The sequence below is a fragment of the Lotus japonicus genome, chromosome 2 (assembly GCF_012489685.1).
Source record: "Lotus japonicus ecotype B-129 chromosome 2, LjGifu_v1.2".
NCBI classification, from domain to species: domain Eukaryota; kingdom Viridiplantae; phylum Streptophyta; class Magnoliopsida; order Fabales; family Fabaceae; genus Lotus; species Lotus japonicus.
In genome coordinates this window covers 58,591,029-58,648,828 of record NC_080042.1, presented here as the reverse complement: position 1 = coordinate 58,648,828, position 57,800 = coordinate 58,591,029, and the positions used below count along the sequence as shown (strand labels likewise).

Here is a 57,800-nt window from a genome sequence, read left to right as displayed (position 1 = left end):
AAATAATCAATAATTTTTTACTTAGCAATTAACATTTTAACTTTGTATTTGACCGATTTTTTTTTGTTACATGGGAAAATAAGATAAACTAAACTAGGGCATCCTGACACAGGATGGGAACAATATGAGATGGAGGGAGACGCCAAATTTTCAAGTTCCCTCCATCCCTCGCCGTGGTCTTCGCCAGTGCATCTGCCACCAAATTATGCTCTCGATGTGTATGCCATAGAGACACTTGTCAATGGCGTGCCAACACTTGCCCAATGGAGAGCAACTCCTCCTTGAGCTAGTAATCCTCCACACATAATTGGATGACGATACGTTCCCCATCGACTAAATTCAATCACATCCTGTTGTACCTTGCGAAGAACCACGCTTTCAGGTCAAGGACTCTCGCCAAACACATAGTTGTTGCGCCACTTCCAAACATTCCAAATCACTGCAGAAAAAAAAAAGACATGTTGAGACACACTGAAGTTTAATTTTATTCACATATTTTAAAATTTAATATAATCTTAAAATTTGATTTCTTTTTATCAAATAAGAAAATTTTATTTAGTGTAGGTATACTGAAAGATAGAATCTTTTAAAAGTTCAAATAATAAATTAATATAAATACATATTTTCTCTTATTAGTAAATTTCTTCTTTTTATAAATTAGCCCATTCACATTGTTCATTTGTAAGGTAGTTAAAGCTGTATATATATATATATATATATATATATATATATATATATATATATGTGAGAGTGAGAAGAGAATGAAGTTTTTATGTGAGAGTGAGAAGAGTTATTATGTGAGAGTGAGAGAATGTATCATATAAAGGATCTATATATAGAATGGAGTTCTCAAAACTTAATTATATTTGCTTATTGATATTGTGTTCACACAATGATTGTTCCTCATAGAGTGGTTTCCAAACACATGTTACCCCCTCTTATATAATTAATTATATATTAAATTTTATAGTTTTTGTTTTGTTTATAGAGTTAAACATACTGGATCAATAAAGGGTTAGTTTAGTGGTAAGCAAACTAGCATATGTAAGATTGAGAGCACAAATTTTAAACCAAAAAAATACATTTGTTGGGAGGATCATACAATCATATATCAAAGGAGTGTCGACATGTGTCAAGACCAAAAGATTTGAGCATATTGACATGTATAATGATTTAAAAATATATTTAAAAATTAATTTATTGCATATTTAAACACCTTAATATAAAATATAGTTTTCAATAAACTTGTAGGTAGTGTTTGGATGAGGTAATTTTTTGGGGAATGTAATTTTAGAAGGTATTTAAAATGTTTTTTATTCATCGGAAAACTATTTTTTATTTATTTAAAATGCTTTGCTATGAAATATCTTATTTGCACATATTTTTGTAAGAATTCTAAATTCAAGGGAATTTAACTAGGTATTTTAACTTACTAGATTCAAGGGAATTGAAATGACCAAAAAATAAAAGGAATTTTAAATTCCTCATCTCTCTCTAAAATAAGTTCAAAACTCAATATCAGCTTAAAACATCAAATAGGCCGAAAAACGTAAAATCGACACAAAAGTCGACTTTAACTTTAAAATCAGCCAAAACACCTAAAATCAACCTTAAACACTAAAATCGGCCGAAACACCTAAAATCGACACTAAAACCTAAAAATCGCCTTAAAACCCTAAAATCGACCTTAACCCCGAAAGTCGGTCGAAAAACCTAAAATCAGCCATAAACCCTAAAATCGGCCATAAACCTTAAAATCGGCCGAAACACCTAAAATCGGCCAAAAACCCTAAAATCGGCCATAAACCCCAAAGTCGGCTGAAAAACCTAAAACCCTAAAATCGGCCATAGACCCGAAAGTCGGCCAAAAAACCTAAAATCGGCCGAAAACCCTAAAATCGGCCATAAACCCTACTCGAACCCTTAAAGTCGGCTGAATACCTAAAGTCAGCCGAAAACCCTAAAATCTGTCAAAAACCTAAAATCGACCTGAAAATTGGCCAAAAACCTGAAGTCGGCTGAAAACCTAAAAATCGACCCCCGGAACCCAAAAATCGGCTGAAATCCTATAATCGGTTGAAAAGCTTAAAATCGACCTAAACCTGACCTAAACCCAAAAATCAGTAGAAAACCCTAAAATCAGTTGTAGACCCTAAAAATGACCCTTAGTAAATTTAGGGTCTATTTTAGGGGTTTTAGCTGATTTTAGGTTTTCGGCCGATTTTAGAGTTCGTGTAGGATTTAGAGTCGATTTTTGGGTTTCCGACCGATTTTTGGGTTTATGGCCGATTTTAAGTTTTTGATCGATATTAGGGTTTTTTACGACTTTTGGGTTTGAGGTCGATTTTTAGGGTTTTTCGCCGATGTTAGGTTTTTTTTGGCCGATTTTAGGGTTTGAGGTCGATTTTAGGGGTTTAGGCCGATTTTAGGTTTTTCGGCCGACTTTTGGGTCTAATGTCGATTTTAGGGTTTTCTGCCGATTTTTAGGGTTTATTGCTGATTTTAGGTTTTTTGGCCGATTTTATTGTTTATGGCCGACTTTCGGGTTTACAGCCGATTTTTATGGTTTATGGCTGATTTTAGGTTTTTCGGCCGACTTTCGGGTTTAAATTCAATTTTAGGGTTTTGGGCCGATTTTAGATTTTTCTGCCGATTTTTATGGTTTATGGCCGATTTTAGGTTTATTAATTAAGATTAAAAAATTATCATTATTATTATTATATTAAGATTAAAAAAAATTTAAGGAAATCAAATTATATTACCCAAACAAAGAATTTTACAATTGAGGGAATTTCGTTTCTTTATCCAAACAATGGAATTTGAAAATCAAGGGAATTTAATTGAATCAATTGAATTCCCTAGAATTTAAAATTCCTTGAATTTCTACAATCCCTCATCCAAACGCAACCTTAGGTCTTAGGAAGTCCAAACATACTTATTTTCATTTGTAAGTAACTTATAATCTTGTCAACCTATTTATCTAAGAGTGTAGTGTGGTAGCCACGCGACTAATTATTTGAGGGTCTGAGTATGTCTCTTTTAACAAATGATTCTTCATATGCACTATCTAGAGATCGAGCCCTGTACTAGATTCTTAATGAACTCAATTATGTACAGTTGTGTTAGACCTTATTGGTATATATATAATTTTTAAATTAATTACATAAATTAATGAGTTTTCTATATTTTTTAACTTTTAATGGCGTGTTGGGAATCCCGTTGAGGGGATGTGAAACAAATATAATGGAAAAATTAATCCACTATAGAGATGGATATGGGGACAAGTGAGGGAAACCAAGATGGAGAGCGGAAGCACTCCCCGCCCCCAACCGACCTGACCCCATTGGGGAATTAAAGAATTCTAAAAAACTTTACTCTACTTAATTCCCCTTCATTATAAACATTTGGACCGATTACAATGCTATTAGGGCTTATGGCCATTGGATCACCTCACAATTAAGCCCCATTTTTAAATACCAAGTGTTTTAATAATACTTGCATGTATATTCACTTCTGTTTTTTTTTCCTGTTAATTTTATCTATTAATTTTTTGTAAAATTGAAAAAAAAAGATACCCTTGTGTTGAGCGTGAATTCTAGGAGAGTAATATTCACCACATACATTACGTAGACACCGTCAAACTCAGTTTTAGGTTTATCTCCCGTAGCAAACGCAGCAACTCCGGCATCACCGTACCCATGGACCGTGCATGGAGACCAACGAACCTGTAAGATTAGATTCAATTCTCTGATTTCTGAATTTGCATTCAAAATTTGCTATGGAAGACGATAGGATTAGCAATTTACCGGAGGAAGTTCTCAGCCACATCCTCTCTTTTCTCCCAACAAAGAAAGCGGTTGCAACAAGCGTTCTCTCGAAGAAGTGGAAATCACTCTGGCGATCACTCCCCACTCTCGACTTCGACGATGCCAACTATGCCATAACCAAAGAAGATTATGCTCGCTTTGTTCAGTCCGTGTACGCAGTCATCCTCTCCCGAAATCTCCTCCAACCCATCCAAAAATTCCGCCTCAATTGTGTCTTTTCTCCTTATTGTCATATTGCCAATATCAAAATATGGCTTAATGCCGTGGTGCAATGCGGAGGACTTCACCACCTAGATATCTCCATCGGCTATCAACAACTAACACCCGCCATCTTCACTTGCAAAACTCTTGTAGTTCTCAAGCTGCAGCTGGTAGATTTGAAGCCTCTTAACAGCTCTGTTGATCTTCCCTTCCTTACAACCCTGCATATGGAAGATGTGTTTTTCTCAAAACTCGGATGTCTCGCCGAGCTTCTTTCTGGATGTCCTGTTCTCGAGGATTTCAAAGCAGAGAATTTAGAATTTGGTAGTCAGCTCACGGATAAGGAGTTTAAAACTCTACCCAAGTTGGTCAGAGCAGAGTTTTCAATGATGGACAAACTTTTTCTCATGAAGGTGGTTAGCAATGTCGAGTTCTTGCACTTAAATGGGGTAGGTAATGTGATTTATGCATTATTCTTAAGGAAAATGGGATACTTAATTATTTCTTGCTTGTTATTGTAACTCATGCAGTTTGGTTGGGAACTCTCACATGATGAACATCCAGGCACTGACCCTTACTTTCCCATGTTTCACAATTTAACCCGTCTCGAGCTTTTCTATAGACATTGTAATAACGATTGGGGTGAGGTTGTGGAATTTCTCAAGTATTGCCCCAAGCTTCAAGCTCTTCTCATTGAGCAGGTGTGTTTAGAGGCTTAAATGATTTTTTTTACACTCCTTACATGTATGTTTTCATTTATTTATTTTGTGTTTATTGTTGACAGCCACATTTGCATGGCCATGCGTTTGATGGATTTGAAGAAGTAGGAGACTGGCAATACCCGCCATCAGTTCCTGAATGCATTCTATTACAACTTAAAAGTTGTTATCTAAATGATTATAGAGGGACCGGAGGTGAGTTTCAATTTGCAAGATATATTCTCCATAATGGAATTTTTTTAAAGAGGATGACAATATGTAGTGAATCTACAGTAAGCCGACAAGGAAAGCATAAGAATTTTAAAAAACTATCCTCATGCACGAGGAGCTCTACAACTTGTGAACTTTCCTTTAAATGATTACAAACTACATTTGGTACCTGCAGGTAGTTTCTTCATTTCCTCCTTTTATTAGTAGCTAAGAACAAGCATATGGACCTTGTCTTAATTTGATAGTCGAACTTGTTATTTACTGATGATTAATTTGAGGGTCACGTACTACAGGGCTCTCTGTTTTGTCTTTTTTCAAAATTTATATTAGACGGGTCAAATTTTGGTGTGTTTCTGTTACACAAGATGGTGCTATACCTTCATATATCACATCATTATTTTGGTGTTAGTATGCAGAAATTTAAGTATTCCCTTTGCGTGTTGAAACAGCAATTCTTTTAGGTGATTGCTACGATACCACAGCACTTGTGTGGGTATGATACACGAAAAGGTTGTGAACCAATCACATCCTCCGTATTTAAAAAGAAAAAAATGAAAATATAAATTATTTTTGTTGTGGACCAATCACATCCTTCATGTATGATACATTTTGGGTATCATAGAAACCACCATTCTTTTATTCTTATTTACTGTATATTTATTACTAGTTTTTTGTAATAGTTGAGCAAGTTGATTCAAATGATCTAGCTAGCAATTACATCTCATAAAACAACACTGAAGGCCACGAAAAATGGGTTTCTAATATATGTTTTATGTTTTCTCTAGTTTACATATATGTTCATTTCCACATTGAAGCTGATCTGCCATGCATACAGAGTGGGTGCTTTTAATCACTCATCTTTTGTGGTGACCTCACCATTTATCTGTTCAGTTCAAGTGAACAATAGGTAACAATAGTTCCTCCTTGTTTTGTTGAGGCTTGATGAGTGTGCCAGTTACTGTGTTTTGTTTGGGAGGCTACAACATGAATGGCACATGCCCTATTAATGCTGTGGTTGAATAATGTATATGAAAAAAGATAGTAAAATACTGATGGGAAGAGTTCTAAGACACCTAATTCTGCTTTAAGAGATTAGGCTCTAGTCATGTTTTGCTTTTGGAGTTTTAATTACATGTTTTATCATGCCCTGTTTGTGAAACTGAAATTCATTTTCAAGTACAGCAACAATCATAATCCATTAAGTGAGGTTGGTTGTATGGATCCAGATGACGCCACGCTCAATTAAAAACTTTTGAAAAGCCAAATTTTGTTAGATATTTTTTATTGAGATCACTTTTATTAAGATCCTCTCACATCATTTTACCTGTGTTTTAACTTTTACGAGAGACAAATTGGGAGGCTGACAAACTTCCAGTGTTGTCTGCGTATTTAAAGCTTGGTCTTCTCATAGCTCAAAATATAAAAGCTTTTACAAATGCAAGTCTTTAGTAAATTTAAATTTCATATTTGCCTATTCATTCACTTATAACCAACAATTGTTTCAATCTTTCTAGAACGGAAAAAGTACTACATTATGAGGTATAAATTTCTTCAATAATGTTCGCTTTCCTGAATGAAAGAAGAATCCACTGCAATTATCTTGGCATGTGGATAACACAACACAGACACTTTCCTTCCCTCATGTGATTAATTAAAAGCTTTGTTATTGTCATCAAATGGTAATTTGTGTGTTATATTTCCTGCATATTAATCATAGACATATTTTTTTTTTGTTAAAAACATTGCTTGAAGGAATACATCTCCACTCTGAAACTTGTAAGCAATAAAATGAATAACAAAAGCCCATAAAACATAGAAACAATTCCTGACAAGCATTTGGCTTTGTACTGTTAACCCCAGGAAGTGGCAGATCCAGGATCCGGGGTTTAAATTTTTCAAATGAACACATCGGTAAAATTATAATTAAAAACAACTTTAATATGTTTATACAAGTCATAATTGTCCTCTACGTGATTTCATGTTATGAAATCGTTGAACAATAAGCTCAGAATCAATTTATTAATGGTAGGAAAGTTCTTAGGGTTTTAATGATTCACACCGAACTTGAAACAATGCCTTTTGTGACAACCAATTGAAAAAATCATCATCAATTGTGGGTTCTGTCTGCACTTTCTGAAGGTTAGGAATCATAAATAATGCATCTCTTTTTCTCACTTTGCATTTTGTACATGGTAATTGTCTCAATGCAAAATGCAGCATGAAGGGTGATAAAGAAAGAAAGAAAAAAAATGTCCACACTCCACACGCGTTGTTTTGTTGGTTCATTTTGCTACTTATTTTCCAGGTTAGCTACTGATTAAGGAGGCAACAACCCCTTTCCCCTAGCCACCCATTGGATTCTTGGCATCAACCACTACCAGCAAAAGATTGAGTCCTCTTGTTCATTCATTACAAATGTTTTCTTTTTTCTTTCCTATTTCAGGTCGAGAAAACATGAAATCTGTAAAGATAGAAACTATATCATATGCAATTTTTGCCTTCAAAATTAGAAGGAAAAAATAAGAGGACTTCCTACAATTCTGCTAAACAAAACTTTCTAGTTTCTAGATAGCATTTTTTTGGTATTAGAGTCTACAATTTGACAAGCAACATTTAATCCCCGTGCTTTCTAAACAGAACTGTAGAGTGTAGATACATGACATGAATTGAATGGTATTCAGAAAAATTAAAGAAATACAATACTGTGAAGATCAACGGCGCAAAGCGTGACGGGTGAGGAGGGAGGGGCGGCGGCAGCAGCAGGAGACGCCGTGAAGATCGAAGGCACGGAGCGTGACGGGCGAGCAGCGAGGTGCGGCGCGCGGTGTACTGGTGTTGGTGGCATGGTGGGTGCTTGGGTGGGAGGGACGTAGGGTACACGAGAAAGAGAGTGATTGAGTGAGGTTTTTCACTTTTGTCCCTCACTCACCTATATTTTTCATTTTTGCCCAGACCAATTTTTTTCCTGGCCCAATAACTAGCTCCTGGCCCAGAGTTTTTATTTTCAGAGCCTGGGCTTGGCCCATGTGTGAGAGAGAGTGAGAGGAGTAAATGAATGTGGGTCTATGGTGTAAATAGGTACAAAATCTGGTCTACTAGTATAATTTAAAATTTCAAAGGGGTTCAAAAAAAATTATATAAGGGGGTAAGTGAAATTTTTTTCAGGGGGTTCATCTGAACCCCCTTATCATGAGCTGGGTCCGCCACTGCCCCCGGGCTTTGAGAGCAATGATAAGACCTTAGTTTGAAAGTTAAACAATACTCTTTATGGACTGAAACAGGCCCCACGAGCTTGGTATGAGAGGTTAAGATCAACCTTCTTGCAATTTAGATTTGTTTCAAGCAAGTGCTCCCTTTTTGTTTACACCTCTTCCACAACCACAATGCATGCTCTTGTGTATGTGGATGACATTATTATCACAGGTCCTTCAGCTTCTTTAGTTAAACTCTTTGTCTCAAAGTTGAAAGATGTTGTTGCCTTGAAAGATCTAGGACAACTTGACTACTTCTTGGGAATTGAAGTCAAACATCTGGCAGAGCATTCTATTTTGCTCTCACAAAGGAAATACATTAAAGACCTGCTTGAAAAATCCAAAATGGTGGACTGTAGTCCAATTTCTTCCCCAATGGTTGCTGGATTGAAGCTTACCCGTGATGGGGACTCCCCTTTTAGGGACCCTACGCTTTATCGCTCCACAGGACGGGCGTTGCAGTGTATTACTATTACAAGACCAGAACTCAGCTTCTCTGTTAATAAGGTATGCCAATTCATGTCAAATCACAACGAATGTTATTGGTTGGTTGTCAAGCGTATTCTGAGGTATCTCCAAGGAAATCATCATTTTGGCCTTCATTTCAAACCTGCTCCACGTAGTGTTCCCTTGTCCTTGAAGGGTTTTTGTGATGCAGATTGGGCAACTGACCCAGATGATCACAGATCGACTTCTGGTGCTTGTATTTTTCTCGGACTTAACCTCATTACGTGGTGGTCACTCAAGCAAACAGTGGTTGCTCGCAGCAGCTGTGAAGCTGAAAATATGAGTCTTGCTCAGGCCATAGTAGATTTATTGTGGATTCAGTCCCTTCTCCAAGAACTCAAGGTCACTGCCACTACACCTACTTTGTTTTGTGATAACCTAAGTGCATTTATGCTCTCGCATAATCCAGTCCAACACCCCAAAACTAAGCATATGGAGTTAGATATCATTTTGTTCGTGAAAAGGCCATTTCTCAACAACTACATGTGCAGCATATTCCTGCAACAGACCAACTTGCTGATGTGCTCACCAAACCCCTCAGTTCAACTTTATTCAAAGATTTGAGAGCCAAACTGACTGTGACAGATCTGCACAGTTCAATTTGTGAGGGGAGTATTAGAGATAATTAGTATAAGTGTATTTGTAGCCTTTGTGACGGCTAGGGTTAGTTAAGATAAGCTTGTTGTGCAAGCCTTCCAACCTCCTAAGTTCTCTATCAAGGTCGTGGAGAGCCTTAGGCTAAATAAGCAATCGCCTAAGGCCCCCACCTCAAAAAATACTTACTCATGCCCCAAAAACATAGACCTAAAAAAATAGTTTCTAATTTTTAATGTGTGAATATTAGTATAATTACGTATAGATAATATTGATAATTATGAAAACGTGATGTAACAACTACATATAGATAATATTGACAACTCTGAAAACGTGATACAACCCCCTAAATTAAAATTGTTTGATTTTAAAACTCCTGATAACTGATTTTGCAACTAAAAAAATTAAAAAATTAATATAAAAATTGTGTTGTGAATAGATGACCACCATAGGCCAATGGGCCAAGCCCATACCCTTGGTCTCACTTGTAGCTCCCTAAGGTTATAAATAAAGGATGATGCATCAAGCATCAAAGACCTCCAATTCAACAATACTACTTGTCTCACTCTTGCATTCTCTCTTCTCCTTTCTCTTCCATCTCTTGCTTATACTTTATTTTTAACACGTTATCAGCACGAAGGCCTGAGATTGATTTTGAAGAAACATACTCGCCTGTGATGGATGCAACTACTTTTCGATACTTAATTAGTTTGGCAGTACGTGAAAAGCTTGATTTGCGCTTAATGGATGTTGTTACATCTTATTTGTATGGATCACTTGATATCGGCATCTATATGAAACTCCCTGAAGGATTTAAGTTGCCTGAAGCACACATTTCTAATACTCGGGGTGATTATTCGATGAAATTGAATAAATTAATCTATGGTCTAAAGCAATCTGGGCGTATGTGGTATAATCGCTTTAGTGAGTATTTGCTGAAAGAAGGATATAAAAATGTTTCAATTTTCCCTTGCATATTAATGAAAAGGTCTGGGCATGAGTTCCCCATAATAGTTGTTTATGTCGATGACTTGAACATTATTGGAACTCCAGAAGAGCTTCCAAAAGCTGTAGATTGCCTAAAGAAAGAATTTGAGATGAAAGACTTGGGAAGAACTAAATTTTGTCTAGGCCTACAAATTGAGTATCTAAACAATGGAGTATTTATGTACCAAAAGACTTATGTCACAAAGGTACTAAAAGATTCTACATGGACAAATCAAATCCATTGTGTACTCCAATGGTTGTAAGGTCATTAGATGTAAATAAAGATCCTTTCAGGCCTCGAGAAAATGATGAAGAATTACTTGGTCCCGAAGTACCATATCTTAGTGCGATCGGAGCATTACTATATCTTGCTAATCATACTCGACCTGATATATCATTTTCCGTTAACTTATTATCAAGATATAGTTCTTCACCTACACGAAGACATTGGAATGGAATAAAACAAGTCTTTCGTTATCTTAAAGGTGTAACATCCTGACTTGGCGACTGACCCCACTGTAACAACACTAGTCATTTCAGCGCGCTTTGTCCTCACTCGTGCACTTCCCGAGAAAACTTCCAGGAGGTCACCCATCCCAATATTACTCCAAGGCTAGCACACTTAACCATGGAGTTCTTATGAGTTGGGCTCCCAAAAAGAGGTTGCAACTTGTTGTCATGAGTAGTACCAATCAAATCTTTTATGCCCTCCTCAACTGTATAGTCCATCCCTATACAGTCTCTGAATACCTCTTGTTCGGGTGTGAGATCAGTTCATTCATGTGCCCCTCCGCCTAGAAGCCTGCCAGGAGTCGCTCCTTGTCTGTGCCTCACTGCACCGACGATCACTCCCCGCCCTCGTCGGCCCCGGGCGTCACAGGCCCATCAACTTCCGCTTGGTTCGTCCCCGAACCACACCGTACTGGGAGAGGTCGACTCTGATACCATTTGCAACCTCCTGACTTGGCGACTTACCCCACTGTAACAACACGAGTCTTTTCAGCGCGCTTTGTCGTTACTCACGCACTTCCCGAGAAAAGTTCCCAGGAGGTCACCCATCCCAATATTACTCCAAGGCTAGCACACTTAACCATGGAGTTCTTATAAGTTGGGCTCCCGAAAAGAATTTGCAACTTGTTGTCATGAGTAGTACCAATCAAATCTTTTATGCCCTCCTCAACTGTATAGTCCATCCCTATACAGTCTCAGAATACCTCTTGTTCGGGTGTGAGATCAGTTCATTCATGTGCCCCTCCGCCTAGAAGCCTGCCAGGAGTCGCTCCTTGTCCGTGCCTCACTGCACCGACGATCACTCCCCGCCCTCGTCGGCCCCGGGCGTCACAAAAGGCACAATGGATATGGGTTTATTTTTTCCTTATATGTCTAAACTTGACCTGATTGGTTAGGCAGATGCTGGATATTTGTCAGACTCACATAATGAGAGATCTCAAATATGTTATTTGTTTACTTGTGGTGGAACAGCTATTTCATGGAGATCTACGAAACAAACTATAACCGCCACCGCAGAAATATTAGCATCACATGAGGCAAGTCGAGAATGCGTTTGGCTGAGATCTGTGATTCAATGCATACTTGATACTTGTGCTTTGTCCTCTGGAAAAATGCAACCAACAACCATATATGAAGATAACACTGCATCCATTGCTCAAACAAAGGAAGGATACATCAAGGGAGATAGAACAAAGCACATATCACGGAAGCTCTTCTTCACTCATGATCTACAAAAGAGTGGTGACATAGACATCCAACAAATTCGTTTAAGTGATAATTTGGCAGACTTATTTACGAAGGTTCTTCCAACAACGACATTTGAAAAGCTTGTGCGAAACATTGGAGTTCGTCGGCTAAAAGATCTCATTTAAAATACATTGTACTCTTTTTCCTTAACCATGTTTTTTCCCATTTTGGGTTTTTCCTTGTAGGGTTTTTAATGAGGCAATGTATCAAGACGAACTATAGAATGTAGTACTCTTTTCCTTCACTAGATTTTTATCCCACAGGGTTTTTCCTATTAAGGTTTTAATGAGGCACATTCTTAAGGGATGGTCATCAAGGGGGAGTGTTGTGAATAGATGACCACAATGGGTCAATGGGCTAGGCCCATATCCTTTGTCTCACTTGTAGCTCCCTAAGGCTATAAATAAAAGATGATGCATCAAGCATCAAGGACCTCCAATTCCACAATACTACTTGTCTCACTCTTGCATTCTCTCTTCTCATTTCTCTTCCATCTTTTGCTTATACTTTATTTTTAACAAATTGATATTTTATATAATATATTAAGTCTCTTTAAAATTATCATAAAAAAACTCACTTCAGTATTTTCGCCTTAGGCCCCAAAGTTTATGTACACGACACTGGTCTCTATATAAAGAGAACCTCTCAGTTATATTATACATGTTAAATTAATATAAAACAGATTCAGTCAAATTCGTTCTTTTCTCAGCCAAACACATTCTCGACTTGCCTCATGTAATGCTAATATTTCTGCATGGTTGGCTGAGGTGGCAATTATAGTTTGTTTCGTTGATCTCCATGAAATAGTTGTTCTACCACAGGTAAACAAATAACCTGTTTGAGATCTCCCATTATGTGGGTCTGACAAATATCCAGCATCCGGATAACCAATTAGGTCAAGCTTGGACATATAAGGAAAAAATAAACCCATATCCATTGTGCCTTGAAGATAACGAAATACTTGTTTTATTCCATTTCAATGTCTCCCTGTAGGTGAAGAACTATATCTTGATGATAAGTTAACGGAAAATGATATATCAGGTCGAGTATGACTGGCAAGATATATTAATGCTCTGATTGCACTAAGGTATGGTACTTCGGGACCAAGTAGTTCTTCATCATTTTCTCGAGGTCTAAAAGGATCTTTATTTACATCTAATGACCTTACAATCATTGAAGTATACAATGGATGTGATTTGTCCATGTAGAATCTTTTTAGTACCTTTGCGACATAGGTCTCTTGGTACATAAATACTCCATCATTTAGATACTCAATTTGTAGCCCAAGACAAAATTTAGTTCTTCCAAGTCTTTCATCTCAAATTCTTTCTTTAGGAAATCTACAACATTTGGAAGCTCTTCTGGAGTTCCAATAATGTTCAAGTCATCGATATAAACAGCTATTATGGCAAACTCATGCCCAAACCTTTTCATGAATATAAAAGGGCAAATAAGTTCTTCCTTTGCTATTCTGTTATCTATAATACAATAAAATTGTCCCAAGCAATCCATGTATCTCTACACACATTTTCCCACTCAAATGACATTTTTGTTATTTCTTTTCAATATATTGTCCTTTTACTTTGAACGAATATTTCTCCATTTTCCTGCGCTTTACCATGAGAAATCATGTCTCATGCTAAACTTTGTAATATAATTTTTTTAAGACACGGGTAGTTACAAATCGTCTACCAATATAATTCTCATATTAGTAACTAGGATTGAACACCAATTACATTAAATATAAGCTAGCATATTAAAAAATTAAATTTACCGTACACTTTATAATGTACTACTGATCACTTCTGTTTTTTTGTGGTTAATCTCTATCTATTACTCCTTCCGTTCTACAAATATTATTGTTTAAGGTTGTGACATAAAAAGTAAGATAACAATTATTGATAATATAATGTTACTAAAATATCTTTATTTAATTTTACTAGTATCTTGTGCAGGCAGAGCGTGCAACTATTAAATTATACTTGAATAGATAAGAGTTGTGATTGATTAATAAGAAAGGTGATAGGTGAGATAATTTTTTTTGATAGGCCAATGTTAGTTGTTAATTGTTAGTAAATTAGTTCCTTCTCCAGGATTCGAACTTTAGTCCTTCACCCCGCAAAACTCTTTATTCCCTTAGCTCACCAACCTTTCCCCGAGAGAAAGAGTATTGGTGGAAAAAATTAACAAAAAATACATTGGTTTTCTAAAACAACAAACATTTTGAAATATTGAAAGAATGTCCTAAACAACATACATTTTCTAATAAAATAAACATTTTAAAATATTGAAAGAATGTCCTAAACAACCATCTTTCTAGAACAGAAGAGTAGTTTTTCTAAAAGTGAAATAAAGGAGTTATACTTGTCTTTGTCTTACTCTTATGTCTACAGGAGACACTGCCAATATGTTTAGGGTTTAGCTCCTGTAGCAATGGCATCAACTCGGGAATTGGGTTTGGAGCCACACCCCTTAGGCTTTGCACCCCACCTAAAGTGGGGAAATTACGTCAAAGTCCCTGCCACTTATTGAATATGGGATTCAAAATTCCGTATTCAATATGGGATTTAAAATTCCGTATTTGTTTCAGTATATAAAGACAGAGGACAGAGATGGTGGTGGTGGTGGGAAGAAGAAAAGTGAGGGAAAAGAGGTGTATTGGGCTGTGTAATGGAGTCATGGGGGCTGATAGGGGTTGGTCTTGGAGGAGTAATGGTGGAGAGATTGGTCGAGTGAGGGGAGTAATGGTCGAAATGGTGCACAGATACACTACGGGATATAAACTCCCGTATTCAATATGGAACTTTAAGATATGGAACTTTAAGTTCCGCAGGGTAGTTAAGCATTTTTAAAAAAAAGGGTAGGGTGCCAAGCCTTATAGGTGGGGTGGCAAACCCAAATCCCCATCAACTCCGGTCCAAAACCCTCAAAATTCAGCAGCCATGGATTGTAAGGGGACAACATGAGTTTCATTGAGCTTCTTCTGAATGGAAAGCAGAACAACGAACCTGTAAGATTAGATTCAATTATGTCTCTGATTTCTCAATTTGCATTCATTCATCAAAGATAACATGGAAGATAGGCTTAGCATCTTGCCAGATTCAATTCTCTGTCGCATTCTCTCTTTTCTCCCAACCAAGCAAGCTGTTGCAACAAGCATTCTCTCGAAGAAGTGGAAACCACTGTGGCGTTCAGTCACCACTCTCCACTTCGATGATGCCAAATATTATACCACAAGCAAAGAGGTATATGCTCGATTTGTTCAATCAGTGTATGCAGTTATCCTCTCCCGTGATCAACACCAACCCATCAATACATTCCGCCTTAGTTGTATCTGTTCTCCTTGTTTGGATATGGCCCATGTCAAGGTATGGCTTAATGCTGCGGCGCAACGCGGGGTTCAACATCTAGATATCTCCTTCAGCTTTGAACGATTATCATCCTCCACCACCATCTTCACTTGCAAAACTCTCGTGGTTCTCAAGTTGAAGAATTTAGAGTTGAAATCTCTTAACTTCTCTGTTGATCTTCCCTTCCTTAAGACCCTGCATCTAGAACAATTGGTTTTTCCAAATCATGGATGTCTGGCTGAGCTTCTTTCCGGATGTCCCGCACTTGTGAATCTCAAAGTAGGGCGTTTATATTTTCCTTGTTTTTTGATTGGCAAGGACGAATTTAAATCTTTACCCAAATTGGTCAGAGCAGAAATTTCATTTTTGCATAAACGTTTACTGAAAGTGGTGAAGAATGTTGAGTTTTTGCGCTTAGATGCGGTAATGTGATTTATCTATCTTTCTTTTTAGTTCTTAAGGACAATGGGCTACTACTTATTTCTTGCTTGTTATTGTAACTCATACAGATTGGTTGGGGATTCTTACATGATCAAGGCAAAGACCCCCAATTTAGCCCAATGCTTCACAATTTAACCCGTCTTGAGCTTTTCTATAGACATTATAATGACAATTGGCTACACTTAGTAGAATTTCTCAAGTATTGCCCCAAGCTTCAAGTTCTTCTTATTAACCAGGTTTGTTTTGAGGCTTAGAATGATTTCTATTTTTTGACAATTCTTCAAATGTTTTCATTTATTTATTACGTGTTTATTGTTGACAGTCACATTATCAGAGCGGTGCGTTCAAAGCAATTAAAGAACTAGGAGATTGGCAATACATGCCATCAGCTCCTGAATGCATTCTATTACACCTTAAAAGTTGCTATCTAAATGATTATAGAGGCACCGAAGGTGAGCTTCAATTTGCAAGATATATTCTCCAGAATGGAAGGTTTTTAAAGAGGATGACAATATGTAGTGATTCTTCAGTAAATCAACAGGGGAAGCGTAAGAATTTTAAAAAATTATCCTCATGCACGAGGAGCTCTACAACTTGTAAACTTTCCTTTAACTGATAACAAACTACACTACATTTGGTAGCTGCAAGTAGTTTCTTCATTTCTTCCTTTTAACTATTTGCCACCTACAAGGATCCTTGTCTTAATTTGAAAGTCGAACTCGTCCTTTACTGATGATTTATTGCAAATTTATGATGTTCTGCTCATGTTTGAGGCAATTCTATGTCAATTTTTGATCTTATGCGAACTTCCATGGTAGTTAACTTTGAATTCTCTCTCAAACAAGCAGTCACACACAAAAGTCAAACTTTTAGTTGTTTGTTGAAAAATAGCTCTTTTCTGTTTGGTGGTGTTACTTTTTTTTCATTGTGCATGCTTGTTGTAGCAGAATCTGGTCAGAATTAAGTTTTTAACTTAGATTATTTTATCTTTTTAATAAGAAAGGTTTATGACTTGTACCAGTATCCAGGGTTGTCAATAGCGTGCTATAGCAGAATGTTATCATGAGGGCAATCTTTTGGGGGATCTTATAGGGTTCTGTTTGTAAGCTTATTGAAAATGTCTGGTAGTAGTAAAAACCCTTACAGGGCGCCTTTCACATCTCTTCTCTATTAGAGACGCCAGGCTAATTCATCATCGAGAGACCGTCGACCAGCCACCACACAAGCCTGTAGTGACCCTCCCTTTTCACAACCATCTTTGTTTTCTAGTTCTCTAAGTCTTGTAGTAGCTATGGATGCTGTCTTCTCTTTTTACCCCCCTCCTCCCTCTCTTTTTCTTTGTTTTGCTTGTTCTTTTGTGATTTATTGTCTCTTTGGTCAGACACAAAATTGGAAGTCTTTGCTGGGAAGTCCACTTTAGCAGTCTTCATACCTCAAAATGGATGGATTAGTATGTGGTTGTCGGCCGAGGATACCCTTGCGACACACCATATTTTGAATAATTGGAATATTGAAACTGTTTAGATTGTTTGCTGGTGTTATAGATGAGAAGCCGATGAAGTTGATATGAAGGAAATATTTTACAATAAGATGTTAGCAGTGAAAAGCATCCCCTTTACATAATACACACACGCAAACACACTGTAAAGCTTGGTCTTCTCATAGCTCAAAAATAAAGCTTTTACAAATACAAAGTCAGATTGTTTAGTAAATTTAAATTTCTTAGCTGGACAAAGACAAAAAATGCATATCATGATCAACATTGTCCGGTACGATGACAATTGACACCAATGTGTCGTGATAACCAGGCAAAATAGTTCATACACACCCCTGGGTATAAATTTATTCAATAATATTCCCTTTTCTGAAAGAAACAAGAAGGCTCAACAATTATCTTGGCATGTGCATAACACAACGCAGACACTTTCCTTCCCTCATGAGAGTGAAAGCTTTGTTAATTTCATCAAATTGCAAATTGTGTGTTATATAGTCATCAATCTGGATTTCCTGCATATTAAACATAAACATATTTTTGTTGTTGTTAGTAACATTTCTTGAAGGAATGCCTCTCCACTCTTAAACTTGTAAGTAATAAAATGAATAATAAAAGCACATGAAACATAGAATCAGTTCTTGACAAGTATTTGGGGTTGCAGTATTATTTCTCCCCCTCTACCACTAACAAAAACAATAAGTAGGTTGGTCATAAGTTATTGTCATTAGTCTATCCAGATATTACATACGTACTTATGCTATAAAATACGATCTAATAAACTCTCCCAAACGCAGTCAAAATCACATTTCTATTATACAACTAAGTTGTCCCATGTGTCAGATCTTTACACACATTTTTCCCACTCAAATCACATTCTTGTTATTTTTTCAACATAATGCCTATTTTATTTGAACGGATTTTTCGTCATTTCCCCTTGCTTTACCATGAGAAATAACATCCTATGCTAAGCTTTATAACGTAACATTTTTTGTTGTAACAATGGTGACATGATTTGTGTTACATTTCATTGTAAATAAGCAAAATACAAGTCAAGCATATGAGAGCAGAGAAGCACACGCTAGCTGAATTAACATGCAAATACTCAGGCACATCACATACTGGGAGAGGGAGAATTTTCTATGGATAATGCTAAAATAATAGTTTACATAACTAAAAACTCATTTTTGTACAACTAGTTACCTTTGAATCTGTGTGGTTCTGTTCAAAACATTTTCAACACAAGTCTACATGAATTCTAGTGGCTCTAAACATTTGCTGTCTTCTCTCCTTTAGTTTTGTTCATGAAATGTAACTTTATTCAATATCTAATTTATGTACAGAGTCATTCTAATCAGTAATCACTAGCCAATCATCATTATTATTTTTGCAACAAAAATATCATCCTAATATAGTTGTAGAGAGATCCCTAGCCTATCATCATTATTATTTTTGCAACAAAAATATCACCCTAATATAGTTGTAGAGAGAGAATCAGTTAAACCAAACGTAAGAGCCTAAAATACCCAGCATACCATGAATTCGTTACACATGTATGTATATTGTATTCTGGTCAAGAAGTAGGCATTGCCATGTTTCATCTCAATGTAAGAAAAATGCAAAGCAATCTTGCTCATATAAAAGAAAATAGTATGGTTGTGTTACTCTTACCTTGTTCACATACTTGTCAACTAATGAAGGTAGATCAGATTTAGGTTTCCATCCTCCAAACATAGACCCTTTCAATGTTCTTCCCATTAGGAGTAGTCCATAATGAGCTGACATCACAGGCTTCACCTTCGGCACACCAAGTGTTACCGTCAATCCCCATCCCTATGAGAAACAAAGAAAGACAGAATGAAATTAAAGTCTAATGAATAAAACCTTTTAAATACCAAAATATTAGGTATAGGTAGCGGGAGTATTACATCACAACAAGATTGCAACGCGGTGGTTATCATATCAGTGTCACCTACACATTCAAAAGAGAAATCTGCCCCTCCATCTGTAATACGATTAATAACCTGAAAATTTCAACATATAAATGATTGTTATTTGTTATAACTTACTCTTTTTCTCCTAGGGCATGTGTTCATAGTTTCTGTTCTAAACAAAATCTTATTTAACTAGAATAAGGTTAAGAATAAACAAATTATTTGGATCATGCACATGTAATTCTTGACCTGGCATCATACTTTTGACAGTCATATATTACAATTATGTATCATCTTTTAACAACATACTTGTGCAATAGGTTCTTCGTAGGAATTCGGGTCCACAACTTCTGTAATCCCAAAAGCTTTAGCTGTAGTAACAACCAACAAGACAACAATAGTAAATCAGAAGATTATGAGAGGTTTAAATATAAGCTCTGAGAAAATTGGGGAACTGATTATGGTACCATTTTCACACTTCTGCGGATTGTTGTCGACACCAATTATTCGAGAGGCACCCTTTAGTTTGGCACCTTGTGCAACCTGATGATAATTATGATTTGGATAAGATTATCACTCATCTGTTGAGAAACTAAGATAGATATAGTCGCCATTCCTTGTACTTACAGAAAGACCAACAGTTCCAAGACCAAATATCACAACTGTTGATCCTTTTGAGACATCAGCAACATTCCATGCTGCGCCCAGACCTAATGTTATAGTGTAATGAGTCACATTATCAACAACCAACAAAGAACTTAGTGGCAATAAGAAATATAATGCTGTCCATTGAGAAACAAAACTTTGGCCTTGACAGCGTCTAGTACCAGAAATCTATAGTAGATTATAGAGGTATAAGAATGAGAAGAAAAAATAAGCCCATGTTTGATTTATGACCTACTAATCATTCAGTGCCACTTATAACCAACAATTACTTCAATGGCATATATTCTTCACACATACCAGTTTCAATGGCTCAACTGTGGAAGCATCCAACTTTCATCAAACCTGATTTGAAACTCTTAGAATTTGGGTTAGGCTTAACTCTACCCCAAAAAGCTAGCTTAGGAGTGAGAATTTCTCTACCCTTTATAAAAATGATTTTAGCTATATCTTTAGTCAATGTGAGACTATTCAACACACCGCCTCACGGCCAAGGCAGGACATCTGGAGCGTGGAACTTGCAGGAATGAATATCTGCAGGTGACCCGTATATGGGTGGGTCTCCAATAAACGGATCTATGATAGACTCTGATACCATATTAAAATTCGGGTTACGAGAACTAAGAGAAACATTTACACTGCTCACTATTCACTTAATCCCTTATGTTCTTTGGTTAATAATCCACAATTCCTGTATTGAGTTTTGGACCATTATACAATGACTATAATGAACATCATTTTGAGTTACAATCAAAATTAGTTGAGTTTTTCTGGAAGTTTGGAGCCAGTAACAAATGATCTGGTAACATTTCTATACCTGATATCCCCTAACTGAATAAAAATCAAGTTTTCAATGAACTATTGGGGTCAAAGTCATTCATTAATAATAAATACATCTTAATTATTAAAGAAAACAACGTTGCAGAGTACACCTAGCAAGCAGCTCTGAGCCAGGTGATGGAACACTCATATGCCCTAAACTCAATTAAACTATAAACTTCTAACAATCCATGTCAGATAAGAAACAGGAATTTTCAAAAAGCAAAACAAAGTAAAAGGAAATCATTGTCTTTTTTAACTAATTTAAGACAAAACTGGACTAATTCACTTGGAAAACTTCACTTCAGAGGATAACTTGAGAAGATTTTACAGTTAATTCATTTCACATTGTTGTCACTGAAAGTACACTGTTTTTGTTTATTTGCAGAGGTCATACTGAACCCTTAACATACAAGCTTCTCCCCACACATATGCAAAAAGAAGCCAGGAATACTCTAACCGTCCACAGGGAATATCAAGAAAAAAATGAGGCAGCCTAATACTTTGAAGTTTTAACTCAGTTTGTTAATTTAAGTGACATGGTTATTAAGTTTTTAATGTTGATTACTAGAGTTCGCTTGACCCTATCATTTCCATTGATTAGAACTGATAATAAACACTTGAGAATGTTACCTGCAGCAACCCCACAGCTCAGAAGGCATATCTTTTCAAGAGGTGCATTTGGGCTGACTTTCACTGCACACCCAGAATGAACTACTGTGTATTCGCTGAAACTTGAAACACCACAATAATGGTAAACAGGCTTCCCTTTTATTGAGAAGCGTGTCTTCTGATCACTATGCATTAGACCATTTCTTTCCAATCCCAAAACTTGACAAACGTTGCTTTTTCCTGATGTGCAAGGCTTGCACTCCATGCATTCTCCAATGAATACTGTCAGCACATGGTCTCCCTCTTTGAATTCAGTCACTCCTAGCCCCACACTCTCAACAATCCTGCAAAGTTACTACTAAATGTTCAAATGCTTATTGTGGAAATTACTCCTTTTGCAATGATTTAGTTAAAGTGATGTTCATGATGAAACAATGTATCACATTCCCATGGATAGCTCAATACTTTTTAGCATCAGGAATATTCTCCTTGGTGCTGCTTTCACCCTCATATTTAATCAATGTCACTGACTGAACTTCTCATCTCAGTACTTGACCTAATTCTCATACTAGTCAATTGGGTAACTCTTAAGAAAACAAAAAATCTTTTTAAGCTATCCAAAGAAAACAACCTAAGGATCACTATTGATTCATTGTTGCATTAATCCAAAAACAGAACATCAAGTGTAGATTACCCTGATGCTTCATGGCCAAATATGCGAGGAAATATGGGCTGCACAAAAGCACCTTGTGTTAGATGTTTAAACCCATGTGATTGTAATTGTAAATTTATAACAAAAATTTGATAAATTATGAAAAAAAGAAACATTCATCAATAGACTAATCATCCTTGAATAACAAGAACTCAAGGAGGCATGAAATGATCTCATGTTTTTCATGTTGAAGTTTTTATGTCTATCTGTTAGGTACCAGAAAATAGCACTATATCTGAGAATGCAACTGTAATAGATGGCACTGAATCCTCTGGAGAATTTCCAGAAGCAGTGTGTTTAGGGAATTACAAATAACAGAAAGAAAATGAAAGATAGGAATGAGCAATTTCGAGAGTGCTCCTTCTCTCCTGGTCCTAGCCAATTCCAGCCTAAACAATACTCTCTCCCTAACAAACTTATATTCTCTCAGCTGGTAGCAATGCCCCCCCCCCCCTTCCCACTTGATTGGTGCGACCTCACCAGGTGGTTATTTAGGAATACTACATTCTAGAAGAGTGATCATTAGGTGGTCCAGCTTGCATCAGCTTAGGCCTCCTCTTGTAGACATTGCCAAACCTGGGCCTGGTTCTTGAGTTTGCAGCACTATCTCTCTCTTCATAGGTATTAAATAGGTGCTAAATAGGTAGGACCATGTAAATGTATATGATGAGATAGATAGGCATAAAAACTTCGACATGAGAAAATTTTCACACGAGAGAATCCTAATCCGTTGATGGCCTCTGAATAGGTTGGCAACAGTAAAAAAAAATCATGATGCTGTTCAGTTGTATCTCTCAAAGGGCCAATTCAACCATGAGGACTGAGCTTATAGGCACAAGTACAACCAATTGGAAATTCAGGACACATTAAAATAGTAATTAAAAAAAAAAAGAAAACTAAGCCCTTATTAAAATTGAAGTCTTCAATTAGTTTTGCTTATAGGTGTTGTGGTTTCCAGGAACATGTTACCCAAAAGTTTCAGCATATTATCCCCTTAATTTTCCACTTTTCCAAAAGTTTGATGAAACACTTACATGAGATTCCCAAGCGGAAATGTCGCTGCGACAGAGAGAGGTGCAGACAACCTTGACCCTGATCTCCATTGGTTGTGGAGGACTCACTTGCACTTCCTCTATCACCAATGGCTCTCCAGCTCCCCATGCTACTGCAGCTGTTCCACATCCAAGACACAGTTAAAAAGCCCCATCATTCCATATCAATCATTAACAATAGATAGAGTAGTGATATCAAAAATGGAAGGAAAAAAACAAAAACCAAAACCAAAACCAACCTTTGCAAGTGATGACTTGAGGGGTTGATGTTGATGATGACATGTTGCTGAGTGCTGACTGAAGAAGAAGAAGTTAGAAACCTTTCCAATCCAAGAGAAATTCAATTGTTGTTGTTGGTGGTGGTGGTAGGTGGCCAAGTTTGGTAAAGGAGGATCGTGCATATAAAAATTGCGCGCTGCAACTCCACTGTCAGTGACTTTTTTTTCTTAATTTACTTCTGTTTCTTTTTTACTGAAGTTTGGTAATGGTCGGTTGTATCTTTGATTATTGGGTCGATGGGGAGAGGATGCATTTTACATCACCTTACTATTTTATGTTTCTGTCTAATCATGAGAGAAACGTGCAGATGAGGGTCCAAACACCATTTATTTACCTCAATTCCTTTGCCTGTTCTTGACTTCTTGCTATTTTTCTCCTTGCTATTTTTCTCCTAATTGTACAAGATGTTGTAAAATAATATGGTATTAGGAAAAAAAAGCGAAAAAGAGTCCCTTTAGTGAAGTTTTTATTATTAAACCTTAGCTGTAAGAAGAGCATCCTGCCCATTTATTTAGTTCTTTCTAAATGATAACACCATGCAATGATCTACCGCGTGCATGATTTTTTGGTATAAGATATGTGTCCTCTTTTAGAGACAATCATGTTCGAATCAGGAACACCCTTGCATTTTATTTTGAAGTTAGAATTAATTATGGTGTGAAGGTTGCAGCTTCTTAGTTTTAGAACTCTGATGAAAAAGAAACTGATCCAAACATACTATAAGTAATAGTATTCAAACTTCAAAATGTTAAATTTTTTATGGACAAACATGGACTATGTTACCAGCCTAGTACAACACAGCTAAACATTATTCTTAACACTCATTTCTTCACAAGAACATAAAGAACAACACGATTGCTGCGATATTCTGGATGCCAGAGTGTTTGATCCACACGGCCAATTGTGAAATCATTCATTGCAGCTTCTAAGAAGTACTCAAGAATGGCATCTGAAATCAGAAAACACTAATTCAGAACTATGATAAGGACTGAAATACGAAAAGAAAGAAAAAGGAGCAATGCGTTTACCATTTCGCAGTTCCCCAGCCAAAAATATTGTTGTATTAGGCCCTGAGAGCTGCCCAAGTGTCTCTACAAGATCCACAACAGCATTCTCACTGTACACAACATCAGATCCTACAACTGAAAACAAGAAATGGCACTCTTTCTCATTAGCCCACAAACACCACAATGGACATTTTTCCCACACAAAATTAGCAAGAGCCATACAATGCAAGAGGTGTATACCCATAGCATAAGGTAAAACTATACATGGGCAACCGTGAGGTTTAGAACACAAGTTCGAATCTTGTAAAAGTCATTTGTTGATAGTAACAGCTGTAGTTTCCCAAATGGATGAGAACATCCGGGTTAAAGACAAAAAGAACAACCAAAGATAAAACTATACTTCTACAAAGCCAAATCAAATGTTTTTATGGGAGCAATGAAGCATGGTGGGATCATAAGTTGTGATGACATTATCAAATGATACTAATCATGTAAAAACGGTTGCATTTGCAAATACACGTAGACAAAAAAATATTTGATTAAAACTGAAAAGTAGTATTTTACCACCCCCTAAAAAAGGATGGCAGTAATGTATGGCATGGGACAATTCAAATATTGACTATGTAAAACAAAATTAACCACAAATCTGCTATTAAAATGATGATGATAATCACATCAACACATTTGACTGCAACATGTCACAATATAAGTTTTCTGGTTCCTATAATTGAATCTTGTTTATTTCTTGTTATGTGGTAGAAAGGGTTGAGGGAGGGTTACTACCGAAATCAGGTGTAGGATCAATGAGCTCTCGGTCAGGATCTTCTCCCCAAGTGAGTTCAGTTGCTGTCGCCGAACCCCGTAGAGAAACGTGTTTCATATTGGTTTCAATGTTCTTTCTAAGTAGCCTCAGCCTATCCAGCAGATCAGTAAGAATGACTTCACCACCCAAAAGAGCTGCAATGCAACTAAGAAATAAAAAATAAGAATACTGCATTACAGACTGAGTATGAACAAGCTAAAGAACAAATATTTACCAGTTGCTAGACAAGTTAGTGATAAAAAAACAATCTAAAAGGTCAATTTTCTACATTCCTAGTTCATTGAGGGTGTGTTTTGGTAAACAACTTAATTAAACGCTTATGGCAATGAGCTCTTATCACACAAGCACTTATTCATAAGCTAATTCGAGAAATTTATTGAAGTGAGCTGAAAATATGTTAAGGAAGCCGACTCTTGTTCTTTGGACACCAACCTATGACCGAACAGAAAAGGGTGGGTTGGTTCGTCATTCTTTTTGACATACACCGGGAGAAAAGGTTGCGATAGCAAGCCCTCCTCATAGATAAGCATAATATCTTATTCATAAGCTAATCTGAACAACTTATGAAAATAAACTCAAATAAGCTCTTTCAAACTAAAAATTAATTGAAAAATTATTGACAAGACATATCAATTTAGCAGAAACTGATGAACAATGAGAGTGACGTTGTGATTGTAATTACTTACCCAACCAATCCACAACCAGATCCCAATTCAACAATCTTCTTTTCCTGAAGAACAAGCGTCCCTAAGTCAACAGAATGCTCTAAAAACTTCCCCAATACAACTCCACTGTCCCACATCACTGCTCCAGTTACTCCAGGCGCACCCTTGAATCAAAAGTTCAAAAAGCCATAACTATAAACTGAACTTGACAATAGGCAAATGCTTGCTATGATGCCAATTTCACCATAAAAGTTTAAAAAGTAATAATCAATAGTTTGAACAGACACAGGCAGGGTTTTAAATAGCAGTCCGCAACCGCAATTGCAGCCACAAAAGCTACTTTGACTCCATGCATTGGCATCATGATCGCAATTGCTGCCACATTGCCATTGATCAGCAATTATGCAACGCAGCTGCAACCGCAATTTAAAAAAAAAACTGGACACAGGCTGAAGCAGCTGTTTAAGCACTAATGTGGATTATCCCCTTGAACAAAATCATCACATTACACCTAAATCATATTACAAAACCACAAATCTCGAACCCTCAATTATCATGTGCCCGGAGGAAACACACCAACACATTGCATCAAGGGCTATTGCAAGCTTCTAACTTTAAGCAGAAAAAATCAATAGCATAGCATTTTATGAAAAGGGTCATCATGTTTGAGCTAAAAACTAAAATGGGTCATCAAGCTAGAATTCAAACCACCATCAAAACAAAAAAATTGATCAAAAAACTTAAATAACAGCAATATCTCAGGATTTAAAAAAGCTTTACATGGAATGAGAGGGGAAGAGAAATTGAAGGAGAAGAGAGAGATACCAGTGAGGAAGGAGATTGGAGAATTGAGAGAGAGTGGCCACATGAGTCAAGGCGAAGTTGCAAAGAAGATTGAGAGACAAAAGCGTTTGGTTTGGAGAGAGTAGGCTGCTGAATACCCCAGAGTAGCATGGTCTCTTCCGCAGCTGATTCCTCCCCAGGAACCACCAACCTCACCTCGCCACCGTAGGAACCCAACTTCACCATCGGTGGCGGTGCATCCTCCTCTTCCTCTTCCTCTTCCTCTTCCTCTTGTCGGTTCTCCATTGATGCCTCACTCGCCGACCCTGGTTTCACTACCCTGTCTATCTTTTTTTTTTTCAATGAAGGTATTCCCACAACTGATTTTTTTTTTTAAATATTGTAAAAAAAAACAAAATATTGTATTTTTAAAAGTATTTACCAATTTTTGTTAGTTTTGACCACGATGTTTATTTAGGTGACTTAGAACATTTACATTCATCATACTCACTAAAATATCTACACTTCATTTTTTACAATTCCTCATAATGCCACATCATCTACACCACTTTACTAACTTTTTACTTCAACTCAATAACTCTTAAAAGTTTCTATAGTGGATTTCACCATCAAGAGCACATTTGTATATTTAATTTTTTATCTCCATTGTAAGTGCTCGTAATAAATACAAGTTCACTTTTCAAGTCTTGTGTAGAGTATCTATTCCCACATACTCATCTTTGTCATGTTGGAATTGAATATGTACTCCAATGGTAATAGATACTCATATGAGTATGTATTTAACATTAGATACTACTATTGGAGATGCTCTTACCATTTGCAAAAACTTCTCACTTGGAGCAACTTCTTTGAGATAGATGCATCTGAGCCAAAAGTTTTCGTTCGTCAATAATTTTATCATCATTATGTTAATTGGTGGAGGTTATGAGAAAGACTAATTAAGTGAGGAGCCCTCCTATCTTGGCAGCTCATATGAGAAGTTCTTCTGCCAACATCAATCTCGTCAACCACAACATTCATTATTATGTTGCATCCAAGCGTCGACTTCCTAATAATGAACTCTTTGAGTTTCTAATTCAAATGCCTGAAAGGCTGAAACAATGCGTGCTATTTTTCACGGTCCACGAAACTAAAAGTAAGGTTCCTGATATGAGGAGTACTATTGTCTTGTCAGTCTCCTTATCTGAGTCGTCTCCTTTGCACATAAGACTCCTCATGTTAGGAGTTCTCCTGTCTTGTTAGTCTCCTCATTTGAGTAGCCTCTTGTAAATCATGGGCTCCTCAATTGAGGAGTGTTACATTAGTACGCCCAATATTAGGAAATTACACATTATAATTACCTGATTTTCCACTCAGAAAAATACACACTTCTCTCATCTTCCTTCTCCTATGATTTTTTTAATTTTTGTATATTCACACTTCTCTCATCTTCCTTCTCCTATGATTTTTTAAACTTTTTGTATAATTGTTGTAACTCTTTAGCTCCAACACAATTAATGATATTGTTGTTTTTGTCCATTACAAAGGTATAAAATTTGAAGGCAATGAAGGTCTGACGTTCAAAGGCAAGAAGAGATTCATGCAACTTAAACAGAAAATGAGTATCGATAACTTGAAGCAACAAATTCAAAGCAAAATATTCAAAAAATTCATTATTAGCAACTTGAAGCTTGGATGCAACATAATAATGATGTGTTTGGCGAATTTGATGTTGACAGAAGAACTCCTCACATGAGGAGACATTCTTGTAATAATGGCATCTTGAGAGAGCTTCTTACTTGAGGAGTCTTTCTCAGAACTCCAAGAACCAATCAACATAGACATCCTACATAGTCAAAACTACCATAAATTGGTAAATAGTTTTTAAAATATAATATTTTGATAAATATTTTATCTTTTACAATACTTAAAAAATTCCTCACAACTCCTCTCTCCATTTCATATTTAAACTTCCTAAATCTTCATTTTTCTATTCAAAGTTATTTAGATGTATGGCAATAGGAAAACACTTTCCAAAATGTGTTCAAATACATTTACAGGAAACAAAAATCTTAATAATTTAATCTACCAAAAAGCCCCATGCTCCACTTGACTTTCATTCATCATGAAATGCATCATCCAAATTTTTCATATTTCCATAATGTAAAAATTTCTGTAAACTAGTTTATGACCCGTGCCTTGCACGGGAAAATTTAATTTTGAATGAAAGTTTAAAATTTGTTGATCAAATATTGATTAATTTTATTGGGTAATTAAAGTGACGTGGTTTGGTTTTATTGTATTTCTGCACATTTATTTTTGTTTCTTTTTTATTGAAGTAGAAAGTTTTTTGAGAAAATAAATAGACTATGGTTGGCGTAGTTGCTGCTGCAAAGCACGGTGTTTTAGGGGCAAATTTTTTAGATCGATATGTGAAAATAGAATAAAATGCAAATTAAACTGACAAAACTTTCGAATAATGGTAAATGTTCGACTCTGGTGTAAATGTAATGTAGCCGAAAAAACGTGTGATTACACTTTAAAACTGCCAAAACTTCGTATTGTTAAATGACATCATTTGGTCATCATTCTCGAGCTCCCAACGGCGAGTTCTAAATCCTACAATGTTCACACTAAAGATAAATGATTTTAATTTTATGTATTATTTGTGGATAAATTCAATAATGTAATTATAAACAACCATGATTTAGCAATTAGAATATGAAATTTGACATTTGATTTGAAATTTGAAATTATGTCTGGGCTGTGCAAATTTTGAGGACGTTAAATGTTGATTTAAACTCCATGTCGAAGTTGTCTTTTCGTTCTACCTTGAATATAATTTTCTTATGCACCAAATCACCAATTTCATTGGGGAGGTTCCATGCTGACGCTCTATATTAATTTTAAATAAAAAGAAAAAAATTAGTATCTTATCAATTCATAATTTAATTTAAGAGTAGTGTTATATATGTACATGTTCACCTTTTCCATTTTTTCTAGTATTTCTTTGATTTTTTTTATTGGGCAAAGAACAAACATCACGATAAAAAATGTCAAAGTTGCTGATCCAATATTATCTGCAACATTAACTAACAACTTGTACCTAATGTAAACATAAAAAATTAAATTAATTGAATATGAATCAAATTAATTAAACTATGGTAATTGGATTTTACCGTGTGGTAGGATTTATGTGCAAGTTACAATTCGAGCAGTAACAAAGTGCTCCGTTAGAGGATGTTGTCACATGACATTTGCAGTCATGGTAAAACCAATCATCGGTGCTCAAGAGTTTTACAATCGCGGCATACACAATGAATATTGTACGCTGAAATAATAAATAGGAGTAATTGGTTTAAATCGTTAAAAATAAATGGACATAATTAAAGTAATGAATCTAATTTGGAAGAATGGATTTATAACAATAAATCAACGTCATTAATGCATTAAATTTGTAATCATTAATCATAAAAAATAAATGAACGTAACGTTTGCTGAGTTACCTAAGTATCAATTTTATAATTAATTTAAATTTCGACTGAGTATTTAATGCGTAGTAAATTTCTCAAAATTGAATTCAATTAAATGCCTTTTTAAAGTAGTTCATATGTGATGATTGTTTTCAATTATTAATTCTTTAATTCTTTAAAATTTTAAAAAATTGTTGGACGTAATTAAGGAATCAAAACTATTTTTGAAGAATGAATTTTAAAAAATAAATTAACGTAATTAATGTATTTAATTTTCAATCATGAATATTTAAAAATAAATGAATGAAAAATTAAATAAATGATTGAAAAATTAAATGTATGTTAATGATTAAATTAATGCTGACACTAATTTTTCTAATATAAATTTCACAATTAAAATTAATCCAAACTAATTATAGTTTATAAGATTCAATGCTATAACTATTTGAAAATTTAACTGAATATTAGTTTGTAATAAATTTCTCATAATTCATTTTAATTTAATACATTTTTAAAATCATTTAATACGTGTTTAGTAATTTTAATTACAGATTATTTAATTTTCTTATTTGTGGTTCAAAAACTATATCCTCATATGTTATTTATCATAAACATACACTTTGAAGTGTAAAAAGGAAACATGCTCCGTTTTTTTTAATTATAAATGATATAATTAAAATTAATTAAGGAATATAAGTGAGAAAAAAATATCGATATGCACGCAACCAAATTTTTAATGTTTGTGCATGAAAACAATTTTAGGAACTCATCTTCTTCAGTAAGTTTTAAGCTTTCAAGCAGCACGTTCATTACTTGAGTAGGAACTGCGTTACACTCAAATAGTCTGCAAAGAAATTATTATTAGTTGAAATTTCCATTAAAATTTGTTGAAACGATTATTCAATATTTTGTACGGACAAACTTGTCTCTGTAGCACACAACTTCAGGAATGTCAGGATTGAACATTACTGTAGTGTATTCTAACCAGTAGTTAATTGATATTCTCCTGCCAAATTTTTTAGTGGTCGGATGTTATTTACATATCGAAAATGTTTGTGTTTTATAGAGAAGTTTATTTTAGAATTTAGATCAAAATTATAAAATGTACCTTGATGCCTTGTTACAGCTCTCACTAATATGATAACAACAACATGCTTGATATCTCCTGCAATTAGAACTGCATGCAAATTTTTGACAAATTTGCCGTGTAAAAAACATTTAAATTTTTTCCTGCAAAAATAATCAATAAATGTCGCTTAAATTTTTTGTCGGCGGTTAAAAATATTTTTGTTTTCCGGTTTATTATGATAAAAGCTAACTTACCCTTGAGATTCGATTTCAATGTCTATGATATTGGTTGTCACTCCGTCCTGCTCATCTCCTTGATAGTTTCCGACGTGTAAGTTCTCCCATGACATATGTTTTCTTTTGTAGAGTTTAGGGTTTAGGGTTTAGGTATTTAATTGAATTCAATTTTGAGAAATTTACTACGCATTAAATACTCAGTCGAAATTTAAATTAATTATAAAATTGATACTTAGGTAACTCAGCAAACGTTACGTTCATTTATTTTTTATGATTAATGATTACAAATTTAATGCATTAATGACGTTGATTTATAGTTTTTAAAATATAATATTTTGATAAATATTTTATTTTTTACAATACTTAAAAAATTCCTCACAACTCCTCTCTCCATTTCATATTTAAACTTCCTAAATCTTCATTTTTCTATTCAAAGTTATTTAGATGTATGGCAATAGGAAAACACTTTCCAAAATGTGTTCAAATACATTTACAGGAAACAAAAATCTTAATAATTTAATCTACCAAAAAGCCCCATGCTCCACTTGACTTTCATTCATCATGAAATGCATCATCCAAATTTTTCATATTTCCATAATGTAAAAATTTCTGTAAATTAACATATCATTCTCAACATAAGAAGTCACTTTCGCTTAACCAAAAATTTTCATACATATATGAATATAGTTACTAATTATACAGGACACATGTCATATATTAACAATATTCTTAACTTAAATAATGACACATCTCAAAAATATTAATTTTCTACTTTTATAATAATACACGCTTACACAATATGTAATATTGTATATAACAACATAAATCACTAAGTGTGAGACATTATAAAGACATCTCATCAAAATCCCACATAATAATATACTACAAAACAATGAACAAAAATTAGAAAGTAATTAAAAAAAACTAAAACATATAAAAGGATAGTAAGAAGAAGACGACCGGTGAAAGTGTAGACGAGGGTGCGCTACATACAACTTACTGACCCATCAGTAGCCTATAAAAGGAAGAAATTATTGACAGTCTTAACCGGCAGTAAATGGATGATGCCATGAATGCTTTCGTTAACAAAAATTCGTCGAATTTAGGGGTATAATCGGACTGAATTAGTTTGGATCTAAGGTGCTTAAATGTCTGAAACCAATCAAATATATTCGGTTTGAGTTGGTTTAGATATCATGATATTTGCTTATGGACTCGAACCAAACAAATCCGATCTCAATTGGATTGGTTCAGCGGTCGGATTCGGAATAAAATAAGGTATGATTATATTTTTACAGTTGCATTATGTACCAGATAAAAGATGAGGTTTGAAGTTCTTCCCCATGGAAAGCATTTTGCTAAATTCAAATACTAGGAAAAAATAAATCGAGGAAATGAAAGAGTTGTAGGAACAATTCTTCTGATTTTGAAGATCAGAGGTTAAAGGAAGGCTTTAGAAAGAAGTTTTACCATCTTTATACTTTTTAAGTATAAATACAATGTTTGTAACATTCGAAAAAAATAATTCATTTTGAAATTTGCGCGAAGTTTATTCTAGAAACGTGAAAATTATAAAAAATATAAAAAATCCATATAATTTAACATCTCCAAAAGAATAAAACATTACATTATCCATATAATCTAACATAAATAAACTAAAACCAACATCTCAAACATAAACCTAAATGATGACTACAAGGTAAGAGTAAATTTGTAAATTGACATATCTAGGACTTTCTTGTTGCGGAGGCTCAAATAAAAGAAAAAAAACTGTCACTAAATATTATAATATTTAAATAATAATTATTTTTATATTTAAAAATACAACTCTTTGTTCTTTCATGGTACTAAATTTATCTATTATTGTATTAACATTGATTATTTCAACAATTTATCTCTCAATATATTCAACTAATAAATTCTTCAGAAGGTCATCTTCAATCTTGTTGCGAAACCGAGTCTTAACAACTTTCATTGCAAAATAAGATCGCTATGTAGATGCTGCTGAAGCAGAAAGTGTCAAAACAAGACTATTAATCTATCAACAAGTGGAAATGTTGTTGCTTTTACAGTTTCAACTGATTTCTTGTAACAGAACATTTTTCCTAAATTAAGATCTCGGAAAACATCTAAGTGATAATGTCTTAACTGAAACGGTAAATTCTTTTTTTCCATCTCCGAAAAATCATCTACATAGAATTTCTTAACAAGCTTACAAATTTTCTCATTAACTTTCTTTAGGATTTAAAGCTGAACTAAGTATAAGAAGTTTCAATGCCTTTACAATAAATATTCTATTTAATTCAGATAGTTGCAAATAAATTGCAGAGTAAAATACATTTATTTTATAATGATGTTCTATATCTATGATTTGAACAAGTTTTTATCTCATTTTATTTATCTTATCTCTTTTTCATATTCTAAATTAGAGATGAATCTCAAGAATATTTTTTATGTAATTGATTAACTTTTTATCTTATTATGATAAGATTAATCAATCTTTAAGTACTTCATATTTTCAATTAATTATTTGGAAACACAATGAAGCTTTATGATAATTGAGTGACCAGGCTTAAATTCTATAATAACAACAAAACTTTGGGCGTCGAACGAGGACCACACAAAAATCTACAATAAAGTATCAATAATCAATGTCAATTTCAAAATTCTTGGGGTGGGGAGGGCGTTGCCCAGCCAGCCCCTCCCTAGATACGCCCATGGTAAATGTGTTAGGGTGTAAAACATAAATGAGTAAATTTAAATTATGTAATGAGCTGGAGCCCTTTGGGCCGAATGGTTAAAAAAATTGCAATACCATTACATTAGTTCGGATTCATCGTATATTCAATCCCTAAATCCAATATCTGAATTGATGGTGACCAGATTCAATAACAAAAACCTGAACCGATGGTGAAGTACTAAAATCCTATTTGTTTGTAGTTTTTAAAACCGAAAATTAAAATCTTGTTTTTCATAACCTATTTTCAATAATTATTTTAAAAATGGTTCCTATTTTTCAATTGTTTTAAAAAAATTCAAAAAAAGTTTTAACGTTATAAAACATTTCATTTAAATGCTTTGTTTTTTGAAAAACAATTTTTTTTCTTCTATACTCTTATTTTAAATTACAGAATAAATAAAAATCCTAAAATCCCTATATTTATATGTAAAGGTGGAAATGAGTGGAAAGAGTATAAGCGGGAAAAATATAAGATGAAAGAATGTAAATAAACAATGATATTATTTTTAAGTTGTTTGGATTGCGCGGAGACCTCCCTAGGGGTGGTGGTTTGTTGGCTTGGTGTTTCTTATCGGATTCGGTGACATTTTCCTTTGGTGTTGGTGTGGTGGTTTGTCTTTGGGCCTTCGTGAACTTCTGCCTTTAGCTTTTTGGTCTTTTAGTTTTTTAGGTTGGTTGCTGGGTTCCTATCTTTTTGGTTGATTGTAGGATTCTAGTTTACTGTGGAGTTTTATGGGCTTTTGTCTTTGGGAACTGCCTCTCATTGTTGGTGATTAGCTTTTTGTTGTTGCTAATCACTATAGCATGCTTGGACTCCTTTTTAGCTTTGATTGTTATCCAAGCTGTGATTAATACATTCTTCTGCTTTCTAAAATAATAAGAATAGAAAAGTGACAAGAATGGAAGTGACAGTGATTTTTGTTTTTTGTGAAGTGAGAGTGATCTAATATTATTAATTTGAATATTTAATTTCTTAAAAAATATTAGATATTATTTTAGAATATAATTATTTTGCTTAAATTTTATCAATTAGACATTTTATTTGTGGAAACATATATCTTATTTATTTTGTTGTTTATTTTTATTATAATGTTAAACTTTTGGAAAAAATATTCATGACTTGGAGTAGCAATGGTTGAATTTTTTAGAAAAAATATGTGTCAATTGATATATTTAGATGTTTTATTTTTAAAATGTTACAAATACGAGTTTAATGGTGTTCCATCATGAACATTGAGATGAGATATAGTACCTACGATGCAAGAAACGTGATGCAAGATTTTTAGAGAGAAGTGAGAGTGTAACCGCTTAGAGAGAGAAAGTAACTGAATTTCAAGCTTGTTATTGCACAAATGAGCCAAGAGTCCTTTACAATTGGTATCCCTCCCCTATTTATAGTTGGGGGAGTTGAGCCTAGCGCCTCTAAATCATCCTAATGGGCCAGTTGGGCCTTCGAGACAATGGCCCAAGTCCCTAATGTAATTCCCGCCTTAAGCCAGCGCCCCTGGACGAGGGACCCGGGGGTCTCGCCCAGTCCACAAGTCCACAAGACACCGAGCTCGAAGAATAAGAGCTAAGTGTGTCTTTAAACAAAAGAGATAAGGCGATGGGCGTAAGAAGCTAGCTAATGCCAAACATAAGGCGCGGGAATAAAGAACAATTGCCAACATGGCTTGGTAATTTTATAGCTTTAAAAATTAAAATTCTGAGTGCCTCGTCACGCTCCCCCGGCGACTTGAGTCCATAAGCGAGCTTGCGGCGATGAGGCTGGATTTGCTCGCCCCACCGTAGTCGCGCACGTGCCTTGAACCGTAACTTTTTGATATGTGCCGAGCCTGCGCCACGTGTTGCGCCCTGAGGTGATACAAGAGTCAGCGAATCCAAAGAACCTCAACCACTATCTCTGGGACGTCCCTTCGAATCACCGTAGAGTCTGACGATTTGAATTCAAACCAGTAAGCTTTAACTGTTGTAACCCTTCGTTTAATGCATTATTTTCTTTTTCCCGAAACTCATGCCGCATTCCCTTAAGTAATCATTTTACCCTGCTACGTCAGGGCACGATTCCCCAACCGCTACTCTCCCTGGTCTTTAAATTCTCTCCCCTTCCATTTTTTGCCTTTTCCCATCAACTGTTCCCATATTCATTCTTGGTTCTCACACGCTCCGGCTCCTCTTGCTCCTCCTCTCTCAGTCTTTTTCTGGTTAGGTTCTTATCCTCTATTTCTCCTTTTGTTTTTATGATGCCTTCTGGCTGGGCTCGTTCCTCCGTAGAGGAGATCAAAGCCCATCGCTTGGCAACCTTTGCCACTCTTCCTTCCCCCATCTCCGAGGCTCCTGATCAGGGAGTTCTTGACCAACCATCAGAGCTCTCTACTAGTGAATTCCTTTCAGACCTTGCCCATAGGGTTGGGGGGCTTTGCAGTTCTCCATTATTAGAGGGCCTCCTTCGTACCACCGGCTGTCAAAAGCATGATCGCCCCTGGCAACACCGTGTGTTTAATGACCCCAAATATTCCCACTTCTTCTTTGTATATGAATACTTGTTTCTTGATCTTTATGTAAAACTTCTCTTTTCTCTCTTTCTCACCCAAGTGCTATGTGACATTAACGTTTCTCCTTGTCAACTTCACCCTTGCTCCTAGGCTTATCTGAAGTGTTTCGAAATTCTCTGCTGCAGCGTTGATGTGGTTCCTTCCCCTGCCCTCTTTTCTTTTTTCTTCAGAGCGGATCCCCAATCTCTAGAGACCCATGGCTGGGTCATCCTGGTACCCCGGCCGGGCCGCGAACGATTTGCCCCTTACCCAGTTGGCTCCGAATCCTGCCTGGCTCGCCGGTACTTCAGGGTCATCGTCCACCCTGCCTACCCCTCATCATTTACACAGAAGGATGGGAAAGACATTTTCCCTCTTTACTTGACACAATGTCCCAAAACCATATTCAATTCTCTCAAGACACGTTCTTCTTCTAGAGAGAGTTTCGCCATTGGTGTCTTATCCCAACTTCCTCTTTTTAGTTGCACTGACCTACTCGCTGTTTCTCCCGGATCCAAACTGTTTCCTCAATTAGGTTTTCCCTTTACCGCCTTCTTCACACCTTTATCTTAATTTCTTCGTTTCTGATGACTTTTCCTTTGCTTCTCAAGGAACATGAAGTTTTCTACTTCCGAACTGCTGGAAGCATTCCTTCCCGAAAACGTCAAGGCACCCTCTCCAGCCCAACTTGGAGAGAAAAGACAGAGCTCGCCGAGAAGCGAGGGCTCTCCCAAGAAAAAGAAGCTGGGCGAGACAGGTTCTTCGACTGCTACGGGCGAGGGATCCATCGCGTCCGCCCCGGCTGCTCCGGAAAGCGCACGTAACTCCCTGGTGCCCGATCATCATGGTGAGGCGGATAATTCCCCTACTGTGAATACTTCCCGCCCCTTAGACTCAACGGCGGGTCAGCAGCCTCCGCCCCCTGGTCGCCCGCTGTCTCCTCCGCCTGTCCAGACTGCTCACGATTCACCTTCCCCTAACTCTCCTAGGGTTGGCGGCGAGGAAGAGAGGCTTCCCTCAGACCACCCAAAGGACCTCTCTAGCAGCTCTTCCGCCGATCCCTTCTCCTTCTTACTCTCTCATCCCTATCTTGAGAAATTGAGGGAAGTACCCAGCCAAAACCCGCAAGAGGTTGCTCAAGAAGCTGTGTCAAGTCTTCTTCGCGCCGGCTGTCTGTTCGCCCAGGTGGCTTGGCAGGCTCGGCCCCTTACTAGTATTGCGGGGCTCCGTCAAGAGGTGGAAAAGCTGCATTCCATCAACCTTCAAGCCAACGAGACCTGTTCCAAGTTGTCGGCCCAGCTAGCCACTGAGGTAGACAGGACAAAGAAGATGCAGAAAAAGCTGGCGGAAGCAACGATTGCAAAGGCTACGACGGACGAGAAAGAGAAGCAGGTTGAGAACCAGGTCGAGGGACTCCGCAAGGACCTTAGTGGCAAGGAGACCGCCATTGCTTCCCAGGAAGAAAACCTTGCTGCCAAAGATAAGGAGATTGCCGATCTGCGCGAGAGGCTGGCTGCCAAAGGTGAGCTACTTGCTGAGGCCCGGTCAGATTTGGAATCGAAATGCAAACTTTTGGCGATGGATGCCCAAGCCATCGCCCTGGAAGAACAGATAAGGAGAGAAGCTGCTTTCGCGACAGCCAACGAACGTATCCGCGACTTCCTAATTTGCAAAGCTCAGGTCAAGCACCTCCATCCGAATGTCGACCTTGAACCCCTGGGAGTTTTTAAGAAGGTCACACCCACCGGACTGGTGGGTCGGGAAGATCCGCCGGAAGTTGCTCTCGTTGACCTTGGAGACGCTGTGGAATAAGAGAGTAAAATACAAGGTTAACTTGTTTGAAGTTATTGTAACGCCTTGTACTTTTAATTTGATTTAAACTTTTTGTCTGTACTTTACTTTCAAGTTTAATCAATTCAGCTTTATTTCTTTACGTTTTATGTTTGTTTTAGTTCTTTTTCGGAGTTTTTCTTTTCTCTCACCGCCCCCCATAGTTTCCCTTTTTCTGAATTACGTCCGACGACATTGATGGTGTGCTTTGTTTAACTGGGACTTCTGCTTAATTTTTGAATTGAGGCTTTCGTCACACCAATATTTCCCGTAAGAGCATGTGTGGCCTCGCCGGTTTTGCCTCGGCGAAGACTTATTATTGCTAGGGACCCAATGGCCATATAGGTTTACCCAGACTTATGCCCAGTTATGTTCGCGCGCCCATATTTTGGGGGGATTTTGGGATAAGAAGCTTATCTGCACACATCGCCGACGAGTGACGGCGAGCTGCGTCGACTTTTCCGGAGCGATCCCCAGACATCAAGGTCGTGTTGAGATCGCCACCTTCAGGGAATTTTTCCCACCTAGCTCTCGCCACAATTCAGTGCGATTGAAATTGCTGGATACAATTTTTGTATTTTCAATCAGACGTGATAGTCAACAAACTCCCGAGATGGAGAACAAGAACGTGTCTTTGTTTTTACCATTCAGGCGCATTGGCCAACAGACTCTCGAAAGAGAGAACAAGAATGTATCTTTATCTTTACACCTCCAATCTTTACGAGGCGCGCTTGGCTGATCGTCCTCGTGTCGAAACCAACTCCTTGTCAGTCCCTTAGCTATAATAGTATTTTAGGCTCGCCGCGTTCCAGGAACGGGGCACTCTCCTTCCGTCCAAGCTTTTTAGGTGATAAGCTCCCTTCCCTAAGGCCTTCAAAATTCTGTAGGGGCCTTCACAGATTGGACTCAGCTTATTCCCAGTGTTCTGGGTTCGCTTCTTTAGCACCAGGTCCCCCTCCTGCATTGCCCTCGGTCGCACCTTTGAGTCATACTTTGCCGCAGCTCGCTGTTTCATTACTGCCTCTCTGATGCGAGCCTCATCGTGTGTTTCTGACAACAAATCTAACTCTACCGCCATGTTGGCAGAGTTCTCGCCCTCAAAACGCGGCGTTGTCCGCCACGAGCTGTTGTCTATTTCTACGGGCAACATGGTGTCCGCCTCGTAGGCCATCCTGAATGGAGTTTCCTCAGTGGTTGAGTGCTGCGTTGTATTGTAGGACCAGATTACAACTGGGAGTTCATCCAACCAGGCTCCCTTTGCCTCCGAGAGCCGGCGCTTCAATCCCCGTAAAATTACCTTGTTCGCCGACTCCCTTGATCCGGCTCTTAAAGGCTTCTTCGCATTCTGAATTCCACTCAAACGCCGCATTCTTCTTTAGGCACTTGAAGAATGGGGCTGACTTGTCGCCTGAATGAGGGAGAAACCTGGACAGGGCTGCAATCCGTCCTATCAGGTGTTGTACTTCTTTTACACTGCCGGGGCTTTTCATTTCTTGGATTGCTTTACACTTATCTAGATTGATCTCAATCCCTCTAGTCGTAATCATGAAGCCTAAAAACTTCCCGCCTTGTATACCAAAAGAACACTTCTCCGGATTGAGCCTCATATTATGCTTTCGGAGCCTAGCAAAAGCTTTCGTCAAATCCTCATGATGGCTTGATCCTAAAACTGATTTCACGATCATATCATCGACATATACTTCCATGTTCCTCCCCACTTGGCCTTCAAATACCCTGTCCATCAACCGCTGATACGTCGCCCCCGCATTCTTCAGCCCAAAGGGCATAGTTTGATAACAGTAGTTTACCCTAGCGGTCATGAAGGCCGTTTTGTCTTCATCCGACGGGTGCATCTTGATTTGGTGATATCCTGAATAGGCATCAATCAGACTCATCAGCTCATTTCCCGACGCTCCATCCACTAGCTTGTCTATGCTCGGTAATGGGTAAGAATTTTTCGGACACGCCTTATTCAGGTCTGTGTAGTCGACACACATCCGCCATTTTCCGTTCGCCTTCTTTACCATTACTACATTCGTCATCCAAGTAGGATACTTAATTTCTCGGATGAAATCTGCCGCCAGTAATTTGTTCACCTCTTGGTGGATTGCCTTCTCCTTTTCATCGCCCATTTGCCGGCGTGTCTGAGTCACTGGTTCAATTCCAGGATTTAGTGCCAGGCAAATGAAGTTTGGGTCTATTCCTGGCATGTCCTTGTGACTCCAAGCAAAGAGATCCAAGTTCTCGCCCAATAGCTTTGATAATCTTTGTTCCTGAGCCTCAATCAGTCGAGTCCCTATCTTGAGTGTCTTCTCGCCAAATTTCAGCTCCTTGGTCTCCTCGATCGGCGTGGGCCTGTTGACTCGCCCCTCGCCCCTTGTGTCTAGGTTCTCTTCCGGCGCATCGACCTCGTTACATCAGTGTCCCACCGAGGCGTTCCTTTTCCCGTACCGGTCTACCGCGTTGCAGTAGCACTCCCTCGCCTTTTTTTGGTCCACAGCCACTCTCCCAATTTGTCCATTCGGCAAAGGATATTTAACCGCCAAGTGTGCCGTCGAAATCACAGCGCACAGCCGGTTCAAGGTGTTCCTGCCAATTATCATGTTGTACGATCCCCACAGACGGCGCCAAATGTTCCATCATGAACATTGAAATGAGGTATAGTACCTAAGATGCAAGGAACGTGATGCGAGATTTCTAGAGAGAAGTGAGAGTGTAACCGCTTAGAGAGAGAAAGTAACTGAATTTCAAGCTTGTTATTGCACAAATGAGCCAAGAGTCCTTTACAATTGGTATCCCTCCCCTATTTATAGTTGGGGGAGTTGGGCCAAGCGCCTCTAAATCATCCTAATGGGCCAGTTGGGCCTTCGGGACAAGGGCCCAAGTCCCTAATGTAATTCCCGCCTTAAGCCAGTGCCCCTGGGCGAGGGACCCGGGGGTCTCGCCCAGTCCAAATGGATATGCATTATTAGTGTAAAACTATTTTACACTGACATCCAATCAATGTTTGCCACGTAGGAGAGAGAGTTACATTCATTTTTAATTTTAATTAAAATAAAAACATATTTACTTATTTGGCGGAATTCAAATGAATTTTTTTTTAAGGATATACAATGAAAAATTATAAATGGACATAATATAAGACTCTTCACCATTTTCCTATCCCTACTAGACTTTTCCGTGCAACAATGGTGAGGGGATTTGGGTTTGCCACCTTAGTAGGGATGTAAATGGTTACAGGTGGACATAGATAGTATATACCCACCACCTGTTCCACATGTAAAACTTTATATCCATACCCACTCTATACCCACATGGATATCCATTAAGTGGGTTTTACCCGGATTATAAAATATCCGTGGATATCCATGGGCACCTGACACCCAGGAACATAATTGAATTCACATATATTTGTTCAAAAAAAATTATATTAAATATAAAATTTAACATTGGACTTTACAGTCAATCAATGTGTTAAAATACTTTTTTTCTACCCTTTTTTTTGTCTAAGGGCTTCTTTTTACCATTACCAATTAACTATGTATATACATATAAAAAATATTTTAGTATTTTATATATCGGGTGAGTATCTATGGGTATGGATACATCAATATCCGTACCCACCCCATTAATAAATGGATAGTGGAAATATCCATTAAATAAATCTGTGGATACCCATGCGCGTGAGTAATTTTACCCATAGCGGGTTTTTATTCGTGGGTATCCACGTGTGTGGATAATTTTGACATCCCTACACCTTAGGTATGAGGTTTGACACCCCACTTATTCAATACGGAATTTAAAGTTCCATATTTAAAATTCCGTATTTAATATGTAAAGATAGAGTCTTTTCAAGTTCATTTTAATACAAGATTTAAAGTTTTGTATTCAAAGGTAGGTGTCAAGCCTAATACCTAAGGTGACAAACTCAAATCCCAATGGCGAGGGGTAAGTGGGTAAGGCAACCATCATTACTTTTCCCTTCATGCAGTTTTCCTTCCAAACCAAACACATATGGACCCACTTTTCCTTCTGAAAGTCATCCACATACTAAAGTCTAAACCTTTGCTCCACGCCTACGGAGTTGATGAGGGCACGTAAGTTTGAATTTATTAGGGTTTCCTAGTCAACTATCCCGGCATTCAAAGTCAAACCAGCCTGGTCCAACCTGTACAAACAAAATCATACTCATTATTTAATGTAATATATCTACAACAGACATATTTATATGGCTTATAAAAAAAAAACGAGACTTGATTTTTTTAATTCGTCTCTAAGGAGGTGGTGGTAGGTTATCCTAATAATATGTGGATCTTTGATGTTTGATGGTGCCTTGTAATAGTTACTACATTCATTTTTCTTTTTTCCCTTTTTTACCTACTTGTATTGGGTTAAAGTATCCATTGTACTTTACTTCAATATATTTATATGACTTATCGAAAAGAAAAAAAGTCTACAACAAACATGTCTTGATAGGAATAAAAGGTTCACGATCTTTACAGAGTTCAATCCTTGTAATCCTCAATTTTTCTAGAAAATAAAATAAAATTTAGAAAAACTATGATAATTGATCATGTACATTGTAGCCTGTTAGAATTGAACTATCTATGTGTTCTTATTTTTAAGGATAATCAGTTTATGGCATGATATTAGAACCCCTATAACTAAGTCGTTCAGGGTTTGATCTTTGTCGGCTTGTCACATCCAATTCTTTCTAAAAGGAAGCTAAATATCAGAACAAGGTAGATAGATATGTACATTGTCTATACTTCAAACCTAACTAAGACAATGTGTTATTATAATATAAAATTATTCATTACATAATAGCTTAAATTTGTGGAATAATTGTTCTAATCACTTGAGAATCATATGTACCAAAGAAACATAAATAATACTCCACTCACTCAAATTTCACTCACGATAAGAGTGTAATACGAAGAGAAAAGAAATAAAAAATTTAGAATATGTGATATGATAAAAAAATTTATAAAGATATAGAAAAGAAAGAGTGATGTGAAATAATTAATACTCCCTTCGTTCCTATTTATCTGTCCACTTTAAGAAAAATAATTTGTTCCTATTTAACTGTCCATTTAGCATTTCAAGAGAGCATTAAATGATATTTATACAACTAATACCCTTATAAGAACAATAAATGAAGAAAGATAAAATGAAATCTAAAGGGTAAAAATAAAAAACAAATACCACTTTTATGAAAACCAACAAAATTAATTGCACTCCTTAATATGTGTGTTTATTTTCTTCTCAGACAGTTAAATAGGAATGAAGGGAGTATAGTTAAGGTGGTTTTTACTATAGTACTTGAAGGACGTATGAGGTGGAAGATATATATATCTACATCAGCAGGGAAGATAGAAGATCTCAACACAATAAATGCACAAGCTAGCACCACATATAGTTTCTACCTAAACAAAACTGATCAATTCAGCTAGCATGGCACCATTGACCACTGGCTCTGGAAAAGGCATTGCTATGTACAACGAACCTTCCAACACCAAACTCATCCACTATCCACTTTCTTCACGAAAATTGCCTCAAATTGTTGGATTCACTCACCATCCCAATATCCTGTATACTAATTGGCCAATTGTCACTATGGTAGTGTTTGCTTGAGTTTTGTCCTATGCCTTATACATAATTACATATTAAAAATACATGTAGGAGCAGAATGAGATAAGGCCAAAAAGTGGTATATCCTAATTCATATATCAACATCTAACCTAGTTTCCCTATTTGAATTCTTAAGAAGGGGAGCAGCATCATAGTAGTGGCTAACTTTCTGTTCTCCATAAGCAAATGGTTCTCCAAAGCTGAGCAATATTTGTAGGACCTCCTTCATGGAAGGCCTGGTAGCAGGAAGTGTTGCAGTGCACATGACCCCAAGCTTGAACACACTGCACATCTCATCAATATAACTAGCTTCCATGACATCTTTGTCTAGCAGATCTTCTACATTACTTCCTATCAGAATGTGACGCCACGCCCACTCTGCAAGAGATGAGTGTTGGTCTCCATAATTTGCTTCTTTACCAGTTGTCAGCTCCAATAGGACTACCCCAAAGCTATACACATCAACCTTCTCACTGATTCTTGTTGTTTGAACATATTCTGCAAGTCATGTATGAAAAACACTTAGAAAATAAACTAAGAAAAAACAATGGGTCATTGACAGATAATATAAGCCTTGAAAAATAGACAGACAGAATTTAAGGGAGTAAAAACAATATAATTGTTGGTTAAGAAACAAAAAGATTGGCATGTCATTTACCTGGAGCAATATAGCCAAATGTGCCAATCACAGTTGACATGATGTTAAGTTCCCCTGGCTTGATCAACATCCTAGCAAGTCCAAAATCAGCAACTTTTGCATTGAATTGCTTATCCAAAAGGATGTTGCTTGTTTTCACATCTCGATGAACAATGGGGGGTGAACAATCATGGTGCATGTAGCTCAAACCTTGAGCAGCCCCAATGGCTATTTTCAACCTCTTAGGCCAATCAAGTACCGTATACTGCTGGACTACACCTGACACAGATGATGACTTAGGTTTCAAGTGCAGCCACTTATCTAAGCTATGATTTTCCAGATACTCATAGACAAGAAGCATAGAAGCCTCATTAGAGATACAGCACAACAACCTCACAATGTTGTTATGGCGAATATTGCTCAGTACTTTAACTTCGGAACGAAATGAGCTTTCGAGCTTCTGGTCTATGTCTAAGCTTCTGGTATTACAAATCTTTTTCACAGCAACATAGCCTAAACTATCAACATCAACGCGGTACACTGTACCGTATCCGCCACTGCCAATAATGTTTTGGTCTGTCATGGATGAGACAATGCTTGATTCAGTGAAGCTCAGCCTCTGAAAGGAAATGAGCTTCCAAGAGTTATCCAATCTTTGCTTTCTTTTTCTGTGAACTCTGAGAATCAATAGTGATGCAAGCAAAGCCAGTAAGAACACTACTACTACCACCAGGCCTATAACCAAGCCAATAGACCATGATGATGAGCCCTTGCTTGTGCTTTGAGGGCCAGAGTTGCACAAAGAAAGGTTCAATGCTGGGGTATCAGCACAGAGACCAGAATTGCCTAAAAAGCTGGTTGCATACACAGAATTTTGAAACTCACTTGGAATCCTCCCAGTCAATTGATTAGAAGACAAGTTGAGATTGGTGAGTCTGGTGAATTGAGAAGGGATTTTGCCAGATAATTGATTTTCTGAGAGATCAAGTTGACTCAGGACAGGTAATTGACCAATTGCATCTGGGATTTGTCCAGAGATTTGGTTGTGGCTGAAATTTAGAGTTACTAGTGACTTCCATGATATTATATCTGAAGGAAGTGGCCCAGAAAGCTGGTTCTGATCAAGCAACAGAGTTGTTAGCTTTGGAAGAGAAGTTATCCCTTGAGGAACACTTCCATTAAAGTGGTTCTTTCTTGCATCAAACACAACCACATTACTCCATGATGACACTCCATTTGGAATTCCACCAGAAAACTGATTGTAACCTATCTCAAACCTTGACACATTCCAAGACAACCTCTCAGGAAGCACACCAGTGAAATTATTATGGCTCACCATGAAATTTGACAAATTGAAAGATGTCCAAAGACCACTAGGAATATTACCAGAAAACTGATTACTGTAAATTTTCAGATCCAGCAGGCCACTGCAATTTCCTAGTGACTCAGGCAATTCCCCAAACATATTATTGTCATAAGCTGTCAAGTTGAGTAACTCACCATAATAGCACAAATTCTCTGGTAACTTTCCAGTAAATTTATTGGATGAAACAAAAAAGGTCTTGAGCTTTGAGTAACGGCCTAAATCAGGAGGAAGAGTACCTGATAAATTGTTGAGAAATACGCGAAAATCGGCAAGAGCTGGAAGCCTTCCTAAGCTTTCTGGTACCACCCCTGATAAGCTATTCTGAGACAAACTCAACCATGTTAACTTCTGAAGCTTTCCAACATCTTCTGGTATTTTCCCTGTGAGAGTGTTGATTGAGAGCCCAAGTGCTGTCAAGTTCAGTGCTTCAATCACACCAGGTATCTCCCCAGAAAGTCTGTTGTTATAAAGTTGCAATATGCTCAGATTCTTCAGCATGAGCAAATTGCTAGGAATTTTTCCAGTTAAACCATTGTCTGACATATCCAACTTCTCCAAAGCCACCATGTCTCCAATGGTTTCTGGGATTTCCCCAATCAAATTGGAACCATAAACATACAAAACCTTCAATTTTTTCAACTTGGTGAAGCTATTAGGCAATTTCCAAGAAGGGAACATGGTGTTTGAGGACAAGTCCAAGACCTCAAGATTGGACAAATCACCTATCGCAGCAGGGACAGTGCCATTGAATAAAGAATATTGAAGGTGGAGTTCCCTCAGTTCCTTTAACTTTCCAATACTGGAAGGAATATCACCTTTGAAATTGGTGGAGCCAAGGTTAAGATATTGCAAATTACCACTCAAACTGTCTATGTCATGAGGGATTTTGCCATCAAAATTGTTGAGAGAGAGGTCAAGGTACTCTAGCTTGGAACAGTTGTAGAGAGATGTTGGGAAATCACCAGGGATGAAATTGGAGCTGAAGTTAACATGTGTGATATTTTTGAGGTCACAGATGAAGGGTGGTATTGTTTGAGTGATGTTGGCCTTGGTGATGGTGAGTCCAGTGACAGAGCCATTGTTGCAGGTGATTTCTGACCAAGAACAGTGAGAGGAGGAGCTTGATTGAGTCCAGTGTGTGAGGATAGGTGGGTTTTGAAAGTATTGCTTTATGTTCATTAGGATTTCATGTTCTTGATCATATAACTGAGTCTGAGACTGAGAATTTGCATGGCATAGAAAGAAGAACAGAGTTAGAAGGAAGTGAAATGAAAATTTTACACATGATTGGGTTGGTATTGTCATCTAGGTGTCTCAATTTTTTCTGGTTTTCAAAGTGTATATGTTAAGGAGTTCATTGCAAACTTCAAGGAAGATGAGGATATGTGGTTGGGCAGAGTAATGATGAATGTATGTGCACACAGAAAAGGGTGAAAATTGTTGGCTTGCTTTGAGACTTGGACTGGGATGTTTCAGAATATATATATATATATATATATATATATATATATGAGATTAAATTCTGTCATATTAAAGTTTTAACATGTTCTTCAAACTTCTAGATAATCATTAAATTTGTGTCACTATATTGATTGTCTATAAGGACAGATATTTTAATTTAACAACATAAAAATTTTAAAAGTTGATATAGCAATTCATTAATCAGTTAATGGGCTTAAGTTTCATCTGTATACCAAAGGGAGGGTTAAAAATAAGTCAAGTAGTACATCATTGTTTGGTGGGGAGTTAGATAGACTTTTTGAGGTATTAAACACACGCCTACCCCAAATGAAAGTTTTGGTCAACTGAGTTATAGTTCCGTAGACCAGCTTCCAAACCAAAATGTAAAACAATAAAAAAATTGGGTTTCTCTTTTGATCATTATGTATAAATTATGTTTGATGTTATCTTCTTTAAAAAAATGTTTTTGATGTTATCTATTCACTCTTTTTAATTATTTTTACTTTTTTGACCAAACAAAATTTATTTATACATTTGAAGTAAACCCCGAAATATTGAAATAAAAACTAAAAATTGAGGATTTCTTACATTCTTTTTAAAGAAAACTCTTCTTATATTAAGTCCTAAGTGTCTTCTTTTCTAAAATAATATTAAGTCCTAAGTGCAGGACATGTCTATGCATTTACTGCTTAATATAAGAACTCTTTCAAGAAGAGCTTATATAAGAAGAATTTAATAAATCATTTTTTCAATCTAATTAATTATTTTATCTTGAGAAAAATTAATGAACTAAAATTTACACATAATGCAGATTAGAGAAACTAAAAATACAATCTGGAGTCAATGAATCCGTTTTCATAAACCTATGGAGTATCTTCGTGTACATGTCTCATGTGACTACTATTTTTTTTTACAGAGGAATGATATCTCATGTGACTACTATTATTCAAAATTTGAATTAAAAGAAAAACTAGTATTCAAAATAGCTAGTAACATGATTTTCTAGATAAGTAAAGTAAACAGTTCAGAATGAGCCCCACTGGCTCTGCTAGGGCTTGGCCTGTTTCGAGGCCGGAGGTGGTCGGGAGTCATGGTGCTGATCGACAACAATGGAGGACGGATAAGAAAGTGTTCACAATTTTCGTGGATGGTGTATCTGATAATGTATCATACCATGATTTGAGAAGAATGTTTGAACGTTACGGTGTGTTGCATGGGGTCTTTTTGCAGAGAAGGAGGAAGCAGGGGAGAAAAAGCAGGTTTGCTTTCATCAGATTTAAGTACGAACAAGATGCGTGTGAAGCCATACGAAGTCTGAATGGGTCATGGTTTTTTGAATCCTTTCTGATGGTGAATAGGGCGCGGTACGATTATACGAATAGAAGGAATGTCACGAATAGGCATTCTAAGGTTTGGAAGCAGAAGTTTGTAGGCGAAAAGCAAGCTTTTGGGCAGGAGACTGTTGTGTCTGAAGGGCGTAAGCAAGTGGGGCAGCAGCCAGCCAAGCAAGTGTGGCGAGAGAAATGCAGGACGCAGGAGGTACATGACATGATTTTTCACACAATGGTGGAGGATCAGAGGAGGCTGGAGACTTGGGCAGAAGCATCCCTGGATGAGATTTATACAATTGAAGTGTTGCAAGATTTCCTTATTGGTAATGGACTTAGCTCTATTCGTTTTAAACCCTTAGGTGCAAAGGAGGTTCTACTAGAATTTGAGACCAGAGAGGAGATGTTGGATATTATTAAGGATGGTTTTTTGCAGCAGAAATTCCAGTCAATTACGCCATGTACGAGGGCGACTCGTTCCCGTAGTCATTCGACGTGGCTGAAGGTGAGGAATGTGCCAGTATATGCTTGGGGTTATGAGTTTTTTGAGACGCTTGTTGCTCCTTTGAGGCGGCTAGTGTGTCTGGACGGGCCAACCTCATCGGGGGCTCGATTTGATGTGGCTCGTATCCAGGGGCGGACCCACGTGTAGGCTAGGTGTGGCTTTAGCCACACCAGATTTTTTAATTTTTTTTTGTTAATATCGTTTATAGCGGCGGTTCTGGAACTGCTGATAAAAGTATTGTGTTAATGTATGGCGGCGGTTGAAAGCGCCGCCATAGCTTAATAAGTAAAAAATCAAAATTCACGGTTAACATCAAATTAGAACGCGGTTTTTCTTTCTTTCTTTCTTCCATTGTTGCTTTTTGGCATACATCAACTTAAAATCATTTCCCCCAAAAATTAAAAACCCACCAATCTTCACATTCCTAAATTTCTCATCGTATGGAGAACCCTAATCACCGCATCAATCAACCACAATTCTATTTCTATTTTTTTTAATTTTCAATTTTCAAAGATTTGTTTTTGGTTTACGAACTTGTTGCACGCGTTGAGTTGGATTGATTTTTTGGGTGAGAATTTTTGCTTGTGAACTCAGCAGATCTGAGTTCTTTGATGGAACCATGTGGGGTTTGGAGCTACCTCCGTTTGTTTTTGCTGATGAGTTTTCCTGTTTTGATTGTTGATTCGTGTCTCTAAATTTTGGAATGTTAAATTAGCAACATTGTAATGTTTTCTCCAAAAAAAAGCAAAATTTGTTCTTTTTACTGCACAAATTGGTCTTAACTTTTATTGGTTGAATAAAATTTTGTGTTTTTCATGTGAGATTATAGCTACTTCTTGCTTAATAACTAATATAATTTTTACTTTATATTTTAGTTTATAATTTATTTTATATTTAGCCTCACCAATATATAATGTCTGGATCCGCCCCTGCTCGTATCCTAGTTGATTCGTCAATTCCGATAACCACTTCGCGTGAAATCACAGTCTTGCTTGATGGGGAGATTGTAAAGGTGATGGTTGAACCAGACCATTCAGCAGGTGTGTACCTGGCTTCAGGGATGTCTTCAAGGAATCATAAGACAATGTCAGAGGTGTCAACTTCGTCGTCGGAGCATGAGGGGGACGAGCCCGTTGACGAGGGTCAGCGCGATGACGGCGTGGTTGTTACACCAAGAGTAACGGAAAAACAAACGTCTGAGAGTATTGATGACATGCTTGAGGAAACGGTTCAACACTTAAGAGAGGCCGGCTATTCATTGGAGGAGATAAAGGACTTGGCAGTTTTAAAAGATTGGAATTTTGAAAATTTTGCGGGGTACAGGTTGGAGGAAGGTATTGAGGAAGTTGAGTGTGTTGCTGCCGTCAACGAGTGCAAGGAATTGGCGGTGGTCAACGTCGCTAATGGTCTCTCAGAGTATATGTTATGCAATCAAATTGAGGCAGTAAATGTTCATGATGATCTGATTAATTTGAAAGGAACTCAAAAAAAGGAAACGGAGGAAACAAATTTTGAGGAAATTAAGGAACAGTTTTCGGTGGAAGGGGGTCAGGTAGGGAAGGTTTGGTTTGATAACTCTGATAAAGCTTTTTTAGTGGGTCAACAATGGAAGGTCAACTGTGGGGTCAGAGCCCAATCGGTGCTGAATGTGGGGTCAGTTTCATGTAATGATAATCCTCTTAGATGGGGTATGAATTTGAGGTGGCCCAATAATACTTGGGTTATGCCATCTTTATTAACGGGAGCAGGCTCATCTAGGAGACTAATTTATGATCAGAATTATGGAAAAACCTTGCAGACAGGAGGTGTAGCAACTCCAACTCAAAGTCAAGTTATACGATTTGGTGGTTTGTTAAGGAAGATTTTTACGGGGCCCAGAGTTTCATTGCACCAAATAAAGAAGATTGCCAGGTCAACAAAAGGAGTAGCAGCATCTCCTCTCAATACGCTATCAGGTTGGGATAAGAAATCTGATGGGTCAATTGAAAACAATCTAGTTGTTGGGGTGCAGGCTTGCATAGGACATACAAACGTCTTTGCTGTCGAAGAAATAGACACAGAGGGTTTCGGTTTGTCTGATACTGAAATTCTAGATAAAGTAAAACAGAGACGTGGGAGGAAGAAAGGTGGTTTGGGAGCGTTACGGGGGAGGAAGACAGAGGCCAAGCCCAAACCAAAACGGGGAAGACCACGCGGAAGCAAGGCTAAACCAAAGCAACAGGTGATTGATCTACCCATCTCAGACGATGATTTTGAATGGGAGGATGCGTCTGCTAGGGCTCGACATACATGGAAGGTAGCGAAGCAGTTGGGTGTGGTTTATAAGGGACGAGAAGATGAAATTGTACAGCGACTAGAGAAGCAGCTGAGGGAGAATCACCCTAACTTGCACTACGTGTTGTCTGGCAGCAAAGGGGATAACAGGTTGCTGATCAAGGTTGATGTGATGGAGTGTGTGTTGATGCAACGACAGGGATCAAGGTGGGCGAAGTAAGGAAGAAGGATTTTAGGGGCCTTTTATGTACCATTTTAAATGGTCGTTGGTTGTGGTATTAGCAGATTCTGATCTATGCTATATTTATGCTTGTTTATTTTTTAACTTGCTTAATCATAAGGAATGGGTTCCGCTGTCTTCGAATTTGGTGGTGTTTTGGATTGTTAGGGGTGGAATGTAAATTGGTGAGGAGGGTGGTCTACTGGTTTATTTGTTGATGCATTTTGGACATAAAAAGTGTGGAGACTATTATATTATGGAAAGGAATTTTGCTGGACCAATTGCTGTCATAATTTGAAGGTAAAGGTGTTAGTTTGGCATCGTGGATGTGGATGTGGATGGGGGATGGGCATATTGCTTGCATTCCAGATTAGCATCGTGGGTGTTATCTGTCGATAATGCAGATTGGTTTGCATACCGGTTTGTGGGGTTTTTGGTTATTTCTTTGTTGAGGTTATGTTTTAAAAAGTCCTTTTAGAGATTTGAGTACTCTTTTTCCTTCATTAGGTTTTTATCCCTAATGGTTTTTTCCTAATAAGGTTTTGATGAGGCTCTTTCTCTAAAATTGGATTTTTAGGGGTTTTGTTTTGCTTGTTCTTTTTTTTATGTTCCCCTCTTTCATGAGAAGGCTGTTCTCATGTATTTTCTCTTCAATAAAATGATTTTTACTGTAAAAAAAAAAAAAACATGATTTTCTAGATGATAAAGAAAGTTAAATTTATTACTACTTGTTGTCTTTGTGCTTCTAGAGGGCGTGACACAATTTTCGGCTTCTAGAGAGAAGGGTGATGAAAGCTTCAACTAACCGTAACCGAGAAAGAGGATTAAGGTAAACTTCCATCATGATGATGCATGTCGCGCTCAATAAAAAAGTGAATATAAAATCTTCTGATAATGTTTGACCCGACTTTTTTTGTCTTAAAAATTACTTTGAAATAAAAGCGAAAAATAAGAGCCTTTAGAAAAAAGTAAAAGTTGTTGTCAAATTTTTATTTTTTATAACTTAAAAGCTACTTTTAATTTAAAAGTTATTTGTTAGTTAGTAAATTCACAACACTTGATGATTGAAGAGACATAATATTGGAGAGTCAGGTAGCACGGGTGCTGGAGGTCGGTGTTACCTATTGGCAGTGGTCGCAGTGGCAGTGGTTGTTACCAGTGGTGGGGGTGGTGGTGATGGTGGAGGCGATGGAAGTGGGGTTATGAATAAAGAATTGACGGCAAAGGCAGCAGTGGTGGTTTCAGAGGCGACAGTGGTCGTGGCGGTGAACGTTTGTGGTGGAGGTGATGGTAGAGGTGGTGGTGGAAGGTGGAGGGTGTAACACCCCATTTTTCGTTATTAGATTATTTACTATTTTATTTTAATTATTATTATGTTATATGTCAATTTGATGAATTATGTGATTTAATTAGATGATAAGGTGATTAAGTGATTTTGTTAGATAATTAAGTGATTATGTGATATAGATAAATTAGGGTTTTAGGTTTTATAGTGAGTAGTTGGGAGTGGGGCCCATTGTAAGACTATTTAAGGCTAGGAGTGAAATAAATAGAAAAAAGAAAGAAAGAGAAATCAGAATTAGAAGAGCAGAACAGAGAAGGAGAAAGCGTGAAAACAGAGAAGAAGGAGAGGAGAAAAGAGCAGAAAACCTAGATTTGATCTACAAGAGGTAAGGGTTTGAATTCATGTTCTATGGATTAGTATGATAGTGAGTAATTATAGGAAGCATGAGTTAGGAACCCTAGGATGCAGAAATTCCCAAATTGAAATAGTTAGGGTTTGATTTTAAGATGAATTTTGGGGGTAGAAGATAGGCGCGCATGATGCGCGGGTTGCGCGTGGAAATTTTACGAGCTCTTGAACCCTATTTCAAGCTGTGTTAATGACCGAATTTGAAGAAGTAGTCTTCATAAAAGTTGTAGCCCTTTCTGTTATAAAATTTTTGCCGCTGGTTTCACTTCATTCCGACGTCTGTAGCTCGAGTTATATGTGTTTTAGTGAGGATAGGTTAAGTTGTCTCGTTTCTCACGAACTGCTGTTAGTGTTAGATTTTTCCTGAATTTTGTACTTCGAATTTCGACTTGAAAATTTACATGGATTTACAAAACGTGTATAGGGAACCATGATAAAACTATTGGATTTTCCTGAGTGTATTTGAGGTATTTAAAAATTCACCTAGGTTGCTGTACAGTTTATAACCGTTTTGAATAAAATGAGTCATTTTAGGTGCAAATGTTGTTTTCGAAAAAATATTTGGTGCGCGCGCGTGGTGATGCGCAAGGCGCGGTGGCGCGCGGCCATGACAAGGGTTGCGCGCGAGGGGGGTGGCGCATGTAGGTAGTGGTGCGCGCGGTAGTGCGCGCATGAGGGGGATGGTGTAGGAGATGACGAGTTTTTGGGAAAAATTAGGAATAATCCAGTTTTTGTATAATAGTTGCAGAACCTGTTATATATGAATTATATTTAATTTACATCTGTTTAATAGTTGATTATATGATGTTGTTTCTGAATTGATGTTATGTGTTAAGTTGTTAAGTTACTGTGATTGCAAGTTGTGTGATTGATAACATGTAAGTGTGTGTTTTGTGAAATTGGAGATGATTTGAATTGTTGAGCTGGTGATGAGGTGATGAATATGCTAAAATAATTAAGACTTGGAGATTGTCTGAATATGCATATGTTAGTTGAGTTTTGCACAATACACTGTATAGTTGTCAAGAGGCAATGTTTGCTAGTTCTTGTGGAGGCTAGTGACTTGTCCCAAAACTGGAGTGGTTTTGAAGCCTAGAGCGAGGGCTTTATTGGTGGTTATCTGTCTGGAGTGGACGCGGTGATACCGCTAAGGATAACAACTTTGGTACCAAAGACATTTGCACGGGTCTCACTTGAGTCATATATGTGTTAGGGAGTTGTTGATGCTAATTAATGATAATTGTGATATTTTTTGAGATTTGATGTTGTGGTAATTGGAGACAATAACATTTGCTTACTTAATGCTAAGAATTATGAAGTATTTACATAATTTATTATTTGTTAGTGGAGTGTGAAGAATTTATGTGGAACATATATAAGCTTTCACATTATTTATTATTATGCTTATCCATATGATATGAGTTCTCACCCTTCTGTTGGAATGATGTTCTATGCGACATCGCTCAGGTACTGCGGATAGTGGAGCTTCTCGCAAGGGTTAGTTGGAGGAGCTAGTCTTTCATTTATGGTTTAGTTAGGGGAGTCATGCTCTGTTATGTAACACCGGGGAAAATGTTTAGTTTTGTCCCTGGATGTTAAGAGTTATTTCATGTACTCTCTTTATTTATTTTTGGATTATGTTTTTTTTGGAGTTGAAAAATAAATCTGTTGTGCGGCATATGATGTTATGACATTAAAGTTGGAAATTTATATATATTTATTATGAGCATGACAGATGTTTTGATATATGGTTTTGGAGAATAAGTGTGACACCCTCTGTGTTATGCATTTTACTCTGATTTAAGCTATAATATTTATGCGAGGTTTAGAGGGTGTTACAGAGGGTGGTAGTAGCAATGGATGTGTTGGTAGTGATGGCAATGAAAGTGGTGGTGTTGGTGGCAATGGAGGTGGTCGTGGTGATGGCATTCGTGGCGGTGACAATTGCGGCGATGAACAGTTGTGGTGGAGGTGATGGTAGAGATGGTGGTGGTGGAGGGTGACGGTAGCAGTGGAGGTGACAATGCAGTGGTGGCGGTGATAACGATGGTGGTGGTGAACGGTTGTGGTGGAGTAGATGGTCAAGGTGGTGATGGTGGTGGAGGGTGGCAGTAATAGTGGGGGTGGGGGTGGCAATGAAGGTGGTGGAGGTGATGGAAATGGAGGTGGTGGCGGTGGTCTTGGAGGTGGCAACGATGGTGGTAGTGGACGGTTGTGGTGGAGGTGACGGCAGAGGTGGTGGTGGTGGAGGGTGGCGATAGTAGTGGATGTGATGGTAGTGGTGGCAATGAAGGTGGTGGTAGTGGTGGCGGCAGCAGAGTGGTGGCGGCGGCGGTGGCAACAATGGTGGTTGTATACGATTGTGGTGGAGGTGACGGTGAAAGTGGTGGTGGTGGTGGTGGAGGTAGAGGTGATGTCTCTACAGCTTATTTAAGAAAAGCTCATTCATTTAACTTTTTACTTAAAAGTCACATTTTATATTTTCTTTGTAAAATAAATAAGTAACTTATTTTTTAAGAGCTCATTATCAAGTGTGTTTGACCCAACTTTTCTTAAAAATAAGTTAAAAGTAAAAATTAAGTTGGGCCAAACACTACAATCTAAACCCTCAAACTCAATCTGAAATGAGAATATATATAAGATAAAGTTTGTTAAAATAAGCAAGAAAAATTATATTTAACTTCAAATATTTGGCATTTTAAGACTAACATATTTTTGATTCAAAAAGAATATATATTTGATTGAAATTTAAGCAGGTTTAATATATATTCTTATTAATTTTTTATTTTGAAAATAAACTTACAATTGAGTAAATCGAGGGTTAGCTCAAGCCTCAAGTGGTAAAAGTTAGGGTATATAAAAGTTTGGTGAGATGATGAAGGGTGAAGAGTTCGAACTCTAAAGAAAGACTAATTTAATGTTCCTAACAACTAATTGAATAAATCATTTGCCTATAAAAAAACAATTAAATAAATCAATAAGTAAACTCATATAGTTGTAGGATAAAAAATATAGGTTGTCTGAATCACCTATATGAGTAATTTTACTTAAATTTAATATCAACCGATAAAATTATTTATAAATATAAATAATTATTTTATAAAATTATAAATTAACTTATCTTAAATATCATTGTTGACTAAGCTTTAGATAAAATTATTCACATGGATGATCTAGAAAGTGATATGTAGGTTTTAAGAAAGTGAAAATGGTTATATTGGGTCATTTGTATTCTGTTTCTTTTTAGGCCAAATCTTCAAATGAATGTTATATATTATTATATAAGAAGATAAATTCTAGACACCCTGTATAAAGTATAAATAATGGTTTTTAGTTTATGATTGGTGTCTCAAATGCGTCACCACAAATGATGGGAAACAAACAAGGGGCAAAAATATTCCCAGATATTCCCTCCTCTAGAAGGATGAAGGAGATGGTACAGCGGATATCTGATATCTCCAATTGTCAATTTTTCCTCCATAATAGATTAAACGACATTAATTAATGATGTAATTGTCTTGTACTATTGCTTAGAAATTAGTTTCATCTGTCTATGTAAGAATCTATTTTTAAAAAATCAACGAAATTAGAGGTTAGTTGTTTCTAGAAAGAGACAAAGGAGAGCGGCAGATTCCAAATGGCAGCAAATCGTAGTGATGGAGGAGGTTCATATTGCCCCTCGATCCACTGTTGTTGTTGATGTTCTTTATGCTAATGTTTTGATACATAGATATCATTGCTTATCTAAAAAAAAAACATAGATATCATTAAATAGAAAATGAATCTTATGAAAATACTCGTTTTATAACAACACAAGGATAGCCTATGACCAATCAATTTAATCATTAATAATTAGGTTTATTAGCACTTTTGGTCCCTCAGGTTTCAAAAATGTGCAAACGGAGTCCCCTAAGTTTAAAAATAGCATTCTGCTACCCCGACGTTTATCTCCGTTAACAGTTTTGGTCCCTCACCATAATTCCGTCAAAAAACTAACAGTTTTAGCTGACATGGAATTTTTTAATTGAGCTGGCATCGGATTAGGAGAGATGACAAAATTTCACATATGCAATTAACAATTAAAATAAAATAAAGTTAATAACTAAAAATAAACACT

General features: G+C 36.9%; 4 protein-coding genes across 4 annotated transcripts; 1 reads left to right on the top strand and 3 right to left on the bottom strand.

Moving 5' to 3' along the window:
- The first annotated feature begins 14,925 nt into the window (after positions 1-14,925).
- Positions 14,926-16,622, top strand: LOC130738538 (F-box/FBD/LRR-repeat protein At4g26340-like). Its single transcript, XM_057590540.1, has 3 exons — positions 14,926-15,827; positions 15,914-16,081; positions 16,168-16,622. The coding sequence occupies exons 1-3, from the start codon at positions 15,126-15,128 to the stop codon at positions 16,459-16,461; spliced, it is 1,164 nt and encodes a 387-aa protein (XP_057446523.1). The 5' UTR covers positions 14,926-15,125; the 3' UTR covers positions 16,462-16,622.
- An 862-nt stretch (positions 16,623-17,484) lies between these two features.
- Positions 17,485-23,643, bottom strand: LOC130738539 (alcohol dehydrogenase-like 6). The gene is made up of 10 exons (XM_057590541.1): positions 23,369-23,643; positions 23,112-23,248; positions 22,060-22,097; positions 21,387-21,709; positions 19,899-19,981; positions 19,739-19,814; positions 19,581-19,642; positions 19,266-19,361; positions 19,009-19,170; positions 17,485-17,852 (listed from the first exon to the last, which is right to left on the bottom strand). The coding sequence occupies exons 1-10, from the start codon at positions 23,409-23,411 to the stop codon at positions 17,736-17,738; spliced, it is 1,137 nt and encodes a 378-aa protein (XP_057446524.1). The 5' UTR covers positions 23,412-23,643; the 3' UTR covers positions 17,485-17,735.
- Positions 23,644-24,100: 457 nt separating this feature from the next.
- On the bottom strand, positions 24,101-27,057 carry LOC130738540 (uncharacterized). The gene is made up of 5 exons (XM_057590542.1): positions 26,729-27,057; positions 25,925-26,067; positions 25,199-25,383; positions 24,437-24,550; positions 24,101-24,357 (listed from the first exon to the last, which is right to left on the bottom strand). The coding sequence occupies exons 1-5, from the start codon at positions 26,990-26,992 to the stop codon at positions 24,230-24,232; spliced, it is 834 nt and encodes a 277-aa protein (XP_057446525.1). The 5' UTR covers positions 26,993-27,057; the 3' UTR covers positions 24,101-24,229.
- Positions 27,058-43,861: 16,804 nt separating this feature from the next.
- Positions 43,862-47,669, bottom strand: LOC130738537 (receptor-like protein kinase HSL1). Its single transcript, XM_057590539.1, has 2 exons — positions 44,858-47,669; positions 43,862-44,697 (listed from the first exon to the last, which is right to left on the bottom strand). Exons 1-2 carry the CDS (start codon positions 47,505-47,507, stop codon positions 44,291-44,293), a joined length of 3,057 nt encoding a protein of 1,018 aa, XP_057446522.1. The 5' UTR covers positions 47,508-47,669; the 3' UTR covers positions 43,862-44,290.
- Between the last annotated feature and the right edge of the window lie 10,131 nt (positions 47,670-57,800).

Coding starts and splice junctions, on each gene's coding strand:
- LOC130738538 (XM_057590540.1), top strand. CDS start 15,126: ATGGAAGATAGGCTTAGCATCTTGCCAGATTCAATTCTCTGTCGCATT. Junction 15,828..15,913: donor AGTTTTTGCGCTTAGATGCG/GTAATGTGATTT, acceptor TAACTCATACAG/ATTGGTTGGGGATTCTTACA. Junction 16,082..16,167: donor AAGTTCTTCTTATTAACCAG/GTTTGTTTTGAG, acceptor TATTGTTGACAG/TCACATTATCAGAGCGGTGC.
- LOC130738539 (XM_057590541.1), bottom strand. CDS start 23,411: ATGTCATCATCAACATCAACCCCTCAAGTCATCACTTGCAAAG. Junction 19,815..19,898: donor TTGGAACTGTTGGTCTTTCT/GTAAGTACAAGG, acceptor AATTATCATCAG/GTTGCACAAGGTGCCAAACT. Junction 19,171..19,265: donor CGTTGCAATCTTGTTGTGAT/GTAATACTCCCG, acceptor TGTTTCTCATAG/GGATGGGGATTGACGGTAAC.
- LOC130738540 (XM_057590542.1), bottom strand. CDS start 26,992: ATGGAGAACCGACAAGAGGAAGAGGAAGAGGAAGAGGAAGAGGAGGAT. Junction 25,384..25,924: donor TCTGGTTGTGGATTGGTTGG/GTAAGTAATTAC, acceptor TTTATTTCTTAG/TTGCATTGCAGCTCTTTTGG. Junction 24,358..24,436: donor GGCTGGGGAACTGCGAAATG/GTAAACGCATTG, acceptor TTCTGATTTCAG/ATGCCATTCTTGAGTACTTC.
- LOC130738537 (XM_057590539.1), bottom strand. CDS start 47,507: ATGACAATACCAACCCAATCATGTGTAAAATTTTCATTTCACTTCCTT. Junction 44,698..44,857: donor ATTTGGCTATATTGCTCCAG/GTAAATGACATG, acceptor CATGACTTGCAG/AATATGTTCAAACAACAAGA.